This window comes from Chenopodium quinoa, unplaced genomic scaffold (genome assembly GCF_001683475.1).
Source record: "Chenopodium quinoa cultivar QQ74 unplaced genomic scaffold, ASM168347v1, whole genome shotgun sequence".
NCBI classification, from domain to species: Eukaryota; Viridiplantae; Streptophyta; class Magnoliopsida; order Caryophyllales; family Amaranthaceae; genus Chenopodium; species Chenopodium quinoa.
Window position 1 is genome coordinate 22,157,271 of NW_018742204.1, and position 64,429 is coordinate 22,221,699.

A 64,429-nucleotide genomic window follows, 5' to 3' on the forward strand; every position below is an offset into this window, starting at 1 on the left:
CCGGAAATAAAATTTTCCAAACTATTTACCATGGTCCCTATACTATTACCCTCCGAGATTCCAATTGGATAGATGGAACCATCCAATTTGCCTTTAAATGGTCAATTTACCGGTTTACAACTTGCACCGATTTCATTAACTCAAGCCTACCACAAACATTTATGACAACATATAATGATCATATATGGTTGCAAACGGCATTATATGACCCCGAGGTATATTCCCTAAAATCTAAAGGATTTCGACACTGGGCCTCGAAACCTCCAAAATTTCTCAATAAGTATGGATATTAGCCTTAAATTTTTGGCTTTTTGGCTTTTTTTTCGCCTGTAAATTAAAAATTGCCGAAATTTTTACCATGGTCCCTAATATCCTTCGGGAGTCCAATTGGGTGAGTGTATCCATCTAATTTGCCTTTAAACGACCAATTTACCGGTTTACAACTTGTACCGATTTCATGAAATCAAGCCTACCACGAACATTTAAGACAACATATAATGATCATAAATGGTTTCAAACAACATTATATGACACCGAGATATATCCCCTAAACTTTCAAGTTTTTCGACACCGGGACTCGAAACCTCCAAAATTTCTCAAAAAGCATGGATCTTAGCCTTCAATTTTGGAATTTCTTGACTTTTTTCGCTCAAAAATAAAAATTGTCGAAATGTTTACCGTGGTCCCTAATACCCTCCGGGAGTCCTATTGGGTGGGCGGAACCATCCAATTTTCCTTTAAACAGCCAATTTACTGATTTACAACTTGCACAGATTTCATTAACTCAAGCCTACCACTAAAATCTATGACAACATACAATGATCATAAATGGCTCCAAACGGCATTATATGACCCCCAGATGTATTCCCTAAATTCTCAAGAATTTGCAACATCGTGTACCAAAACCTTCAAATTTTCTCAGCATTCAATTTTGGAAAAGTTTGACTGTCTTCGCCAAAAAATAAAAATTGCCGAAATGTTTACCATGGTCCCTAATACCCATCGGGAGTCCAATTGGATGGGTGGAACCATCCTATTTGCCTTTAAACTGCCTACTTACCGGTTGATAACTTTTACCGATTTCATTAACTTAAACCTACCATGAACATTTATGACAACAAATAATGATCATATATGGTTCCAAACGGCATTATATGACCCCAAGATGTATCCCCTAAAATTGGTAGGCTTTTCGACATCGGGACCCGAATCCTCTAAAATTTCTCAAAAAGCGTGGATATTAGCCTTCAATTTTTAGATTTTTGACTTTTATCACCTGGGAATAAAATTTACCGAAATGTTTACCATGGTCGCCCCGAACCCTCCAAAATTTCTCAAAAAGCGTGGATATTATTATCCTTCATCAATTTTGGAATTTTTTGAATTTTTTTTCTCCCGGAAATAAAAATTGCCGAAATGTTTACCACGCTCCCTAATACCCTCCAGGAGTCCAATTGGATGTGTGGAACCATTCAATTTGCTTTTAAACGGTCAATTTACCGGTTTACAACTTGCACCGATTTAACGGTTTACAACAACCGATTTAATTAACTTGCACCGAACCCGACTTGAACCGAAATTGACCCAAACCTATTTTAACCCGTCAAAAACCGAATTTAAGTATGGCCGTAAATCCGTGATCATCTCTAAAAAAATAATTAAAACAAAACACAAAGTTTCATATGTGGCTGGCCACACCATGCGGCCAGCCACAATATGAAGCCCAATCCGGCACGCGCTCCGTTTTAGGCCCAGTCCAACTTTCTAATTGTAACGAAGTTTGGAAAATAACGGAGTTCCCGTTTTAACTTTAAATTTTTTTTTTCTTTTTTTTGTGTAAACCGCCATTTTGGGATTGTCACTTCACTTCCCTGAATATTGTCTTTTCATTTCCTTCTTTCTCAATTTCTCTTTCTTCTTTGATTTCTCTTTCCTCCATTAATCTACTTCATTTTAATTTTCTTTCTCCATTAATCTTCTCATAATTCAATGGCGGAACTCAAAATTGTTTATGGTAAAAGTAGCAGCAAAGGTTCTTCTTCGAATAAAAATGGCGATGATTATGGTATTTTTTTGCAACTTTTTTTTCCCCGATTTTAGCGTATTTTTTTCCGATTTCTTTTTTCATTTTACAATTTGTTGTCGATTATTTTTCGTAATTTTGTTAAATTATGTGCTTGTTTCTAATTTCAGGCTCTGTTATGATCAAAGATGGTGACGATTCAGGTTTGTGGTTGCGGTTTTTGTAATTTGTTTGTTGTTGAATTTTGTTGTTTAAACCCTAGGTTTTCATTTTAAATTTTCGATGTGTTTTCGATTTTATTTCGTTTGACATTTTAAATTTTGAAACCCTAGGTTGAAATTATTCGTTTGTTTATCGTTTTTCCCCTGTTTGTTGATCATTTACTGTGTTTTCTTATGTTGCATGTTTTATGATTTAATTTGCTTATTATGTTGTGTTTTATTTCACTTCTTTTTTATGTGATGTTTTTGTTCTTTTTTTTCAGCAAAATTAGATGTTAATATTGTTGTCTTATTTCATTTTGTGCCTTGTGTTTTATAATTTTTATAAGTGATGTATAAGTTTTGATGTTGTTCTTATACACATAATTATTTGATCTAGTTCTTTAAGATCATAGTTATTGTTTATATGTTGTTGTACTAGAAAAATGCAAAAAAAAATAAAGTTATGGAGTTTTACAGTGTTTTGCATAGTTTAGTGATTTTTAAAATTATTACTGTAGGTGTTACTTTAAGGTTAGTTTAGGGGGTTACTAGAGGGGTTACTTTTACTTATAGGGGTTACCATAGGGGTTTACTTTATATGCAGGGGTTACTTGAGGGGTTACCAGAGGGGTTACTTTATATGCATGGGGTTACTTGAGGGGTTATTAGAGGGGTTACTTTATATGCATGGGTTACTTTGGTTATTATGTTGTGTATTTGAGTTCATTCTTTTATACATTTTTATGCAATGATATTTTTCTGTTTTTGTGTCCAACATTTCATGTTCAATGTTTTTGACTTGTTTGATATTGTGTTTTGATCAAGTTCTTCAAGATCATAGTTCTTATTTTTATGTTGTTTATGTATTAGAAAAATGAAAATATGTACAGTTATGGTGTTACAATAGTGTTTTGCACACTTCTTAGTGGAGAGATTTTAAAATATATTTCTATAGGAGTTACTTTTACATATAGGGGTTATCAGAAAGTTTGCACAGGTGTTTCCAGAGGTTTTCTGTAGGGGTGACTTTAGGGTTTGTTTAGGGGTTTCTAGAGGGGTTACTTTTACATATAGGGGTTATCAGAGGGGTTATTATACCAGGGGTTACCAGAGGGGTTACCCTGATATCTAGGGGTTAGCAGGGGGTTACCTGGTGAGAAAAATCGGAGTTTTAGAAAAATCGAAATGTGAGAAAATGAAAAATGCGGTGGCTCATTTATTAGGTTTTTGGGAAGTGTGTGAAATGGGTTCCGGTTGTTTGGAAATTTTTGTGGATCCCGTTATTTTTGTTCGCCTCCGTTATTTGTGCTGTGTTGCGTACGGCCGTACGGTGCGGCTGGCACAGAAACGCGCTGAAAACAAAAAAGTAGAGTACAGTAAAAGAGAAAAAGATCAACTTATACGTTGTATTTCCTGATATAATTTTTTGTACTTGTACTACTTTTAGTGACGCCGCCTAATGCATTCGAAATTATTGAAGGATGGCAGTGATTCAGTGAAACAAATGCAGCCTGCAGTTTGTGGGACCCCAAAGACACGAGGATATTTGATCATGATTGTATTATTGGGATATATTGCTAACACCTAAGTTGATATTGTCTACATTTATAATTAGGTGATCCACTCAAATAGTGATCAGCAAGTGTACCTACCTTGATTTATTATTTGACGGTTAGAAGTTGTGTTGTTGATAATTATACTTATTAGACATGAGTGCATGACCTTCGTTTATTATGTGTGTAATGTGTCCCCTAATATAGAAATAATAAGGTGAGACCGAGGCCAATTAAATTTTACGGGTTAAAGACTAGAATAGACTCGGTCTACAAGAACTTATTGTAGACCCAACCTTCTAGTATACCATATGAATGTGATTATATTATACGAAATGTGATTATATTACTACAAAAGTGATTATATCATCCTGAAATTGTTATGTAAATGTATCACTCAAAAAGTGAATTTATCATTATAAAAAGTATCAAATAGTAAATTACATCATTCAAAAGATGATTTTTAAATTTTATCATCCTAAAGATAATTATATAATCTCATTAAATGGTTTAATATGAGATTATATAATTCAAAATGTGACTCACAAAAAGATAATTATATCATCTAAAAAAGTAATTATATCATCCAGAATGTGATTATATTATTTGAAAGTGTCAAATTTTGGGTCTACAATAATTTATTGTAGACCGGGTCCATACAAGACCAATTGTAAATTCTAAATTTGAGAGTTAAATTTGAACAACACATTTTTAGGGGACACACAACATATGACACTGATATTTTGATATTATTGACGATTTTTTTTTTTTTGGAAAATACTTCGTATATTTATAAAATTAGTGACACGGATGACTTAACAAGCAAACTAATAATAATGATTAATTCAAAAGATGACACTTACTATAAAACGTGAGACACATTCTTCAAATAAAAGACTACAAATAATTTTAAAAATAACACTGATATATATATTTTTTTTAAGGGGAAGCCGGGCTAATGCATTAATTAATCAATGGACAATTTGTCCGAGAGTACATAAGGGGAGATCATTACAGGACAATGATTCACCCAAACCTGTTCAACACCAAATGGCATTAGCTTAGCAAGGTGATGGGCAACAATGTTACCATCCCTTTTAACATGAGACCAAAGAAAAGACATAAAAGCACTACTGGTCGACAGAATATCCTCCAAAACTACATCGAAATCTGATAAATAGACAGAAACTTTAGTGAGGCGAGTTATGAGAACTTGGTTGTCCGATTCAAGTATGACATTGTCATACCCAAACCTCTTAGCCAGCTTTACAGCAAGAAGCATGGCTTTCCCTTCAGCAATCTCCGGAGGCCACCAAGCTTTAACTCGTCTTGTGGCAGCAAAGAGCACATTACCTTCACTATCGCGAGCTATAACACCCATACCAACCCAACCTTCCTCACTCAATGACGCATCCGAATTGAGCTTCACAACCCCTACAGGTGGCGGGTTCCATTTGTTGCTGCTAGCTTGTTGCTTTGCTGCTGAAATTGCATATACTTTCTTGCTATATAACCCATGTTCTTCTACGGCTTTATATACTCTCGCAAGCAAGACATCATTGGGGGTGGTTTTGTCGCTAAAAATTTTATCATTTCTTTCCATCCAAATCACCCAAGCAAGGATTGCAGCCCGTTGCTTAACCTTCCTCCCTACCTCACCCCAACGCACAAGAATATCACACATAGACTCACCTTCTTGAAGCACAGCAGCAGCACACTCACTCTCCTCCCATAGCTCCTTCACACGCACACAGTGAAAGATCACATGAGCAGCAGTTTCGTCCTCTTCACCACACCACTGACAGTGAGCAACGTCCACCATATGACGGTATTTCAATAAGCTCTTTGTAGGCAACGTATTTGTACACAATCGCCACAAAATATGTCTTACTTTTGGCGATGCATCCATCCCCCATATAGCAGACCATGCTTAGTGAAATTGGTCTAGGTTGCAACCAGTACCAAGCATATAAGATGTCTTAGTTAAGTACATACCGTCATTCGAAAAAGCCCAAGTGATAGTATCCTTCGAAGCTTGCGCACCCAAGGGGATTGAAAGAATGCACTTTGTGTCTCTTTCATTAAAATTAGAGGAGACGAGCTCCTCATTCCATTCCATTCTCGAGAAATCAACAAGTTCATTCACAGTACTCAACCCCTCTACTTCCGGACTTGTCACAAATCTTCCCTCATCATCTGCAACCCACGGGTCTCTCCAAATATTAACCATGGTGCCATTCCCAATACGCCAAATTAACCCCTCTTTTACCAAAGCCTTGGCACTCCATATGCTCTTCCAAGAATAACTCCCACAAGTGCCCAAATACGAATCAATAAAAGAACAATTGGGGTAATATTTCGCTTTCATCACTCTACTAAGGAGAGAATCCTCCTTATGAATAAGCCTCCATGCTTGCTTACCAAGTAAAGCCACATTAAAAACCTCCAAGTCTTTGAAGCCCATTCCCCCGAAACATTTTGGCGTACACATTACATCCCATGATTTCCAGAATAACACTAATATATATATATATATATATATATATATATATATATATATATATACATCATATCATATAACTAATATATAAAGCTAAACTTTTAGCCAGTCGACGAGACAGCGACACTTGGCGTTCCAACTTTTCGCCAAGTGTCGTGCCACGTAAGATGGAGTCATATAGAATTCAATTTGTACGATAAAAAAGTTAGTTTAGAATTTTATTTCGATCAAATTTGGATAGAATTTTAGGATAAAATTGTTAATTTAAAGTTTTATTTTTGATAAAGTACCAATATCTTTATCATGAATTCTATTTTTTTTTTTTGATAATATACAAATTGAATTATAATTTTATTCATAAAATAATTAGATTATAACTCATATAAATTATTATATAAATTTATTTTTGTATCATAATATTTTTTCTGGAACGAAGAAATTAGTTTAAAATGTACCACATCCATTGTTTATAATATATTCTAATCAATTAAAATAATATACTTCACAGTCTAATATAATTTTATTACTGTGTGTACACCTGTAAATCAGGTCGGATTACCAGTCATTTTAGGCAGGGTCATTATTTCAGGTTACGAATCAAGAAATATTTTTCACCAATATTATTATTATTAGTCATTACATGTCTACAAGTTTAAATCGTCACAAAAACACATCAATTCCTAACTAATTTTGTATCAAAAATATGTTTTAAAATTTGACATATAGATTAAAAATATATCTTAAAATTCAATAAACAACCTGGGCATCGCACGGGCACAAAACTAGTATATATATATATATATATATATATATATACACATTACCTAAGAAGGTGCTTCAATAGAGGAAATTGCTTCAGCAGAGGAAAAAGAAGCTCATAGGCTGCTTCAATGGAGGAGAAAGCTCAAACCTCGCAGCAATCACGACAATCAAAAGCTTAACTCCATGAATTTCGCATGATATGCAACAAATTTCGAATCCTAACAACAATTTATAAAAATTCGAACAAATTAACTAGTGGTAAACCCTAGACTTTGAAATTGATATATTCGATAATTTAAGAAATACTACCTGATGATAAACTGATTTGATGGAGGAGCTACTAATTCAATTGGAGGAGAAAGCTCAGAAGCTGTTTCAATGGAGAAGAAAGCTTAAAATCGCATTAACGGCGAAGAAAGCTCAAAATTCCCTTCAATGGAGAATACGAAGTATGAATGCTCATATTGTGAGGAGAGAGAAAGATTTTACAATTTTATATTTTTGGGTTTGTCTTACTCCGTAGTTTTTCACTCGTCTTTGTTATTTGTGCAAGAAAGGAGCCAAGAAAGACAAATTTTTACAATTTGCCCTTGTTGTTTCGAATTTAGTTTTATCGCCCTTATTGATCAAATATAAGACAACGACTCATTTTTCGTGAAAATAGTATAGTGCACCCGGGTGCATCATGCACCATGCGCATGGTGCACCCGAAAAAAACATTAGATATATTTTAAAGAACATGCTAGTGTTAGAAAAAGAACATACCTGTGTTTGATAAAAGAACATGTTTATGTTTGACAAGAACATGACATTACAAAGAACATAAAGTCTTTACAAAAAGAACATGTTATTTTTCATGGTTATTTAGGTGTTGAACGTATTTGAAAAAGAACATAATATTTGACAAAAAAGAACATGTTCGTGTTTGACAAAGATGTAGGTGATCATTGGGCGGGCCGGGCCAAGGTTAAAAAATCAACTCACTTCTCGGGTCGGGCCAAATTTTGGGCCAAATTTTTTGTGCCCAAAATTGTCCGGCCGTGCGGGCTTTTCGGGTCGAGTAAAAAAAACAACTAAAATGCATAAAACGCATTCCCAAACCCGGCCAAAAAATTAAATTTAAGGGCCGGGTCCGACCCGATTTTGGGGGCGAAAAAATGCTGCCCAGAACCCGTCCAAAATCGGGTCGGGCCGTTCTAACTTTGATCACCTCTAGCCAAAGAACATAAAGTCTTTACAAAAAGAACATGATAATACATTAAAGAACATGTTCTTTTTTTTGGTTACGCGAGTGATTGATTTTTTTTTTTTAATGTACATACATTAAAGAATATATTGTATAATATAAAGAACATATTGTATAATATAAAGAACATATAGTTCAAACTCAAAGAACATAATCATCAAACTTAAAGAACATATTATGCTCATGTTCTTTATAAATATCTATAATGTTCTTTTTTTGCACATGTTCTTTTAAATATACCTTATGTTCTTTCCGGGTGCACCAACCATACATTACATTTTTCGCCCTCTTTGATAACAATAAAATAGGCCGAGTTGCGTATGCGCTGCTTGATAGTTTATAAGAAGGCAAAATTCAAATTGCCCTCTTTGCCAAAATAAAGTCGCCCTCCTTATACTATCCATTCAGGAGAACAAGATCATATTAAAGGTTGTTCATAGTTGCTATTTTTCGGTTTCTGTAGTGTGTAAAATCTGTACATTGTACTAAATGCATACAATGGAGAAAGATTTAAAGAGTAATTAATTCAAAGTTTTTAATTATCTTAGCATGTACACGTTTTTTCCTGTTTAGTATTTAAAAGCAAGAGAGTTATAAGGTCAAAAAATTTACATACATCTGTTGGATGTGTAGCTTTTCAAAATTGATATGCCCAAGCAATTTTCATATACTCGTTTTCATTTTTCGAATGAGCTTTTCTAAAAGGTTTGATACTTAAAAGTTGGTAAGCTAATGTATGATCAAAGGACTGATAAAATAGCTAGAGTTAAAATGATTCAACACATTGATTAATGTTAATCAGTGCTCTAGTTTGCTTGTCTTGGTTTGATTTTATATCTTTATCTAGTGAACTTGGGTGTATTTAATTTGTGGAGTTATTAGTATAATGCTTGAGCTGATGATCAATTAAGCAATGAATGTAAAAGTTTATGATCTTGCTTTTGTTGTCTTCCTATTTTTTGATTTTGGATTTAAAATAAAATAAAATTGTTGGTTTAATTGGAGTGAGCTTAATTATTTAATTCCTTAAAAAAATTAAAAAAAGAAAAAGAAAAAAATAAGCTTATTTTTACCGAAGTAGAAAAAAATAGATAAAACTCATGATTCTACTGTAGTCTTATGACTTTTGACTGCCACAATTTGTTTTTAATGGACAACTAAGATTATTTTATTTTATTTATTTTTAATTGATAATTTCAATTAAAAATATTTTTTCAATTATTTTAAATATATTTTATCTTCCAAGAACTATTTTATAATATTGTTTATATTTTGAAAATAAAAAAATATATATAATAATTAAAAAAATATTTTTAATTAAAATTACTAATTTAAAATAAATCGAAAAAAAATAATCTAAGCCCTCCATTATTAAAAAAAATTTAAAAAAATAAAATTTGTACTTAGAAACTATAAAAAATAGTGAAACACTTAATATTATTACTTAAAATATGAAATTTGGGTCAAATTGAGTCGAATTCGGGTTGTTCAGTACAAATTAGTTTTGGATTTCTCTCATTAACTTCGAGATTGTCAGCCCTACCCATCCATTAAACATTCTTCAGTGGGCCATCTACCCATCTTGTATTCTTTTACTATCAACCATAAAAAAGTTTTTTAGTGTCTATTGAGCTCGCCTTAGTTTTTCTATACTATCATCCACTGTTCTTAAACGAGGTTAGTAATAAAATCAAAAAGATAACAAACCTTAAGGAAAAAAAATAGATAAGTAACTTGACTCTTTGAGGTATCTTAAAGGCATTTTCAATGGAGTCAAAGATCAAAATACACGTAATCCAATGATAATCGGAACACATCAATTATATGTACTGCGTTCCTTACTCTCCTTTAAGTTTCATTGAACTATAGTAGGAACGCATGCATACCGTGTTCAATTATAGAGGACGTTGATCACGGCAATACAAGACTCGTTTTTTCTTTGTTTGCTGGCCCCAATTAATGAGTTGATGACTTTCTATCTAGGGGTGGCAATTCGGGTCAGCAGGTCGGGTTCGGGTCAGATTTCGGGTCGATTTTGGGTTATGCTTAGAAACTATTAAAAATAGTGTAAAACTTAATATTATAACGAAATATGAAATTTGGGTCAAATCGGGTCGAATTCGGGTTGTTCGGGTTCGGTTCAGGTCGGGTTCGGGTCTCTCTCAGTAACTTTGGGTTCGGGTCGGGTCGGGTTTTTGTGTCGGGTCAGGGTTTGCCAGCCCTAATTCTATCAATAATAATGGTGATGCATAGTTTTGCTCCTTGTGTATTCCATGTAAAGTGGATTTTTCTCACCCACTAACTTTCTTCCAATTAAACTACTTGTATTTCTTCCCTTTTATATACAAAGATACTACATCATGTTAATACAATCCTTAACATATGTAGTTATATACAAAGATACAATCCTTAACAACAATAATAATGGATTTTTTTTTTCAAGACAAAGTAAACCATTCATATAATTGACACATCTATATAATTTAATAATAGTAAAGATGTAGTATGTATTCTAGGTTTCCAAAACCCAAATCCTAACATCTCTATGATTGTACAAAATGAAAACTAAAATTATAGTTATATTAATACAAATCGCACATAATCAACATTTATTAAATGATGGGAAATTTTAGAAATGCAATATTACTAAATTTCTATTTTATTCACCTTAATTTTACTATAAAAAAATATTTTTTTACTTAATCTAAATAGTTTTATTACTTAAAATTACTTTTACTGAATATAAAAAATTATAGTTTTTGGTGTTTAGAGAGCCACAAGGACGGTTGATGAGACCGACTGGGAAGCTCTAACCACTTGAGTTATCCCTCACTCTCATATTAATTGTTTAGTAGGTGCAGTGGAGTACAACTTAAGAGATTGTAATATTTTAATTGTTTGACGAGGGTATATAAGTCGCTCCAAATTAAAGAAATTCAATCCTAAAACCAGTTGATTAAGGAAAGGATAGCTCCTGAACCTATAAATTGATTCAACACTATCATCATCGTTATTATTGTTATGGACGAGCTCAAAAAAACAAGGTTTGAAATTAGCAGCATGAACCCATAGAAAATCATCATTTTGATCTGGAAATAAATTCTCATAAACTCTTAATTATTAACCATCTAAGGCTCTTTAGCAATTGGCGTGTGCTTTACTGCTTGCAAGGCCTCAATCTTGATTTGGCTAGTTCTTCGGAAATGTAAATATCAATCCAATCTAATAATTACTGTGTTCCTACTAGGCTGCTACAAGCAAGTTCCTATATAATGTAGTATATATGTGTGCATATCAACGCATAAACATACTACGTACACACAAATAAACTTTATTCTGAAATCATAAAAGAGTGCCATATTTACTTTGGTATTCGTTTTTGTTACTCAGTTCTTAAGCCTTTTCCACTCCGTCTTGCCCAATAGTGTAGAGCGTGTTGCCCTCTTAGAAATTAAGTCGAAAATAAAACTTGACCCTTACGGAGTTTTAAACTCTTGGAATGAATCCCTTCCTATTTGTGAGTGGCAAGGAGTCTTTTGTGGCACCAAGCATCCACATCAACATCGAGTCATTAGCTTAAGTCTTCACAACTACAATTTGGTGGGAACCCTATCACCTTATGTAGGCAACTTAAGCTTCCTTCATTTTCTAAAGTTATACAACAATAGTTTTGGAGGCCACATACAAACCTCAAATTGGCAATCTAGTAAAGTTAAGGGTTCTAGACTTAGAATTCAACAGATTTGAAGGCCAAATACCAGCCAATATATCTCATTGCTTGAATCTTATACAACTTGGCCTAACACTCAACATTCTTTCTGGAATTGTTCCATCTCAAATTGGCCTCTTGTCTAAGTTACAAGTCTTAGCACTTGATGCTAACCAACTTGAGGGTGACCTCCTAAACAAGGTCGTCGTCAATTTGACTAGCCTACAGGAACTGTATGCAATGCGTAATGCTTTTCACGGAAGCATTCCAGACAACATTGGAATAACAAACAAATATCTATCTTATATCGTCATTGCGGAAAATAGTATTTCAGGTATTATTCCTCCTTCTTTCTACAATCTTTCTCAGCTTGAATCGATTTCTTTAAACTACAATCAACTCCAAGGAACTCTTCCCTTAGATATCGGGTTTCTTCTTCCTAAAATCAAAACATTCCACATAGATCATAATTTCTTCCATGGAAACCTGCCAGCCTCTCTTTCAAACCTTACCAACCTTATAATACTTGGTGCTATTAATAACAATTTCACCGGCAAATTCATGTTTAGTTCTAAAAATATGCCCAATTTAAAAGTCATACAAGTTTCCGGAAACTATCTAGGGAGAGGGGAAGCAGATGATTTAAATTTTCTACAAACTCTAGTTAACTGCAGCAAGTTAAAAACATTGGAATTTAGTGGTGATAGATTTGGTGGGATGCTTCCGAAGTTCTTAGGTAACTTATCCACAACACTCACTAATTTAAATTTTCAACAAAATAAAATTTATGGGAGCATTCCATCAGGTTTATTTAACCTCATCAACTTAAGGTTTTTGGATTTGCGAGGTAATCAAATGAGTGGACATCTTTCACCTCAGATAGAAAGGCTAACTAAATTAGAAATTATTGTCATGTATGACAATTATTTCACTGGTAATCTTCCTAATTCATGGGGAAATATGTCACATTTGAGCGATTTCTATTTAGACTACAATAGATTTGAAGGTTCAATACCCGCAAGCCTTGGAAACTGTACAAATTTGTTGTATTTGGTGCTGGCACAAAATAACCTTAGTGGAGCCATCCCTCTTCATTTATTCCATGCTTCTTCAATGCTAGTTGACCTACTCTTGTACAACAATCAATTACATGGGAGGTTCCTAGGAAAGGTGTTTTTTCAAATCAAACTGAATCCATAATTCTTGGGAATAGCAAACTTTGTGGTGGGATTCCTGTCCTCCATTTGCCCGCATGTCCATCAAATCCTACTACAAAAAGAAAGAGGGGAAAATTGTCTGTTCCTGTGATTGTGATCATTGTAGTAGCCTCTTTGGTCGGGAGTGTGTCCATAGTGGCATTAGTGTATTTCCTACTTTGTTCAAGGAGGAAACGAAACAAACCATCTCAAGGATCCCAGTTGAATTTGATAGAGCCGTTCTCGAAAATATCTTATGACATGCTTCTCAAAGCTACAGATAGGTTTTCGGAAGCAAATTTACTTGGCGTAGGTCGTTTTGGGTCTGTTTATAAAGGGGTCCTTGATCATCAAGAGAGAAATACAGTTGTGGCTGTTAAAGTTATCAGCCTTGAACAGAGAGGAGCTACCAAAAGTTTCATGGCAGAGTGTGAAGCATTAAGAAGTATCCGTCATAGGAACCTTCTTAAGATTGTCACGGTTTGCTCGAGTACTGACTTTCAAGGCAATGATTTCAAGGCTTTAGTGTACGAGTTTATGACAAATGGAAGTCTTCATCAACGGATTCACACAGATCCACGTTTTAGAAGACTAAGCCTTCTTCAAAGGGTAGAGATTGCAATTGATGTGGCGAGTGCACTGGACTATCTGCACAATGGTTGCGACACTCCTATCATTCATTGCGACCTAAAACCAAGCAACATTCTCCTTGACAATGATATGGTTGCTCATGTTGGGGACTTTGGGTTAGCAAGATTTCATTTGCGTGCAACTGCGAATAACAGTAGCTCAATAGCAGTCAAAGGCACGGTTGGATATGCAGCTCCAGGTAATTAATATGAAATAATAACACTGAAATCGAAACTTATAATGTATTTAAGTAAATAAATCAGAATTTATAATTTAAGCACGCATCTTTTCTCTGCTTTGAAAAACCCTGTTTTGAACAGAATATGGCTTGGGAAGTATGGTGTCTAAGGAAGGTGATGTTTACAGTTTCGGCATTGTGTTGTTAGAGATGATGATTTCAAAGAGTCCCGCTGATGAGATGTTCGAACGAGGTTTAGACCTTCACAATTATGCTAATTCAGCAGCATTGTCTGATCAATTGGAAAACATCATTGACCCAAGGCTCCTAGAGGATGGAGGTACAAGTGAAGGAAACGAAGGCAAAATTTTGACAGAAATTGACAGGAAACATAAGTGCATAAAATCTATCATCGAAATTGGAGTAAAATGTTCCGTGGAGTCACCACAAGATCGAATGAGGATCAAAGATGCTATTGGGGAGTTGCAAGTAACAAAGGATGCTCTCCTTAAACAACTACATGTCATTCGTGCAAAGCGCGTCTAGGTACATACTTTTAAATTTCATATTTTCTAGTATATGCCAAATTCATCACTTACAGTACTGAAATTGCTAGGCTCTTGCAAGAATCGTGCATGCTAGCAGCAGAAGTATAAGACTACTGTGAGACATTATTAGCATAAACTAAGTGTAAGTTTGCTTTCGATAGTATTTCTCTGTTTAAATGATGTAACAAAAATGCTCAAGAATAAAAAAAAAAAAAAAAAAAAAAAAAAAAAAGAATGTCGATTGCTTTTTGATATTTCAATTCATCATGTTGCACTTTAATATTTCCTCCTATATTGTGCTACTCATACTTGTATATCCTTATAAATTTTAAATTGAGTTGGAAGTTTGAACAATGGTAATCCAATGTCTCTTGAAAAGGAATTTTAGACCTAAAAAGAGAAAAATAAAAAAATAAAATAATAATAATAATAATAATAATAATAATAATAATAATAATAATAATAATAATAATAAGATATTCATATACTAGGGATTTAAAGACTACTTCACTTCTTCTTCTTTTTTTTCAGCCCAGTGTTGGGTTCAGCCAAGTGTTGGGTCCAGCCCAGCCCAAATTCTTGCCTAAAATGCGGCCGTGATCATCTCTAAAAAGAAGAGTACAGTAAAAGAGAAAAAGATCAACATATACGTTGTATTCCAGTAAAAGAAATTTGTGTACTTGTACTTTTAGTGACGCCGCCTAATACATTCGAAATTATTGAAGGATGGCAATGATTCAGTGAAACTGTGAAACAAATGCAGCCTGCAGTTTGTGGGACCCTCAAGACACGAGGATATTTGATCATGATTGTATTATTGGGATATATTGCTAACACCTAAGTTGATATTGTCTACATTTATAATTAGGTAATCCACTCAAATAGTGATCAGCAAGTGTACCTACCTTAATTTATTATTTGATGGTTAGAAGTTGTGTTGTTGATAATTATACTTATTAGACATGAGTGCATGACCTTCGTTTATTATGTGTGTAATGTGTCCCCTAATATAGAAATAACGGAAATTTCACCATATACCACTGAGTTTAAGCTTAATTGACCGTAAACCACCAAAAACTTTCTAATATACCAAATACCATTCAATTATTGTACATTAACATGAAATACTTTTTTGGCTAACTGCCGTTTGGGATAATTTACCATTTCACCATGTACCATATATCTCCTGATTGACGAAGTTTTTTTTGAAAAATTCTTCGTATATTTATAAAATTAGTGACACGGATGACTTAACAAGCAATAATTCACTAATAATAATGATTAATTCAAAAGATGACACTTACTATAAAAGGTGAGACACAATCTTCAAATAAAAGACTACAAATAATTTTAAAAATAACACTGATCAGATTTTGTTGACTACAAAACTTTAAAAAAATATCATGTAGATACATCCTGGATTCAAAGCTAAAATCAAGTGGTGGATAAAAAAAACAAAAAAAAAAAGGTTTATTCATCACATATAAAATTCAATTGTTAAGGGTTCGTTTGGCATCGTTGTGGTTTATTGTTTTTTGGTTTTTTGTTTTTTAAAAGTATATTATCTATGTCACATAATAAATAAAAAATTATTTAGAGTTATTAAAATAATAATAATTTTGAAAACTGACAACAGAAAAGTGGAAACACTTTTTTCTTGTTTCCTGTTTTTGGTTTAAAAAAAAAAAACTGAAAACAAAAAATGATGTCAAACAAGCCCTAAACAATCATAAATCATAAGGAGTCCCAAAAACAAATGGTGCAACGTACCCTACTTAAAACGATATTAAATGCAAGATCACGAATCAAAATCACGACCTTAACAAAAAATTATAGCACCAATCTATGAGTTGGCCAATTTGAAGATTTTGAACACTCAATAGTCAATAGTAACACGCATTGACAAATGACAATATAAGATGGAAGTTTCTCTTTCATAAGTAATCAAAAAGTTGTTTGCCGGTAAAATTTGTCTCTTTAATAATCCCCTTTATCTTTGTATGACCAGTCCCCTTCTTTATTCTTCCTCCTTTACATTTTAACCCCACCCCACTTTAACTTGAACTTAAATTAAATCCTATAACCGTTGTTATCATTTCGTACCATTCAAACCTTATTCTTTATAAAATTCATATCTTACCTTATATTAAAAACTTCCCACCTTCCTTTTTTCCTACCCATTTCCGAAATTTTCAACTCTAACAAAATATAAAACATGGGACTCTTAGGCGACATTATAGGCAAGGTCAAGGACAAGGCTTCAATAGGCAAGGCAGCCCTCCTCTCCCGCAACCACACCACGGCCGCGCTCCGTCTCACCGTGTTACGTGCCACTAGCCACGAGGCCGATACACCACCTCAAGAATCCCACCTTGCGGCAATACTCGCCGCAGGAGAAGGTCCACGTACGGCAGCAGCCGTCGTGATTGACGTTCTCATGCGGCGACTTCACAAGACGTCTTCTTCAGCAGTAGCAATAAAATCACTCTTAGCTCTCCACGTCATTGTCCGACGTGGAAACTTCATATTACACGACCAGCTTTCTGTTTACCCCGCTACTGGCGGGCGTAACTACCTTAAACTCTCCGATTTCCGGGACAACTCGTCTCCGATAACATGGGAGTTGTCCACGTGGATCAGGTGGTACGCCAAGTACCTGGAGCAGATCTTGTCTAGTTCCAGGATTGTCGGGTATTTTCTATTTTCGACTTCGTGTAGCCTCGAGAGGGAAAAGGGTAAGGAAATCATCGCCTCGCTTTTATGCAAGGACTTGTTAAGGGATATCGATGGATTGATAAATGTACTGGAGGAAATTTGTAAGAGTCCTGATTGTGTTCATTTAGAGGGTAATAAGTTGTTACTAGAAGTAATGGGATTAGTAGGTGAAGACTATTTTACTACGGTAGATGAGATTGTTATTCGAGTTGAGGAATTTAAGGAACGATTGAGTTGTTTGAGTTTTGTTGATTCTGTTGAGCTGGTTTGTGCTCTTAAGAGATTGGAGGACTGTAAGGAGAGACTCGGATCTATGTTCGAGGTAAATGGGTCGGGTTTGGTTGAGGACTTGTGGTGTTTAGTTAGTGAGATGAAGGATAAAGTTGGAGAAGTGAAGGGGTTTAAGGAGGAGAAGATGGTGCTAAGTTGGGGAAGGTTCGAGTCGGCTCGGTTCGGAGAGCGGGTTAAGCCGCAAGACTCGGTTCAGTTTGCGTCTAACCGGTTTGCGTTTCAGTTTGCTTATGGTGAGCTTGTAAGGTGAGGTGATCTTGGTTCATTTAGGAAATTAAGGCTTCTTAATTAATTACTTTTATTTTAGTTTTGTTTTTTTTGTGCTTTTTTTTGGGTGTAATTGGTGGGGGTATGAGGGAGGGGGTTTACTTTTTGTATGTAAATCTCTGTATTTTAGCAAAATTTGTGACTAATTTTGTCTTTTTTTTAGATTGATTTAAAGGGATGATATGTTAGTATACTTTATTATTGAATTGTCAACTTAAGTCCTAGTCTAAATTTGGGAAAAAATTTCTTCCCCTATAACTTGTATGTACTATGACTACTTTCCCAAATGTAACACTTTTCGTATTATTTTTAATGTGCATACAAATATTTTTTTAAAAAAAAAAAATCTTGAATAAAAATAAGTGTTATGGAGTATACAAAAATTCAGATTACTTATATGATAAAATTGGATCTTAATGTCTTAATGAATGGGTGAATATGACAGTCAAACATCATTATCAAACATGGTAAGAGTACTAAAGCGAAAAGTAATCAGAAATTGCATTGATCTGATATGACAAAATTGGATGTTAATGATGACAATAAGAATTCAAAGCCGAATGATTGCTACAAGCCTACAAGCATGACGCGCATACTCTCTACTACTAATCTTCTAATCTAGGAGGGTGCCAAAATGATGAGTTTCATGACATATTAACCACGTAATTAGCATTAATAATTTAATGCTAAACTTCTATTATGAGTCATTTAATTATTATGGAGTGCATTGTTAGGTTGTATTAGGTAGAATAAATTAGTACTAAATGTCTGTAATTATCATTAATTTATTAGTCATGTCATCTGTTTTATTAAGTAAGATGGAGATAAATGAAGCAAAATTGAATCATTAGTCATATAACGTAGCCTAATAGAGTAGTAGATAAACCTTCTAGGACGGAAATAAAAAATGTGCAATCAGAAATGTTCTCGATGGCTGTTATGTGACAAATAGATATTCCCTCCGTGGTTTTTTAAGTGTTACGGTTTGACTAACACATAGTTTTAGACATTTTAATTGACTTAAATAAAATAAGAGGTAAAGTGGGGTAGTTGGAGTATTAAAAAATTGTAAAAGAAAGTGTGGTTAATAGTTTATTGAAAAGTAATGAATGTAAGAGGAAAGATATAATAAAAAAGTAGTTGTGGGTTTAGGTGGAAACCATTAGAGGAGAGAGATATAATATTTTAATGTAGCTTTTTGCCAAAAATGGAAGTGTAACACTTAAAAAAACACGGTCGAAAATGAAAAGTGTAACACTTAAAAAAAACACGGAGAAAGTACAATATTTTTTGAGAACAACTATCGATTGTAGTCTGAAAATCAAAAATTGTAGTGCTACTCAAATTTTATGTGTTTTGTGGTAGTTATCTTTTTTTTAAAAAAAAAATAAAAAATAATCGGTAATTGTTCTCTAAAGTAATCAATTTAATGGTAGTGTTGACAAAATCTCCTATTTTAAAATATTAGTTTTTTGTAATTTTAATTAATTCTTCCCTACTTTATAAAAAGTAGAATCTTGCTCTTATAAATAGTGTTGTGACAATTATAACCCCAAAAATGTGTATTTACGCATTTGCCCCCATTTAATATTACAATATTTTTTTAATACTGTATATATTCTCTCTGTTATTACGTACTTTTTCATCTTCCCATTCAATCGGTTGAATTATTGGTTTTAAGTTTCAACCACAAAGTCACTGATAATCTTCAAAGGTATTTTTCAATTTTAATTTCAATTGTTTTATAAGGTTTTGATTGATTTTAGATTTTAAGGTATTATCCTTTTTAAATTTTAAGGTCTGGGTATTCATCTATTTTTCCTAAATTTGATTGGATTTTGAAAGAAAAAAATATAGTAGATAATTAAAGTGAATGGAGAACCAGAAACACTATAAGCGAGGGAAATATAACAACTTCCGAGCACTACCCCATGGAAGCCTCGCATGTCTCTTTCTATTCTTTCAATTTGATCATTTCATGAATATTTGTCAGTGACTTTGTGGTTTGTCCAGTTAAGCGCTACCTATACGATTTTTTAGGATTTTTTAGGATTTTTTATTTTATTTTTTAAAATCATCTTTAGACTGTACTTTGGTTTTGATTTTGGGGATTATAAAATTTTACAAAGGTGGCTTTCAACATTGCTATTAGATTCGTTGTTATGAGATGCAAAGGACATCCAAATTTCGATTATAATTTTGGGATTAAGAGCGTAAAATGAGAGTCCACAACTTTAAAAGATACAATTTTTCAAGGTACATGTTTTTTAAAGGGAGTAGAATGCATTTGTGCTTAGGCTCTGGATGTATATTCTATATTTGAAGGAAAGGAGGTGTGAGTAGTTCTCTTATCAATCCTAATCTACCTTAAAGGTTTATTGTTACTTGTTAGAAGAGAAGATACCACTTTTCTAGTGAGATTGATATGATGCATCCTAATAATGCTATATGCTCTACATCTAATGAGTATCAACTTAATGATTTACTGTATTTCTTTGTATTGTTGAGTTGAATTAAGTTGAGCTCAAGCTTGGCTGCATTGGATAACTCAGTTCTTCTTACATTGGGTTTAATTACAGAGTATTAAAAATAAAAAAATAAAGCGTCTGGATCAATATACAAAGTGAGGAAAAAAAAAACTACTCCGTATTTTATTATTTTGGATTTTTACATTGGGTTCAAGCTACCAAACTTTATATATTAGATGATCATATTAGACTTAACAACAATACATACTAAGTATAAATGTACGTTGCATTGGACTTGAGCAAAATCCAAACTCAAAACTAAATTTAACACCTAAGAGTCCTAACTACTTATAGGGTACCCATGAACAAATTGATGCAAAATTTCATTATTCTTCTGTTTGTTTCTCTTTGTTTTTCAGCTTGTAATATGTATCAAAATTTTATTCTAGAGAATCATCTAGACTCTATAAGAAAAGCATGTAAATGCTATTTTTTACTCTTTAAAATACATAAGAAAAGATTAAGGATATATGATTTTGAACTTAATAGTCGATTATTGCTCTTTCTAAAGGTTCATTGTATTAATTCTTACCAGTTTCAAGGTATTTAAAGATTGTATAAGACATTTTACGTGCAAAATGCTTACTAATCATAACTATTTACAAGCTAAAATCTTAAGTACAAAGACAAGCCTTGATAACTTCTCCGCATTGGCTATCCATGTCGCGCGCATCGCGCGTGTTGGCCACCCTAGTATTTATATAAGCATGGGCAGAGGTACGGGAGGGGCCAGTGGAGGCCCGGCCTCCCCGGTCTATATTGGCAGCCTAGTTTTTTTAACTGTTGGCACCCATAAGTTTTATGATATATGTAAATGTTAGCTCAAAATAAAAGAAAAGTTGGGCTGCTTAGTTGGTTTGATGAGGGTATGATAATGTTTTGTTGGCATGAGATCAAGGGATCAATCCTTCATCTATAGTTTTATTTTTGACTTTTTTTACTTTCTATCATTTTAAAAATGTATATATTTTGATTTTAAGGTTTTTTTTTAAAAAAAAAATAATTATACACATGTGAAAATAATGTGATCTCTTCTACTTCTTCTCAAAGCCATTTCATTCCTATTTTTCTAACTAACTTTTTATTATAATATCATTTTTTTATTACTATTTTTTTTCTTACAAAATCTATATACATATAAGATGATCAAGATTTGACATTGGTATTAAAATTTCAAATAATTGCATTTTTTTTCCTAATAGCTTTTAAATATTTTTTTCTTAAAAATTTATATATATAAGAATCGGCCCCCCGGTTCTTAAATTCCTGACTTCGCCCCTGTATATAAGTCATAAGTTACAATTGAATGAAAACTTGTTATCATCGTTATACAGTTATACTATACAGATGAACGTACTTTGAGCAACAACCTGATATGAAGTTCACGTTTATATCACTCAAAAAATCCCCATAACTCCTTAAAGGTCTTAGCTCTAATAACAATATGATATATTTTTTTTTCATATACTTAAAAATAGAAAATATATTTAGGTAACCTAAATACCAAAAATGGTCATGGTTGTAGCCTGTAGGTCTAATTTGTTCATGGAACATGTATTAGTTATGCAAATTGCAAAGTGTAAATGTAGTCATTGGCGAGGTAGAACATAAAGAAGAATGATATCCGTATTTTAATTGGTTACTAGTCTTTTTAATTACTTAGTACATGTGATGACCAAGGTGGGCCAGTGGGCCGGGTTATAAATGTTGTACATCAAGTTGACGGGCCTTCTATTTTTGGCTTTATTAATGAATAAGAGTATAGTTTCATTTACACGCTTTGATCAAAATCTCTAGTTCTCAACTTCCTCATTAACTCACAATATCATTCCATGCATAAATACGTCGGTAGCATAGCATGTCACATCATTTATCTTCTTTGGTGTAATAAGTGTGTTAAATACGGGTTTGAGTCACACCACAAATTAAAAGAGATAGTCCATTCAACCATATAAAAGGAGATTTTATCCTATAACCATATGGCAAATAGGCCCATTAGCCACTTAGCTTTATAAAATGTTTAACTCTCTCAACTTTTATCAATGTGAGACGTTTATATGTGTTATTTGGTATGATATACGTAAACAAATTATTTCTATAACTCATTCTTAATTTGATCATGTTTACAATTTACTTCGTATTCAAGTAGTATAATGACTATAATCGTGATTGTGTCTATAGCTTTAAGTGTGATTATAAAAATACTTTGTTCTTAACTAGGTTAGGCCCACGCATCGCACGGATTTTACAAAAAAAATCTGCTCATCTATATTTGCAATGTACTTATAAATGATAAATATTCTAAATTAAATTTTTTATACATATTATTTATAGATAGTAGCATTCGCAGCAAGTCTTGTAGTGCCATTGAAAATTTTGTGAAAATAGAAGGGGAGTAGGTCTTTAGGATCAAGGAATCTGATACATGTAGAGAATGGAGTGAATATATTGAGGGAAGTTCTTATTGTTAATTTGCATTGATTATGAGCAGCATATTTATAGTAAATACAAGAGTATATACTACGTATATGATAATAATAATAGCTATAGTAATTCTAGGAGGAAGTTACGAAATAATATATACAAGTTAAGCTAAAGTCTAAGAGCCAACTTTGAAATATAAACAAAATAATTAATTGTTATAAATAAGTATTGACCAGAAAATCAGTCAATTATAATCCTTATCAGGAGGTTGTGATTATAGACTTAAGGTATGTTTTCTTCAGATTATTTTCTTTTCATTTCAGTTGTTAAATTGGGAAATTGGATTTGGTTTAGCTTGTTTCACCCTTTGTATTGCTTAAGCTCAAGCAAGCTAATTTAAATAACACTCGTAAATCAACTTTCAAAGTACTTGATGCGATGTACTCAGTTTCTTAAGATATGGTCCTATTCACCTAAGAATTTGCCATATCCTGATTTGAATTCTCACAATACTAGTACAAATCTTCTACTTGCACCTTAATCAAATTATCACAACACTAATACTAATTATACTACGAGAGTTAGGGATGGTCTGGCTCAAGTGGTTAGAGCTCCCTTCCCGATTTCAAGTGATCCTGGCTTGATTAACAAAAAGTGCATATATATTATATAGCCTCCCACTTATCGACGTGTCTGCTTGCTTTGTTAGCCTGCGATGTGAGCATACATAACACAATATTAGTTGTTGTTATATATCGAATAATATATACAAGTTGTAACAACAATAAGCAAATTCAATCCATTTATTTTTTGAATGAAACATACGTATATACGAGGAATAGGGTCATTTTGAATCTAATCGAATTCCTTACCTCTTTCTCCCAGTTGCATCTCATTGTAATAATGCCTAATATCATTGTTTGAACTGCAGTTCCTACAATCATTCCGCCCCATATACCCTATGTATTCGATCATTAATTTGTCAAATTTTCAAATATTATTGTATCATCGGACTGAAATGAAACAAATTAGAATACTTAAATGTGAAAGGTAAATTAAATATTTACGTACCGTAACACCTCCATGTAATGTCCATCCCAGCAAAAGGCCTAGAGGGATGCCTATGAGATAGTAACTACCAATATTTACGTATGCCACAATACTTTGCCACCCTGATCCGACCGCAACACCTACAAGGAAAAAAAAAATTAAAAAAAAAAAAACTAAAGATTAAGGGTATGTTCTCCTTGACTGAACTCAGCTGAATTGAACTGAACTGAACTTATTAGAGCTGAATTGAACTAAACTGGACTTAACTGAACTGAATATTTTATAAGAGGGGGAAATTAGGAGTTGAACTGAATTGAAATGAATATTTTATAAGAGAATAAAATTATGAGCTGAATTGAACTGAGCTGAACTGAACTTATTAGAGCTAAACTGAACTGAATTGAACTGAAAATAATCGTATGAGAACAGACCCTAAGTAGCACAAATAATTTTTTTTTTATCTTGTTATCTTGCATTTTTATAATATTTTCTATATGCTTCTTGAATTATTTATATTTTTCGATTTAGACTCTAATTAAGTATGTTAAGGTATTATACGTAACTTATAAAATGGACCATGTGGTGTCAAGTATTTAAGAATTGATTTATAATATACTCCCTCCGTCCCAAAAAGAACGATCCATTTGGGTTGATTACGCGGGTATTAAAGAAGTTAAGTAAAAAGAAGTAAAAATATATTGGAAAGATAAATTTACATGGGGTTTGTAAAAAAATAGAGAGAGAAAGTAATAAAATAACATGGAAAATGAAACTTTTATATGGGGAAGCTAATTTTGGTGGTGTTTTAATGCAAATGGGTCATTCATTTTGGGACAAAGTTTCGGCTAAATGGATCGTTCTTTTTGGAACGGAGGGAATAGATAATTAGAGATATCGATGGTTAAGCATGTAGCATGTTTCATACAATATACAATTGTGGCACACTAGACCTACTACATGTAGGTACGTGTTTTAGAAATTTAAGAACTTACCGGAGAGAACGGGTTGGAGACTGTTGAGGAGGATAGTGAAAGCAAGAAGGACAGAGAGTTTATCAACCTCGTCAAGAACAGGTTGGCTGTTTGAGAAAATTAAAGCCAATTTGTCGTGGAAAATCATAGCCAAAAGCCAGAAGACAACCCCTATTGCTATGGAGGTCGTCGATGCTACTATGGTTGCAAATCTAGCTCCTTTTCCATTCCCAGCTCCTAGTTCATTTGCTACTCTTACGCTGTATGTTTATTCATCATCAAATTAAAATTAATTATACCATTTTCAATTTATGAAACTTGCAAGTTGTAAGCATTTCATTATACTTGTTTAAATTAAATCTACCAGAACAATTAAAAGCATAACATTATATATTGAGGATGCCCCAATTTCTCATGGTGTTTCTCACCTGACATTTTCGTGAATAAACCAACATTTTTATTCAACTGTGGAGCCCACAATGATGAAAAAGTTGTTGATTTATTTACGAAAACGCCCCGTGAAAACAAATTTCACTTCTCGCCATGAGAAATAGGGAATTTCCCTTATATATTAGGGTAATTAAGCAATTAAAAATTTGGGAAATTCTACATAATACCCCTAGGGTATTGACTATTCCACGTTGTGCCCCTCCCTTTGAAAAGTTCCACACTATAACCTCAAGGTCCCAAATTAAAAGTGATTAAGTTGTACCCCTGCCGTTATCCCTCTGTTACATGTTGGCGTTAGTGGGGCCCACTTTACTATTTTTTTTTTCTCGATTTACGTGCTAAAAAAGTCCCATTAAAGATTCTAGGGGTAATTTTAGGCTTAAAGGATCCAAATTGAGCTCGGATTTTGCAATAAAGTAACGTAAAAGCCCCGGTTTATGAATTCTAAATTTAACTATGAGAATTCAAATTCACAAAACGAGGCTTTTACGTTATTTTTTTTTTTGCAAAATCCAAACTCAATTTGGAATCTTTAGGAATAAAATGACCCCTAAAACCTTAAATGGAACATTTTTTTAGCACGAAAATCGAGAAAAAAATTAAATAGGTGTAAAGTGGGCCCCAATAACGGCAACATGTAACAGAAGGATAACGGTAGGGGTACAACTTAATCACTTTTGGAACCTTGAGGTTACAGCGTGGAACTTTTCAAGGGAGGGGCACAACGTGGAATAGTCAATATCTCAGGGGTATTACGTAGAATTTCCCTAGAAATTTCTTACATACCCAACACCAGCAAAGAACGCAAAAGGTATCATTATTTCCCACTGGTTGATGCTGGTGCTACAAAACAGAAACAATGAACCAAAATGCTCAAGTTAGAAAAAGAGCTTATCAGAAAAGACAAGAAAAATAAGGCTGAAAACAAAACTTGTACACTAGTAGAGTTAGTACCACATGAACGAAGAATCACATCACAAATGTCAACTAAGTTTTCGACAAAAATTGCATGTACTAGTACTTAGCTATCTGTGGGACTAATATTAGCCTTGATTGTTGGCTATTTGTTGCACCTTTTTTGTCAATGCAATATCGTGATTAAAATATACTTCAAGCTAGCTATGTATTTCAAAAAATTATACGGAGTAGTGTTTATTGTAAAACAAATTAAACCGTAAGGTTTTAAAATTATACCTTGAATTTAAATCTAACAAAATATCACATTTTAATCTACATGCCTACAAATCCACCAAAGTACGAGTACAAATCACTAAATATAAGTTAAAATAGAGTATATATAAATTGTTCAAAATGTCTAAATAACTAACAGTACAATAATTTACTAATAAACTACTAAGTTTCCATATTCCAAAGGAAAATCAAAGTGAATATCCCACATTGGTGAGGAGAACAAGAGGTAGAAATAAAACAATTTATCCGTTGGCTATTGGTTTTTATACAAGTATGAAAAATTAAAAAATTGTTTAAACTCTCTTGTTCTCCTCACCGATATGGGATTTTTTTTTTCTTTTTTCTTTGAGGAAACCGATATGGGATAATTAGATACATAAAGTATGCCTTATTTCGGTGCATCTAAAATATTAATAAACAAGAAATTAAATATAAATACTGAGTAAAAAAAATAGCCTTTAAATAGGAGACAACTTATAATAAAAATAAAATTCACATTGAACAAGTTGATTCAAAACATAATACCATATTGACAAAGCATCCAAGGCGATATCTGCATTCTTCAAATTTCCTGTCATCAACATCAATGCTGTAGAGTACCAGTACTCCAAACTGCCCATTCAATACATGTACACCAATTAATATTGACAACATTCGTGATGATACTATCATTGACTGTAGAACAAATTATCCATTGCAACATTCAAGATGACAATTTATCCACTTCACATTATAACAATTTGTGCTTCCAAGAATAATAAATTCTTATAGGTTAACAACACCTACATTTCCTTTATTCATATAATTAGGTCTTGTTCATTTCACCAAATATTTTTCTTAAACTTCAATTATTTTTACTAAACTGTATTATTTTTATTGAAATAAAACTATTTTTACTAATTCTACATTATTTCGTTTTTCTTAATTTTATTTCATGATTACTCGTATTATCCAAGATTGTTGATTTTACAAGTAATTATACTTAGAAAAAAAAAAGTTTAAAATACTTAAAATTGCATGTTAGCCTTAATTTATTTTTTAAATAGAAATTGCATCTTACTTGAATTAAGAAAAAAAAATTGTTTTTTAATATAAACAATACAAAAGACCAACTATAAGCATTTAAATTATTTTTTAAATTATTATAAAATACTTGAATTGCATTTGAGTTAAAATGAATAAACAAAATTGAATGTACTTTTAAATAATGAGTTTTTTTTTTTAGTATTCGTGAATGAGATTAGATCGAAAAAGTGCAAAACTCAAAGTGTCAGTAACACAATTACCAGATCATGACACCGGAAGCAGCAGAGAGCTTGATAAATTCCCATAGACCAGAAAAGGCTTCCATAGAGAAACCAGCCCAACAAAAGGGGCAACCACCCCAAAAAACAATGTATCCAAACAACACCAAAGCTTGTATCCACCAAGCCAAGCACAAAGCAATGGCTACTCCCATTACACCCCACCCAAGTACCGTGACCAATATCCATGAACCAATAATTTGAAAAACGACACCAACTATCGAAACCCATGCCATGATCCCGGGCTGCAGTTGGCTTTGAAGGAACGTCTGCAGCGGGAAGAGGAACGGGAAACATAGGTGCAATGGTATTAGACACAAGGTCACTGTCCCGGCTAGATCCGCAACATGGTCCGGTTGACCCAATAGCTTTAATAATTGGGTTGAAAAAATGAACAAAGGTAGTAGAAGTATAGAACATGTGAACAAAACTATCCATGACCTTTGCATGTACACACCCAACATGTAATACTTTTTTGCACCATATGCCTGTCCACATAACGTCTCTAGTGCACTTGCCATTCCTACCTATTAAAACAATCACGATTATAATATATGATTAAATTTCGCACATTGACAAACACGTAAGTCAAAATGAAATAGCTAAGAGAATATATTTTCCGTATGTTGTTTTTGTTGGTCTTTTATAATTTTCACTTATCAATTTCATGGTTATCATATACTAATAAAAGGTTCTATCAGTTTAATTAAGCTAAGATAATCAAGGTGGATTATGTTCAAATAAATAAAAGAAAATTAGGTGAATAAAACTTAGTATCTACCACAACTCTTCAAAACCTAAATTGTCACCGCCTTTACAGTGTTTACACTCCCTCATTAAACAAACAAAATATGGAGTAGTTTCTACGCTCTCCGATTCTTTTCGATGTTATTGTTTGAATGCATCTTTTAAATCATTCCCAATATATACAAATCAAACATTAAAGCCATGTAGTGGTGTGTTAGATATGTCTCAAAATGTATACTTTGGGACTATTAAAATTTAAAATTAAAGTTTTCTATTATATATGGAATTAAAGGTAGGGAGTATTAAATATATGTGTCTAGACAACATCAATAGTCAAAAGATGAACATAAAAAAATGAAGGGAGTTCTTTCATTCTCTTACACTCTCAGCCTTTATTTTAATTACCTTCCCAATTACATTTTGTGCAATATTTAATGTAGAACTTTGAACATTAATATCTTTAATTTTGTATTATACAGTAGAAAATACTCCGTATAAAACATTAATGCTATGAAAAAAAAACCTAATATAATCCACCTAATATATTTTTTTCTTATTACTCGTAAATAGAAATCACAAAAGACAACTAAAGTTTGACAACATAAATAATACAGAGTAAATAGGAAAATAAAAATAATAAATAAATAAAATAAAAATAACTACTCCATAACTTTCTTTTCAACATCCAACACATTAGGTATGGAGTACATATAATAACAAAAGATTGAAAAAAAAAAAAATCAAAGTCAAGTTGATTAATAGATTAAATTATACAGGAGTTGGTTTTGCGTCTTAATTAGCATAAAATTTAGAGGTTAATTGATGATTAGATTTGAGTCACAATCACATATAAATACTCTCCGTTTATTTATATTTAAAACATATATTCTTTTGACACGCATTTAAAAAGAATATATTTAAATAAAATTAATGAGAATGAAGGATTAAATTACTAATCACAAATCATTAGTCACCTAAAATCTGAAAGGGAGCTCTAAGCTTCTAACCACCCGAGCTATCCCTCACTCTGTCCTCCTAACTTCTAATCTTTACCATTTTCATGTTACAACTTATTACTCCCTTCGTTCCTTAATATAATGTCTCTTTTGAACATTTATTCCTTACATAATAAAGAAAAATAGACATTGTATTAAGGGACGGAGGGAGTATTTTTTAAAAAAAAAAAAACAAACAAACAAATAACAAATAAACGAAACTTCAATTTTGACCACTTATAACTTGTACCCCGTGAGCCGTATATCTCTTATAAGGTTCACTACTTCACTTTAATAAATGGAATCGAAACGTGTATCACGGACTAATGTGGCGGAAAGATAATTTTGACTGGATAGGATTAATCATCTTATATTATTATTATCTGGTAAATAATTCACAGAAAAAAAAAATTAAAAAAAAAAATCTCTTCCTATGATTAAAAATTAATAGAAGTAAGGTAAAAAAATGTTAATACTCCATACCTTTTTTGTTAATTACACTAAAACCATTATTCTCTTAAAAAATATTTCAAATGTTAAAAAAAAAAACAAAAAAAAAAAAAAAAAAAACAAAAAAAGGAGATTGTAAACACCGAATCAAGAAAAAGCTTTTACTCCTACTCCACATAAAACATGAGTAAAAGAGTGTAGAACGTAATACCAATAGACCACAAGTAAGGCCGACGATGACGTTGGAGCCAAGGGAGATGGCAGCGAGTTCAACATCACCGATGTGGCCGGCGAAAGACTGAGCGATGACAAACAACGTGTAGGCCGCGATACGAGTAACGATAGTCGGACCAACAATGTGCCATAGCTTCTTAGATTCAATCCATACCCGCTTAGAAAGAGCTAGGTCGTCGTAAAAATAATCATAATTTTGTGTTATTCCTTCATTTGATGTTGAATCTTCGTTATTTTCTGATATCAAAGGAACTGCTTTGTCTAATACCATGGTAGCCTGGTTTATAGGAATTGTAGAGAGAAGACGGAGAAAAAAATGTAGAGAGAGGTTTTTTTTATTACATCAGAATTCAGTAGAAATGAATTCGCATTAATGTCATTTAATGTCATTATTACAATTGTACAGTATATATACTCGAGTTAGTTACACCTAAATAACTTTATAAAATAATAATTGTAATAAATCTAATACACCCCCTGTTAGAAGTGGAGGAGTGGAAGTAGGCACGTGGTGGGTTGCTTAGTTGAGTATTATTGCATGAGTTGACTGAAGTGAGTACATGCAAGCTCCTATTTATACTAATTAATGTAGGTTACTTCCACGGACTTTGCTCCTTCAATTTGTTTCTCCTTTTTTCTTCTTCTTTCTAGATTAATCTAGGTAGTATGCTTTTGTTTAGTTTTCTAGTTTTTTCTTATTAGATATTTATCCTAGGTTTGTACAAGATATTTCTAGATTACATTTAATATATTACTCCAAGATTTTTCTAGATTAGTCTTTTCAACACTCCCCCTTAATCTGAAAAATCTTGAACACCGAGTTGTCTTCGAAAATGGAGGAATTTATCTGTTGGTAGTGCCTTGGTGAATATATCTGTGAGCTGATCTCCCGTCTTGCAGAATTGTAGTTCGATCTCCTGTTTCTCGATCAGTTCTCGGATGAAGTGATGTCGTATCTCGATATGCTTCGTGCGACTATGAAAGACTGGATTCCTTGTCATGGCCATAGCTGACATATTGTCACTATGGATGGTTGTTGGATCTTCCGTGTCTTGCCGTAGATCTTGAAGAATTCTCCTTAGCCAGACTTCTTCACATGCTGCGCTTGTGGTCGATATGTATTCTGCTTCTGATGATGATAGTGCCACCATTGCATGTTTCTTTGATGACCAGGAGACGGACATCGATCCTATCTGGAACACGTAACCACTCGTACTTCTTCAATCATCAATGCTTCCAGCCCAGTCGCTATCTGTGTAGCCTGTGAGCTTGTAGCTGATCTCGGACTCGTACATTATTCCATGGCTCTTTGTCCCTTTGATATACCTGAGAATCCTCTTTACTGCTGCAAGATGTGTCTTGCTAGGTTCACTCATGAACCTAGAGACAATGTTGACTGCATGTACTATGTCGGGCCTTGTGTTTGTGAGATAGATGAGAGATCCAACCATGCTACAATAGAGCGATGCATCTACTTTCTCCTTTCCATCATATTTGGAGAGTTTCTCATTCGTAACCATTGGTGTCGCCATTGGCTTGCAATCGCTCATGTTGAAATTTTTGAGCATATCTTCAACATATTTCTCTTGTGAGAGAAAAATTCTTCCTGGACTTTGCTTGACTTGCATGCCAAGGAAGTATTTCATAGCTCCAAGGTCGGTCATCTTATATTCCGACATCATTTCTTTCTTGAAATCTTCGATCATTTTTTATTTAGTGCCCATGTAGATAAGATCATCTACATAAAGGCACAAGATGAGAAAATCATGTGGCCCTTGGGCCTTGATGTAGAGTGATGGCTCACTTGGGCTTTTTATTAACCCATTTTGAATAAGATAGCCATCAATATTGTTATTCCATGCATGAGGAGCCTGCTTGAGCCCATATAGGGCGAAGACGATACACCTTCTCTTCCTTGCCTTTGATTACATATCCTTGCGGTTGCTCAACATATACTTCCTCTTTTAGCTCGCCATTAAGAAAAGCACACTTGACATCTAATTAAAAAACTTGTAATTTAAGTTGAGCTGCGAGTGCAAGGACTGACCTGATTGTCTCCATTCGAACAACTGGAGCATATGTCTCGTTGAAATCAACTCCGGGTTGTTGTGAATGGCCTTTTGCTACTAGGCGAGCTTTGTATTTTTGAATGGAGCCATCTTCATTGTACTTGATTTTGTAGACCCATTTGAGGCCTATTATTTCTTTGTCTTGTGGCTTGTCAACAAGCTCCCATGTGCGATTCTTCTCGATCATCTTGATTTCTTCATTCATGGCGTCAATCCATTTTTCTTCTTGCGCCGCCTCTTGGAAGCTTTGTGGTTCGCTGGCAATGAGGGCCATGATAGCATGATTACATTGATATTTATCCAAGTAGGCCGGAGGACGCCTTGGTCGTTGTGATCGTAGAACTTCTTGTGCCGGACTTGATTCTGGTGTTGAGCTTAAGCTTGATGGTGACCTTGGGCTTCTCTGTGGTGATCTTGGGCTGTTTGGTGTTGATCTTGAACTTCTTGGTGTTGATCTTGAACTGCTTGGTGTTGATCTTGGGCTGCTTGGGCCTTCACCTTCATCTAGGCTTGAAGATGGAATGACTACTGCAGGAACTTCTAGATCTTAAACTTCTGGATTGCTCTCGTTTCATTGCCATTGTGCTTCTTCTTTGAATATGACATCCCTGGAGATGATCAACTCCTTGGATTCGGGCAGATAAAGACGATATCCTTTTGACTCGTCACTGTATCCAATGAAGATACATTTTTCTCCTTTTTTGTCTAGCTTATCCCAATTCTCCTTCGGGACGTGGGCATATGCAATGCACTCGAAAACTTTGAGGTGCTCAACTCTTGGCTTTCGTTTGTGCCAAGCTTTGTATGGCGTCATGCTTCTTATTGCTTCCGTGGGAGACCTGTTCAGGATGTAAATAGCTGTGCGGACAGCTTCTGCCCAAAAATGTTTAGGCATATTTTTTCCTTGCATCATACTCCGAGCCTTTTCAGCAATTGTCCTGTTTCTCCTTTCTGCAACACCATTTTGTTGTGGTGTACGTCTCACTGTGAGCTCCTTTTTGATGTCATGCTCTTTACAGAATTTGTTGAATTCATTGCTTGTGAATTCTCCCCCACGATCGGTTCTTAGAACCTTTATTGAATGCCCACTTTGTTTTTCTGCGAGGGCTTTAAATTGCATGAAGTGGGATAATGCTTCTGATTTTTTCTCCAAGAAATATACCCAAATCAGGCGTGAAAAATCATCAACAATCAACAGAAAGTATCTGTTTACGCCAAGAGACGGATTCTTGGTAGGACCCCATATATCAGCATGGACAATCTCTAATGGAGCTCTAGCCCTCCAAGATGAAATTGGAAATGGTGATCTATGCATTTTGCCATAGATACAACCCTCACAAATTTTCTTTTCATTAGTGATTGGTGGTAGCCCAATCACCATTTCTCTATTTTTTAACAGTTTTAAACTGTCAAAATTTAAATGCCCGAATCTCAAATGCCACAAGGTGGACTCATCCATTGTTGTGCTTAGGGCAATGTTTGACTCCAATTGCATTTTAAGTGGAAATATTTTATTTGGAGCCATTTTAGTGGTAGGGATTAATTGCCCTTTTTTCTTGTCATATATGTGGCATTGATTATTATCAAATTTCACCATATAGCCCTTTTAGACTAATTGGCCCACACTTGGTAAATTTTGTGCCAGCCCATGAGCATAAAAGACGTCGGGGATGAATTTAGAGGAGCCATTTTTTGTTTTAACAACAATTGTTCCCTTTCCGGAAACTTCTTGATTACTCCCATCACCAAGAGTAATTTGTGATTTTATATTTTCATCAAGAGTTACGGTAGGGAATAGATTTCAAGCCTTAAATCCCACTAGCTTGAACCCCACTGTGATCATACACTAAAGTACGGTGGCGTCCAAAAGGGAAGAAGATAGAGCAAAAGAGTCGCTAACAAGTTTTAGGAACTTGTAAACCGTTCACGAGGTGAAGGTTACACCCCTTAACAATCCAAGAGATCGTCAACTCCATAAGGTCTAGAACCAAATAAGGGTTCGGGGGTGAAGGTACAAATCCAACCTAAAAGAGATTGAACCTGCCTAATAATAGGCCTCTACTTTATTCTGATCGTATTCATGTGCGCTTTTTAATTAACATGCAATCAATAGGATTAACCCTAAACCTGTTTATCTATGTTGGTTGAATATTAATGCACAAACAAATCTATTATTGGCTATCACTTGAATTATAATCACATTAACACTAAACAAGATTATTAATTATCTTATTAATCGTGATTACAAGTACCAATTCCCTTTAAACATGCATAAAAGGTGTGATCAAGCAATAAAAATAAATATAATATGTATCAAGCAACATAATAAAAATAATCAATATCATGAACAATAAAATTATAATCATAATAATAATCATCATAAATAAAATAATCATCATAAATTATAACAATAATAATATTCATAATTATAACAATTATAATCATAATCATGTTCATGTTAATACAAAAGCATAATAATAGTAGCAAGATCCTAGGCATGATACTAACAAGATTAATAACAAACCCTAGCATGTCACTAAGCAATAAAAATCAAATATTTAACCCTAACATGATACTAACAATCATAAGTATTAGGAAGAACATAGGAAGCATCATAACAATCATATTTAATATTAAAGTTACCCTAGACATGATACTAGAAATATCATAATAACAATGTAAACATGATTTCTACATCATAATATCAATTAAAACCATTAAAGTACTTACTTTGATGCCTCGTACCTCTTTCTAATAACCAAATACACACGTTAGTAACTTCAAGGAAAATAATAAACAAAACAATTAAATTAAATAATTGAAATAGAGATTTAGGACCAAACCCTTAGAAATTAAAACCTTTCACGTCTAGGGCGAAGGCAACTTCGAATATGGCTAGGTGTTTCTAGATCTTGTGAATGCGGAATTTTGTATATGAAAACAAAGTTTAAAAGAAAAAGAGAGAATGCTAATTAAAACTGATTGTAGAACTTGTAAAAAATGAGAATTGGTGAAGATGATTGAAAACGGAGTTTTTAATACGATATTTATAGAGAAAATCAGCCAAAAAGATAAATAGACAAAATAGAGTCTAACGCACAGAAAGCAGGGCTGGCGCCAACCCTGGCTAGCTGGCGTCAGGCACCAACACTAGCACCAGGCGCCAATGGCTAGCGCCAGGCCTGGTTCCAGGCGTCAAGGCCTGGGGTTAGGCGCCAAGCCTGATGTTAACGTGTTTTCGAAAATCCGATAAGTTTGCCGTACTGGAGGATAAAATCATATAATTTCCTTGAAAATGCTATTTGATTTTGATTAAAACTCTTAAAAGTCAACAAAAGTCAATTTATCAATGCTAATTGAATTAGGAATGAAAAAAACCTTCTAGAAGATTCTAGAAGACTAAAACCATTCCTAATTGCATTAGAAATGATAAATCATATTAGGCCCTCCCCTAGATCATTGGGCCGTACTTAAAGCTCAAACCGGACCCAGTTTAGTAAATTGGCCATAACTTCCTCAATATTCATCGGAATTGGGCTTATAATATATCGTTGGAAAGGTCTTTGCAAGCCCCATCCAACTACACTACTATTGGACCCATATCATGGACCAACCAAACTGGATTGGCTGTTTTCTTAAAATAAGTTTTCAAAAACAGAGAGAAGAGAAAAGAAATTAAAACTATCCGCAACACTAGAATTTCCACACTTTCACTTCATTCGATTATGATTCGACATGAAAGATACTCATCACTGGGTTAGGTTTTGGGGAGACACAAATGGGTGTCTACAGAAGCCCCCACTTTGAGTGAGTTTGGAGAAACGCGAGTTTCGACAAACGAAAGTCAAAGTAGCGATAGGGACGGAGAATGATTCAGAACGTTCTGCAATCCTAAATCAATCTTGTAACGCCGATACCTGCAAACTAGCATTAGTTAAACAGATAAAAGAGTCAAGAAACGCGTATCTTGCACTGTCGAGCACACGTCTCTATAAGTAACCGACTTGCTGTTTCGATGACCTCCTGCAAGCTAGAGAATGCCATCCCGCTTGAAAACCGCTACGCCCGTAACTGCTTCCTGTAGGCGTCGTTTAAAGTGCGCCTACGTTAAAGCATGTTGTGAATATGCTTGGCACTCATAGGAAGTGGGAATTGACATAATACGATTAGGGACAAGGAAAGTAGGGAGCCGCCAACAAGTTTTTAAGGAACTTGTAAACCGTTCACGGATCATAAAAAGGAAACCACGATAAGGGACAACGAAGGCAACAATGATTGACCCGTGAAGGTTACACCCCATTCATAATCCATGAGATTACTAACTCCATATGGTTCGGAACCACGAAAGGAGGATCGGGGATGATGGTACGAAGTGAGTCATGGAGTCACATTCGCCCGTATTGGCCTCTACTCGATTCTTATATTGAAAAACATTCCTGTGATCTCAAAGGCATACAAACAAAATATTCAATTCGCTTCAACTATTATTTAACTAAATTGGTTCAAAATTAATGCACACATTATTCTAAATATTTGGTGATCACTTCAATTAACAATAAGATTAAAAGGGATCCTAAACCGGTTGTCCAAATTATCTTATTAGTCGTGATTTTCAATTACATATTCCCTTTAAACATGTAATATGGTGATCAATAAAATAAAATCAACATTAATATTCAAAACCAATTTAATCATAATTCCAACAACATAAAAATCGTTAGAAAAATAATAATAATAATAAAAAGAGTATGATCCTTACTTTGAATCTGTTTGTTTGCAACTACAAAATAATAAACGAGTTAGTAACTTCAAGGAAATAATAAAACAATGATTAAATTAAATTAAATAAAACTAAAGTTGATTTTGGGGCCAAACCCTCAAACGATTTTCCTTTCACGCCTTGGCTTAAGGACAGAACCTCGAGTAAAATATGGACTCCTTTGACTGCTTGAAAAAGGAATTTTGAAGTGAAAAGGGTAGGCTAGTGTTTAGGTTAATAGCATAGAAGAGGAAAATAAGAATCATATAATTCTGGTTGCCCCGTACATCAGAAATGAGGGGGTATTTATAGGGAAATGTGCTGAGGGAGCACACGGAACCCTAAAATGATAAAAACCCTAAAAAAGTATCCCATGACACGGTCAGACTGTACCGTGACACGGTCAGACTGTACCGTCAGACACGGGAAATTTTGGAGTGACACGGTCAGACTGTACCGTGACACGGTCAGTTCCAGTCCATTTTTCCGTCTAAATTCATTTTTAACCCTAATTTCTTTCGGCTTTTTAAGTGCCGATTGATAATTTCGGGCTTTTTTCTGAATTTTATTATTCGGGCTAAAATAAGAAAATAATGAAATAAAAATAAATAAAATATTTGGGCCAAAAATAAATAATAAAATAATAAAATAAAAAGGTTTGGGCTTAAAATTAAAACTATGCTTTTACCAAATACCAAGACTAATCCATGGACCTTTCAAAAATAAGAAATAAAATACGATTTTTTAAGCACTCTCGGGATTAAATACTAAACCCGACCAACAGTGGCGGTGAAAGGTTATTTATCATCGGATTTGGTTTTGGGGAGACATTTTTAGGTGTCTACAGAAGCCCCCACTTTGACAGAGTTTGTAGAAACGTCAGTTTTGAAAACGATAGTCAAAGTAGTCGATAGGGACGGAGAATAATTTAAGACGTTATGCGATCCTAAATCACTCTGTATACGCCGATACCTGCAGAAAAATGTTAGTTCTACAGATAAAAGAGTAAAGGGATAGAATACGTATCTGGCACCAATGTGTCGGTGACAAACGAATTTGGCAGCTTCCTAAGCTTGAAGGAATCCACCGAGTGACATTTGTTGAAACGCTTCCCATGCTTGAGGAAAGCCGATTGAAGAGTTTGGTACCTTTCTAAGCCTGAAGAAAGCTACCGGATAATACTTTCCATGCCTGAGGAAAGTCGACGAACGAATTTGGCGTCATTCTATGCTTGAAGAAATCCACCGCTAATGCCTTCCATACTTGAGGAAAGTCGACAAAGGAATTTTGTGGTTTTCTATACTTGAAGAAAAATCCACTGATGATGCTTTCCATGCCTGAGGAAAGCCGACTTGGCGGTTTTCTATATTTGAAGAAAAATCCACCGATAACGCTTTCCAAGCCTGAGAAAGCCGACTTGGCGGTTTTCTATACTTGAAGAAAAATCCATCGATAACGCTTTCCAAACCTGAGGAAAGCCGACTTGGCGGTTTTCTATACTTGAAGAAAAATCCACCGATAACGCTTTCCAAACCTAAGGAAAGCCGACTTGGCGGTTTTATATACTTGAAGAAAAATCCACCGATAACGCTTTCCAAACCTGAGGAAAGCCGACTTGGCGGTTTTATATACTTGAAGAAAAATCCACCGATAACGCTTTCCAAGCCTGAGGAAAGCCGACTTGGCGGTTTTCTATACTTGAAGAAAAATCCACCGATAACGCTTTCCAAGCCTGAGGAAAGCCAACGATTGCTGAAAATTGATAAGTGTATGGTGGTTCGATTATCCCCGAACGTGGGCCGCAGATGATTCACAACTTTAAGCCGATTATCCGACCATATTAAATGCTTAAAATGACGAAAAATAGGCTTTGACGCTTGCCAGGGGTAAAATGGTAATTTTAGTCCCCCTTAAATATCAGTTGGGATTTTCCGCGTAACTGTAGCGAAAAATAATTGCCCAATAAACTCGGAAAATCAGCCAAACTAGTCAAAAAGCCAAGAATATTCCCTGACCAAGCTCAGTTTTGCCGCGACACGTCATCAGGTTCCCGTGATACGGTCAGGAATTCCCGTCAGACGAGACTAGTATCCCGTGTCACGGGACTCCTATTTTTTTTTCTTTTTTTTTCTTTTCGTTGTTTGAATCAGTCAAAGCAACGATCACTTTTTCTCTTTTTTGTCCTTTTCTGTCTTTAAATTCGCATGCTTGCTTTCACCATTTCACATTTCTTCTTCACACTTGCTTTCACACTTCACCATTTTTGCTTCTTTTTTACCAAAAATTTCCGCGCCACGCTTGAGGTTAACCGCCGGCCGTCGAAGCTCGCCGTGACACGGTAACGGCGACCGTGACACGGTTAGTGTGATTTTTCCTTCTCTTTTTTTTTTCCGTTTTGCTGCGGTTTTTTTGCTACTGTTCTGCGCTGCTGCTGTCTGCCGTTGCTGCTTCTGTTTCTGTCCCGGAGCAGCCGCCCAATTCGTCAGAGCTCCGTCAGCCTTGAAGGTCGCCGTGACACGGGACTGCTTCTCCGTGTCACGGTTAGTCTTGACCGTGTCGCGGCAGCTGCGCTGGTGGCCGGAAATTTTTTTCCGAGTTTTGGAGTTCGAATTTCACCAATTTTGTTGTAATTTCTCGATCTTCTCCTCATTTTTGACCCTCTACAAACATTCATGTAACTCCCTTTGATTTTTTCTTTGACTTTGCTTCACATAAACAATTTCGTGACAAACCCTAAAAATTCAATTTGGGGGTTTTTGATTTTGACGCTTTATGTTGAAATTCTTGCCATGATCTTATTTGTATATGTATACATGTGTGTTTGTGAGAAATTTGAGACAAAAATTGCATGAGTTGATGGAGAATTGAGCAAATCACCATTTTTGGGTGCTACTTTGTGAAATAATGTTCATGTTTTGTTCTTGAAATGGTGAAAAGATGGTGGTGAATCTTGTGAAATGATGTGTTGATTCATATTTTGCATATATACTATATTGTCATGGAGAACATAGTATCATGCAGCAGGAGAACTGTAGTATTAGTTTGTCATGGAGAAACTAAGTACCATAATTTTGCCGATTTTTAGCCTTGAGGTAAAAATTTAGCATATAATTCAATAAACAACTAAATAACTTAGGAAATTATGCCAAGTATTTAGATTTTTATTATGATAAATACGCAATATAAAATGTTTAGGAAATGATGCTAAACACTTAGATTTTAATAAAATTTGGCATATAATTCAATAAACAACTAAATAGCTTAGGAAATGATGCTAAGTATTTAGATATTTATTTTTTTATTATAAATATGCAACTTAAAAATGTTTAGGAAATGATGCTAAACATTTAGATTTTTATAATAGCATGCCTAGACGACGAGATTGCGACCTTTCTACCAGCGGCCGGCGTCGGGCTTTTCGGGAGGACACTCCCACTGTCCCTGAGGGCGTGGACGACGACGTCTTGGAGTCCGAGCCTCGGACTTCTACGAGTAGGGGTAGGTGGGTTCCACCTCCGTGGACCCCAGACCAGTTGCTTTTCTGCCGTGAAAACCACGTCTCTCACCGCGCACTCTCCGGCATAGTCGATGGCACACTTTGCCAGCATGGTTCCGGGGCCGGTGATTTGATCCCTCGACTTTACCAGGTCATTACGGGGGATCCTGCTACGAGTGCCCTATAGGAGTCGTCTAGCTTGGTCGATTTCTACGCGGCGGTTGTAGGGTTTCGCAGTCCCCGGGGTTGCGGCGCGACGGTCGTTCGCGCATTGTTGGAGTATTTCTGGGATACTACCAACACGTTTCACTTTGCTTGGGGGGAGATGACGGGGACCCCCCTGGACTTCAGCATGATCAGCGGGCTGCGCTTTACTGACCGGGCAGTAGGCCAGATGTCTGATCTATCTTGGACATCGGCTGAGGTAGCTGATTTGTTGGGTCCGGTCTTTCAGCACATCAGGACCCGACCGGTGTCTCGAGGTGGTCTTAGGAGTAGACGATCGGAGTCGGCTTCAGTTCTTGCTCACGACTTCGAGATGGAGGATACAACGACCGAGCAGCGGGTGCGGATCTTCATCTTGATCCTGATCTCTATGAGCCTCTCTCCCGACAGGAGTTCACGCGTGCTCCTCTGCTACCTCCCCTCTTTGGCCAGGATCCCCGAGATAGGATCCTACAGCTGGGCCAGTCTTGGGTACGCGGATCTTCTTCTGTCTCTACGTCATGGCTGCCGTCAGCTGAATGACGAGTCCCCTGTCACCGTTTACGGCCTGTGGAGAGTCGTAGAGGTGATGATCTTTTCCCTTCTTGTTTCATTTTAGCTTGTTTGACTCGTGTGCTGAATATTATTTTTGTTGCAGCTATGGTTCTACGAGTACTTCCCAGGCTTGGCTCCTCGCCGGCGTCGGGGAGCGGTCCACGACTTTCCTGTCGAGGCCAGCTGGCGTGACCGAGGAGAGTCGCGGGTAGAGTCGTTTCCGGCGCTTCGTGGGCTACTACGCCGAGGCACCTCTTTCGTTGGCGTAAGGATTTGTTTTGTTGCGTTTTTCCTTCTGATGTTGCTTCCGTTGTTTCACGCCTAACTTTTTATGGTTTTCAGGTTCCCATCGATGTCCAGTACCGTCCTTGGGCTGGGATGACTGATCTACCCGAGGCCCTAAGTCTTTCAGTGTATCGTACCATTTTGGTTGGTACTGGGCGCTTCGTTTGGTATTTGGGGGAGCGAGTCGTCCGTCAGCATAGCGGCAATCGCTTTGTGGTGCCTTCATACCCGCCCGAGTCTATGCTGGACTCCCGCTTGATCAGAGGGTTGATCAACAGGGGGGAGCGCTACACTCTTCCGTGGTAGGAGCTCGTTCACATGGAGAGCGACTATGCGCGGGATTTGCTTCCCTCTCTGGCTCCTCCACCCCGTCTTCCCGAGGTATGATTTCTTTCGAGAATCTTCTTTGCTAGTCTTTGTTTTAAATAGTCGAATAACTTGATTATTCGATCATATTTTCAGACGACCATCCACCCTGTGGGGAGGATTCAGATTCCTCCTCAGTCTGTCCGCTACCCTGGGCCGATCGGTATCACGGAGGACCATATTGCTGACTCGTCGGAGGGTTATAGAAAGGCACAGGAGTCAGTGCCCGAGGTTTTTGAGCCGGTGAGTTTTCTTCGACGATTATCCACTCTTTTAATGCTGCTTATTACTGATTTTTCTTTGTTTTATCCTCAGCCTAACCGCCCGGAGGTGATGGGAATTATGAAGCTGGTGGACGCGCTAAAGTATTGCATCATCAAGCTTCGGCGTGGTGCGAGTTGTCGGAGCTCTAGCGACGTTCTTGAGGTATCACTTATTTTTTTCATTTCTACCATTTGTTTTATTTTGCATCATTGATACCTTTTGATTTTGTGTTTTTCAGGAGTGACGGAGGTCCCGCTCGCGCTCGAGGCCCAGAGGCTCGAACGAGGAGGAGCTTGGTCGTAGTAGACGGTCTCCTGAGGCTCACCAGCGTTCTCAGCGAGAGCCTCAGACTACTTAGCCATTCCAGGAGGCTCAGTGGCAGCAGGGTCAGTCTTCTCAGCGTCCGTCATTTTCACAGCCTCCAGTTCCCGAGTTTGGGTCTCCTTTGGATCCTGGTTCATTCTCGGCTCCATTATCCGGGATTCCTCCACCGCTGTCGGGCTTGTTCTCGGTTCCGATGTATGGGACGATGCCTTCGCTGACGATTCCAGTATCTTTGGGCCAGTCTACTCCATTTTCCGGTTGGACGGATCCTGCCTTGAGCTTAGCTACTGCCGGGCCTACGGGGACTAGTAGGGACGCTACTCCCCGTACTCGGATGGTCGAGGGACTCTTCGGTTCGCCGTTCCCATACACACAGGGTGGACCAAATGCACAGGGTCAAGATGAGACTGATTCTGATTCTAGAGATTTTTGACCGAGGGTTTTTGTACATACTGTGATGACACTTGACACATTTATGTATTATGACTCTTTGTACGTTATTTACAGTTTATATATCTATTATTCTGTATGTTAGTGTGTGTTTGAGACTCTTTGTGTGTGATTGTGTATTTATTAACGACACGACGAAAAACATAAGTGGAGTAATGGAGGGTACCGACCTTCCCCTAAAGAAAAGAAAGAAAAAAAAAGACACTCAAAATGAAATTACTTTCCCCGAAAGAAAAGAAAAGAAATAAAAAAAATGATGAATATAAAAAAAAAATCTTCCCCAAAATAAAAATAAAATCTTAAAATAAAATAAAGATAAAAATAAAAAAAGGTAAGAATTTTATTAGAAATAAGACTCTCAAAGAAAACTGAAAAATAAACGCTAAAGATAAGAAAATATAAAAAATCCGGACAGATACGGAAAAGATGAAAAAATAAAGTGCGTAAAGTGCCGTGACACGGCACTGTTCACCGTGTCACGGCAAAGGTTCCCGTGACACGGTGGAATTTCCCGTGTCACGGGACGCGTATTATTCAGCGGTTTGTTTTACGCGTGGGAAAATATAAACTCTGGGCAGTATCGAGCGCGTTTTCTATAAAATAAGACCAGATTATTCACGATATGCATAATTACGAAACACAAAATAATTTAGAATTTCATATTTCAATAATCATGTCTCAGAATTTTGATAATACATTGCGCGACAGGTCTTATTCTTTGACCAATGCTGAAAAAAGAGAGTTAGAATTATTTCATGTCAGGGGTGTGCTAGCCCTGCGACATGTAGCTATTGAACATGATTTTCTTAGAGCAGCATTAGATTATTGGAGTCCGGAAACACACTGTTTCAAATTTGATTATGATGAAATCTGTCCTCTGCCGGAGGAATTTGGTGCAATCTTTGGATTTCCTGCTAGAAATCTTATAGCCATGCCTACCTTACGTGAATATTATTACCAAGACTTTGAACGCCATCTGAATCTAACAGATCCAGATTTAAATAGAATTGTTTGTGGTAATGAAGTAGACTTAGAAAAACTTGCTAACTTATATTTTAATCGCCCTATCTCTGAGTCTTATCATGTATATCGTAGAAGGGCATATATATTTTGCATGTTTAGCAAGTTACTATTTGCAAACGGTAGGGTAGGACATGCTTGTCTAGCGTCTGTTTTTGAGCATGTAGAATCCGGAAGATCTCCTATGCCAACGTGCCTTGGAGAAACATTTCGTGGTCTTGACGAGGCAAAAGCTGACCGGAAAGCCATCAGGAAGGGCTCTCTGGTACTACTACAGGTAAAAATACGCTCCGAATAGCCCCCGTGACACAAAACAGGCACTGTGGCAGGTCTGCCGTGACACGGTTAAAACTGCCGTGTCACGGGAATCTGCAGTTTTTTTTTTTCTTTTTTTAGCAGATTTGGTTGATGGAGCGTTTGGAATTATTTGAAGCCCCCGACGATATTGAAAAATATGGCCCCAACGACTTAGTCCGTAGGAAGAAGAATTACTCTGCGAATATGTTATATGAAGATTGGAAAATTTCTTTGCAAAGAGGGAATTTTCCATTCATTGGGTGGTGCCTTGGTGGAGGCTTACTAGGATGGTTGGCACGAATGAAACTCCATATTGTCGCGTTCCTAGTATCTCCAAATTGACCTTTTACTGTCCCTCTCGACTGATGCGACAGTATGGACTTGAACAAGTAATTCCACGCTATAACGATAGTCCTCGTGAAGTATCGTTGCATGAAAGTAACGTTCACAAGTGCGAGGCTTATTGGATTGGAAGACCTTTGTGGACCGTTTCTGCAAGTGACCAAGCTCCTCCTCCTTTATCTAGTGCATACAAGGCATGGTTGAACCCTAGAAGTAGGAGGGAACGATTCGGATCACGGAAGTCTGATGTGAAGAGTCGTCTTGGAGATAAGAAAGCTCCTCTTAAAGATCGTTTAGGTCCGAGAACACAAGGAATTGAGTTTAAGACTCCTAAGATGCCAAGAAAAAAGACTTATGTGAAAGGAAAGAGTAAAGAAAAGATGGTGTATAGGGAGAAACAACCGAAAAAGTTCAAGAAAGGTGAAAGGGGTGAAAGTTTGACTAGGGGTGTGACGGTTCGGGCTACAAAAGACACACTAATGGTGAAGGCCGACCTAATTGAGCAAGAAAAGGATGTTCCTAAAGAGAAGAGGGATTAGATCAATAGTGCTTTGCATTTTATAATTTATAATTTTTATTTAAAATAAGGCATTTGATGCCAATATTTGTAGTCGCATTTATTTTAATAATAGCATTTTTATTTCAGCCTTAAAAATAAAAATTACAATGACATTTATCTATTATTTAATTATCCGAGTCAAAGAGTCGGACACAATGGGAGAACGAAAATAAAACTCGAACAATGAATCTGCAACGAATGCGCCAATAAATAAAACGGGAAACTGAAAATCTGTCGTGTCACGGTGAAAGGGTCCCGTGACACGGTTCAAATTCCCGCGTCACGGCAATTTTTTTTTTTTTTGACAGACAGGGATGACGTGGCATGGAACAATTCTCCCGTCAGACGGGACCAAATCCCGTGTCACGGGAGGCACCCTGTCCTTTTTGTCGTTCAAAGGTTAGCGTGACACGGGAATTTCTCCCGTCAGACGGGAAGAAATCCCGTGTCGCGGCATTTTCCCCCTTTTTTTTTTTCCGTGACGCAATGCTGAACCGACGCGCATATTAGATCATTAGAGGGAGGATTTTTTATTTTAAAGTGGTCGGGCCCCCTTGAGGGGTTGCCTACGTATCCTAAAAAGGAATCAGGCCAGACGTAGCTCTACTGGGTCATGAACCCATGCGACTAGGCGTAGAATTTCTTGAGTTGATCCAAGTTGGTTAAATTATGGAAGCCGTTACCGTCCATGTCTACCAATTGTGCCGCTCTGCCAGACAGGATGGTTTTAACAATGTACGGGCCTGACCAGTTCGGTCTGAATTTTCCTCTTGGATCTAACACATTTTTACGAAGTGCCTTAAGCACTAGGTCACCCTCTTTGATGTTCCTGGTCTTGACTTTTTTATTAAAATGTCGTGCCATACGCTGTTGGTAGGTTTGGACATGATGCAAAGCTGCCAAACGTTTTTCATCAAGCAAGACCAGTTCGTCGTATCTTGCTCTAATCCAGTCGACTTCATCTAGTTGGCTTTCCAATGCGATTCGGAGAGAAGGTATCTCGAGCTCGATTGGTTGTACAGCTTCGACGCCATAGACTAAAGAGAAAGGGGTAGCCCCTGTCGATGTACGAACAGAGGTTTGATAACCCCAAAGGGCGAAATGTAGCTTACTTGGCCAATCCTTATAATTTTCCGTCATTTTTTCGATGATGGTCTTCACATTTTTGTTGGCCGATTCGACTGCTCCGTTCGTTTGTGGTCTGTAAGGTGATGATCGATGATGTTTGATATGATATTTCTGCAACAATTCCGCGCATTCGGCTTGGAAATGTGTTCCATTGTCACTGATCATCTCATGTGGTACCCCATAGCGGCATATAATATTTTTCTCAATGAATTGAGCTACATGTTTTGCCGTCAGCTTGGCATATGAGGCTACCTCGACCCATTTGGTGAAGTAGTCGATTGCTACGAGAATGAATTCATGCCCCCCTTGTCCTGGTGGTGTGATTTTTCCAATGATGTCAATGCCCCAAGTGGAGAAAGGCCATGGAGAAGTATACGTGTAGAGAAGCGAAGGTGGAACATGCTGTAAGTTTGCATAGATTTGACACTTCATACATTTCTTGACGTACTCGTGACAATCTCTCTCCATAGTAGTCCAATAGTAACCTTGTCGTTGGATCTTTTGGACTAGCATCTTTGCATTCATGTGAGTTCCACATATACCAGCATGAAGGTTTTCCATGGTTTTATGTGCTTCTTTCTTGGCTATACATAAGAGATTCCTTCCCATTGCGGTTCTCTTGTGGAGTTCTCCCCTGATGAGCACATACTGTGAGGCCAGGAGCCTCAAAGCACGGCGTGCCCTTTTATCAGTATTAGGAGGGTATTCAGCTTTTGTCACATAATTAAGGATGTCTGTATACCATGGTTCTTCATCTTCTTCCTGTGGTTCTTATTCATCGTTAAGTGCATGAACATAAGCTGGCTCATATCTCCTCTCTATGGTTAGTGGCATTCTGATCGTGTCAGCTGGAATTCGCACCATTGATGCTAACTTAGCTAGTGCGTCGGCGAACTGGTTTTCTTCTCTTGGCAAATACGTATATTCCACTTCATCTAGTTGCTCCATGAGAGTTTCCAAATGATCTTGATACGTAGCGAGACTTTCACTTCTCACTTTCTATCTCTTGGAGATTTGGTTAATGATTAGTGAAGAATCACCGTAGATTATGAGTTTCTTGATTCCCAAGGAGACAACTGTTTCTAATCCCAAAATGCATGCTTCATATTCTGCGGCATTATTGGTGACATCAAAGTCGAGCTTCATGGAAATTGGGATGTGTTCTTCATTGGGCGATACGAGCAAGACTCCCACACCACATCCTTTTTGGTTTGAAGCTCCATCGAAATAGAGCGTCCAACTATCGTCTTCAGTCATGAGTAAATCTTCGTCAGGGAAATCGTACTCATCTTCTTCTTTTTCATCTTCTTCTAGCGGAAGTCTGCTAAGAAGTCAGAAACTGCAGAACCTTTGATGGCCTTTTGTGGCACAAATCTCAAGTCAAATTGAGCTAGATTGACTATCCACCTTGATAATCTGCCGTTGAGTGTTGCTTTCTCGAACATGTATTTGAGAGGATCCATCTTAGACACGACATGCACTGTATGAGTAAGTGTAGACACCCATTTGTGTCTCCCCAAAACCAAACCCGGTGATGAGTACCTTTCACGTCGAGTCATAATCGAATGAAACGAAAGTGTGGAAAGGTCTGGTGTTGCGGAAAGTTTTATTTCTTTTCTCTTCTCTTTGTTTTTGAAAACTTTATTTTAAGAAAACAGAAAATCCAATTTGGTTGGTCCATGATATGGGTGCGATAGTGGTGTAGTTGGATGGGGCTTGCAAAGACCTTTCCAACGATATATTATAAGCCCAATTCCAATGAATATTGAGGAATTTATGGCCAATTTACTAAACTGGGCCCGGTTTGAGTTTTAAGTACGGCCCAATGATCTAGGGGAGGGCCTAATATGATTTATCATTCCTAATTTGATTAGGAATGGTTTTAGTCTTCTAGAACATTCTAGAAGGTGTTATCATTCTTAATTCAATTAGGACTCTTCAGAGTTTTAATCAAGATCAAATAGCATTATGACTGAAATTATATTATTTTATCTTCCAGTACGGTAAAATTATCAGATTTTCGAAAACGCGTTAAAAGCCGGTTTGGCGTCCAACCCCAGGCCTTGGCGCCTGGAATCAGGATTGGCGCCAGACGCCAGCATTGGCGCCTGACGCTAGCCACTGGTCCTGGCGCCAATGAGCCAGGGCTGGCGCCAAGGTGGTTTTGCGGTCTTCAGACTCTGTTTTGATAAATTATCTTTTTTTGGATGATTTTCTCTATAAATATCGTATCGAAAACTCCGTTTTCATTCACCAAGAGTCACCAATTCTCTTTATTCTTAAGTTTTCATCAACTATCTTCATCATCGATCACCAATTCTCTTTATTCTGAAGTTTTCATCATCTTCATCTCTTTCATCAATAATTCTTAACATTCATTCACTCTATCTTTTCTAAATTTTGGTTTTAATACAAAATTCCGCATTCACAAGGTCTAGAAACACCTAGCCATATTCGAAGTTGCCTTCGCCCTAGACGTGAAAGGTTTTAACTTCTGAGGGTTTGGTCCCAAATCTCTCTTTCAATTATTTAATTTAATTGTTTTGATTATTTATTTTCCTTGAAGTTACTAATGTGTGTATTTTGTTATTAGAAAGAGGTACGAAGCATCCAAGTAAGTGCTTTAATTGATTTGATTAATTTTATGATGTAGAAATCATGTTTACATTGTTTTATGATATTCCTAGTATCATGTCTAGGTAACTTTAATATTAAATATGATTCCTGCGATGCTTCCTATGTTCTTCCTAATATTTATGATTGTTAGTATCATGTTAGGGTTAAAGATTTGATTTTTATTGTTTAGTGACATGCTAGGGTTTGTTATTAATCTTGTTAGTATCATGCCTAGGATCTTGCTATGCTTTAACATGATTATTATTAATTATGATTGATATTATTATTCATGTTTATTCCAATGATTGATTATTTATTATGATGATTAACATGATTATTATTATTCTTCATGATTATTTTTATGTTGCTTGCTTATTATTTATTGCTTGATCACCTTTATTGCATGTTTAAAGGGAATTGGTATTTGCAATCACGCTTAATAAGATAATTAATAATCTTGTTAGGTTAATTGTGATTATAAATTCAAGTGATCGCCAATGATAGTTTATTTGTGCATTAATGTTCAACCAACATAGATTAAACAGGTTTAGGGTTAATTCCTATTGATTGTATGTTAGTCAGAAAGCGCACGTGAATACGAGCAGAATAAAGTAGAGGCCTATTATTAGGGCAGGTTCGATCTCTTTTAGGTTGGATTTGTACCATCATCCCCGGACCCTTATTTTGTTCATGACCTTATGGAGTTGACGATCTCTTGGATCGTTAAGGGGTGTAACCTTCACCTCGTGAACGGTTTACAAGTTCCTTAAAAACTTGTTGGCGACTCTTTTGCTCTATCTTCTTCCCTTTTGGACGCCACCGTACTTTAGTGTATGATCACACTGGGGTTCAAGCTAGTGGGATTTTAAAGGCTTGAAATTATCCCCTACAGTTTTTGGCGACTCCACTGGGGAGGATTTCTATTTTAATTCCTGAATTTGTTTCGGCAATGATTTAGAATGAGTGGATGAGACTCGAAAAGTTCTAAGTATTTCATGTGCGTAATTTTTATTAACATTATTGTCATATGCATAAAAAGGTTCTCATTGGAAAGACCATCCGTAATGAGTCAAAAACATAAGGATTTTTACATGTAGGAAATTTGAGAAATGTCTTTCACAACTAGGACTGAAATAACACCGCGCGAAACTGGATGATTTTATTGGTGCCAGGCGCTACAGTTAAAAGTTGGCGCCAGTCTCTGTTTGCTGGCGCCAATTTCCCCCAATACCGAGCCAGAAATATGCGTTCTAATTTCGACCGGTTTTTCGTATTGTTTGCTCGATCCTACTTCCTGATTGAACTTTTTCTCATTTTTCTGAAACCCATATGTGTTCTACATATGGACATAACCCTCTGGGAATTCATGCTCTATCTACCCGATTGAACGCTCCTGGCAACAAAGGGTACATCTGAGAGGTTGAATTCACCAAACCATGGAAGTGAGTTTTTTCTAAAAACCCGCGGTGTCCTATCCACACGCGTTAACCCTTCACGGTTAGGCTTCTACGCGGTGCATCTGGACAATTAACCATGGACCCTATTTGACTAAACCATATCCCGAACTTTAGAGAACTAGAGCCATGGTTAGGTTGCGAACTCATTGCATCATATTGTGCCTACTCGACTACTTGTGCAATATTTGTTGTGCATATATATTCTATGTTCTCTTAACCGTTTGTTGATTTGTGTTGAGATTAAAATTAATGACTTAAAGAACTTTGCCTAATTAATTAATTAATTCGAGTCAATAAAGTTTTTTCTTCTTTTAATGGGAATTGATCTAGTATGACTTTAGGCATACCTCAGTTGACTAATATTGCCGAAAACAGTCCCAGACCGAGGCTCCAATATTGCTGCCAAAATCTGAGTTGTAGCGCCACTGTATGGTGTGTAGCGCCAGACATTTACTAAGAAGTCTGGCGCCAATCACCATATTGTGACGCCAGTTCTTTCGCTTGGCCGACAGTTCGGATTATTTGTCGAGTCATCACCTAGGCTCTAATTAACCAGTTTGCTAATTAATTCGGTTAATTTCCGCTGTCAATAACACCGTGTCGAGTCATTAATCGAGTCTTGGCCACATGGTCATGACACGAGTCTTAACATGTCACCTACACTCACTAGTCTTAGCACGCACTTTGAATACACATCACCATGGCCATGTCTTAGGTTCATGCATGAGTCCGTATAACCACATAGCATTTAGGCACGATGACGTAAAAAAAAAGTTCACAACCTAAAGTCAAGATCTATGTTCAACTATTGGTCAAGCTTTTGGGTGTCAAAAGGGTACCATGGTTAAGAGTTTGGACGCGTTAGCAAGGCAGCCTCCCTTGAGAGTGTATGCCAACGGGCGACTCTGCGAGTTCGTGATGAAATCGAACTCGACTCCATGGTTTGGGTGGATTTAATGATTCGGATGAAACCTTACTGTCATGAGCGTTTTTGGGTTGATAGAGCTTAAATCCCCCAGGGCTAAGACGCATGTAGAACACATACATTTTTTCAGAAAAATCGAAGGAAGTCGACTGTGAGAAAAGAAAATAAGCCACCGGCCAGATTTTAGGACTGCCGTGACACGGCAGTCAGAAAATCTGACTGGTGCCCTGTTTGCTTTTGCGCGCAACCAAGTTATCCAATTTTTCCTACGGGACAGACCTGAATACGACGTTAAAACGTCTATGCAGATGCAAAAATGCTAAATTAATCAGAAGAATATTTTTTCAAGAATCTTTCAAGTCTCATACACTCATCTTAATTAAACACCGATCACTCAAATCGATAAATAATTAAGAATCCTCCCCAGTGGAGTCGCCAAATTGTAGGCGTCGTTTGAAGTGCGCCTACGTTAAAGCATGTTGTGAATATGCTTGGCACTCATAGGAAGTGGGAATTGACATAATACGATTAGGGACAAGGAAAGTAGGGAGCCGCCAACAAATTTTTAAGGAACTTGTAAACCGTTCGCGGATCATAAAAAGGCAACCATGATAAGGGACAACGAAGGCAACAATGATTGACCCGTGAAGGTTACACCCCATTCATAATCCATGAGATTACTAACTCCATATGTTTCGGAACCACGAAAGGAGGATCGGGGATGATGGTACGAAGTGAGTCATGGAGTCACATTCGCCCGTATTGGCCTCTACTCGATTCTTATATTGAAAAGCATTCCTGTGATCTCAAAGGCATACAAACAAAATATTCAATTCGCTCCAAACTATTATTTAACTAAATTGGTTCAAAATTAATGCACACATTATTCTAAATATTTGGTGATCACTTCAATTAACAATAAGATTAAAAGGGATCCTAAACCGGTTGTCCAAATTATCTTATTAGTCGTGATTTTCAATTACATATTCCCTTTAAACATGCAATATGGTGATCAATAAAATAAAATCAACATTAATATTTAAAATCAATTTAATCATAATTCCAACAACATAAAAATCGTTAGAAAAATAATAATAATAAAAAGAGTATGATCCTTACTTTGAATCTGTTTGTTTGCAACTACAAAATAATAAACGAGTTAGTAACTTCAACGAAATAATAAAACAATGATTAAATTAAATTAAATAAAACTAAAGTTGATTTTGGGGCCAAACCCTCAAATGATTCTACCTTTCACGCCTTGGCTTAAGGACAGAACCTCGAGTAAAATATGGACTCCTTTGAGTGCTTGAAGAAGGAATTTTGAAGTGAAAAGGGTAGGCTAGTGTTTAGGTTAATAGTATAGAAGAGAGAAAATAAGAATCATAGAATTTTGGTTGCCCCGTACATCAGAAATGAGGGGGTATTTATAGGGAAATATGCTGAGGGAGCACACGAAACCCTAAAATGATAAAAACCTTAAAAAAGTATCCTGTGACACGGTCAGACTGTACCGTGACGCGGTCAGACTGTACCGTCAGACGATACATTTTCCCGTGACACGGTCAGTTTTGGAGTGACGCGGGAAATTTTCAGAAAACGAAATGAAAAACGCGTTAAGGGTTTACGCGGAAAGGACACAGAACATCCCGTGTCACGGGAAGTCCCACCATCAGGCGGGAAGGGTTCCCGTGACACGGTCAGACTATACCGTGACACGGTCAATTCCAGTCCATTTTTCCATCTAAATTCATTTTTAACCCTAATTTCTTTCGGCTTTTTAAGTGCCGATTGATAATTTCGGGCTTTTTTCTGACTTTATTATTCGGGCTAAAATAAGAAAATAATGAAATAAAAATAAATAAAATATTTGGGCCAAAAATAAATAATAAAATAATAAAATAAAAAGGTTTGGGCTTAAAATTAAAACTATGCTTTTACCAAATACCAAGACTAATCCATCGACCTTTCAAAAATAAGAAATAAAATACGATTTTTTAAGCACTCTCGGGATTAAATACTAAACCCGACCAACAGTGGCGGTGAAAGGTTATTTATCATCGGATTTGGTTTTGGGGAGACATTTTTAGGTGTCTACACTTCCAAATATAGAAGATTGCTTCGCCTAAAACTATCCTCCTCCGCTATGATAATATTCCACGTCCAAGGGAATACCATCGAAGATTGCTTCTCTTGAAACAATCCTCAGCTGTTTGTGACAACTCTCCACAATCTAGGGAACGCCACCTTGTTGTTTCGATGTTCACTCGTCTCTGAACAAAGAGCTTCCTTTTGATATCTTCAATTTCCGCTGTGATAGTCTTCGAAAAGATCACTGCTTCTTAATCCTTAATGTTGCCATGCCAGTACGTCGGCGGGCTGCTTGTGAACCAGTATGTCGGTGCTTTTGCTGTGATGACAATCCTCTTTTCTTTGGGAATAGTTGCCAACACAACTCTTGTATGATGTATGACAATCCGATTTAGGAAAAGTTGTCAATGCCACGTAACAATCCATCCTTGGAAATATTGCCACGATGGAACGACAATCCGTATCTCGAAAAATTCGCCAAAATCCAATTTTTGGAAAAGTTGTCAATGCTTCGTAACAATCTTTCATAAGAACTTTGCTACGATCGACAATCCACATCTTGGAATATAACTCTTGAAAGCAATCCACCTTGGAAATTTTCCAACGCTATGCGACAATCCTTTTAGGAAATTATTGCCACAATTGACAATCCGCGTCTTGGAATATTTGCAAAAAGAGTAGACCGACAATCCACTTCGAGAAAATTTTCCACTTACTGAAATGAATGACAATCCACGTTGAGGAACTTTGCCGAAATTTATGATGAATAGAGACCTACAACAATCCTTTGGGAAATTTTGCCATAGGGAACTGGGTGTATGACAATCCAATCTCAGAAAACTTGCCAGCGATCTATGAATGTATGACAATCCGAATTTGGAAAAACTTGCCAAACAGAGAAGGAGCACGACAATCCATGCTTGGAAACCTTGCCAGGGATGACAATCCAATTTTTGGAAAACTTTGTCGTTTAATAAGAATGCGCGATAATCCATATTTGGAAATATTGTCGTTTAAGTGCTTACTTTTGAACCGATTGTAATGAGCCAATGTTTTAGGCGCTTAAGCTATGTGAGACGATTTTTTGTCAGGTCAATCACTTACTACGATTGTAATCGAGCCGACTACTAATCATGTCAAATTGCTTATAGGGGCTAACTGGCGTACCAAGGAACCCGAAATTGCTGCATAAGGTCGTATTCACCTTTCTGAGAGGCTTCGAGCTCTGTCGTTGCTGAGATATCTCTGGAGCCAAGAATTGGCGTAGGGTCTTCCCTATTCTGCTGCACCTGTATTTATTTTAGACTATAGAACTTTGCCAATATTTTTAATCATCTTAGGGTTGACCTAAGGTTTAGCATTGCTTGACTCATCGACTTGACACGACTCAAGGTATAAACTTGACTCTCTGTGATTGACTGAATCGAGGTTGACTCGACTCAAAGTGAAATGACACGTGTGACTCGTGACCCGTGTGTGCATATTATGACTCAATGTGACTCAAAAATGCAAAAAGAAAAAATTTTCCGTCATTTTTTTGCGGAGGGTACCGACTTTTTCCCGAAAAAAAAAACTCGAAAAAAGAATCGAAAGTGTGAAGATGCATGTTGAATGAGCTTAGTCAAATGTTGTTTGATACTGTCTCTCAAGGTGCAAGGATTAATTCATCCTAGGCTATCTCAACTGTTGACTCAATGATGAAAGTATTTAGGTAACTTAGGCACGGAGGCTAAGCACTTCATACTTCAATGTACAATGACAATTATGATTAATGAGCGATTTTGATATGACAAGGCATGCTTCAACGTTATGTTAAGATTTCATGACAAAGGGTTCCTAAGGGAAGTATATTTGGTCATGTATCTGTGCGGTGTGTGAAAGTGACACTAAAGTTAGGCCGCAAGGGCTAAGTGTGTGGAGAAATATTATTTTTAGAAGAGTCAAATAATGGTGACTCTTTAGGCTAGGTAAGCTAATGATATGAGGATAAAGCCCCCAAGTCTAGCTCTAAATGAATAGGGATGAGCATAGGGAATCCCTTGATATGATTATGGTGTAAGTGTGTGAATGTGAATATGAATGCATGTTTATTATGGCCGCACCTCGATGTGAGGTTGCCTACGTATCCGTTAGGAATCAGGCCGAACGTAGCTCTAGCCGAACCTCGCACAAATGTGTATGCCTCAAAAAGGTCTTTTTAAAGGTTGTAACGTGGTTAGGCTAAAGGCTGAAGAAGGGGATAAAGGCTCAAGACCCTAGATAAGCCCCCAAGGTGTGCAACCTTGCTTTTGAATGCTTCAGTTTCTACTCTTTTTTAGCTCTCTTTTATCTTTTGCTTTAGCATCTATTTTATTTTTATAAGTGTGAGCAATCTCGATCATGCGGTCTATCACTCACTTGGCATTCATGTTTCTCAGGCACGGTACCGAGCACTTGATAAGAGACGCAACCTGAGACGTGTTCTTATCAAAGATATTTTCATATCAAAGACATTGGAACACTTACCCTTTTGTACACTTTTATTTATTTTTTTGCTTTTGCTTATTTCTGCTATTTATTTTAATCTTTTGAAATCACTCAAGCTTTTGAAATTGCATAAGTTACACACCATCCCATCTCAAGGTTAGGAATATATGGGTTGAAGAATAAAGGTCTATCGTTAGACGAGGCTCAAAGTGGTTTATGAAGAAAGGATGTATAATTGAAGGGTGAAAGGAGATATGATGTGGCTACAAGGAGTGCCTCAAATCATTGGTATATCTTGTGTTTAATTCGACATGGATTTTCTTTTTTTTTATGCAATATAATGAAATGATCATATATAAGGAAATAAATGCTCATTTTATTAAAAAGGGGAAAAGGAAAAAACTATAAAATTAATCTAAAGGAAAAGAAAAGGTGCCTATGCTAGACTTATAGGGGAAAGAAAAAAAATGAAAAAGAAATAGAAAAAGAGGTCATGAAATCTTGTCGTTGAAGCTCGCCTTTGTCTTGTGTTGTTTGCTCCGACATCAACCAGTCTTTTCGCTAGCTAGAGGCAATGGGATCTTGTTTGCTTCTATGAGATCTTGAATGAGATTTTGAAACCTGTAGCATTCATCAGTAGTATGACCGCGCCCTCGATGGTACTTGCAATAAGAGTTTGGATTCCATCTCGAAGATCGATTTTCTGGTGTTGGATCCTCGGTAGAGCCAATAGGTTTGATTAATCCTCGATCGTAAAGACGGTCGAAAGCAGCATCGTAGGTCATTCCAATGGATGTGAACTCTCGCCTCGGTTTCCTTTTAGATCCTTGATTGTCCATGGCTAAGACACCACTATGGTCAAAGGCACTAACATTATTACTAGAGTGGGCGTTTTCGGAAGAAGAAGGATTGTTGTTCCTTTTTCCTTTCCAGCCACCGTGGTTACTATTGTTAGTAGCTTTTTTCTTTGCGAGGTCATCTTCGATTTCAATTCCAATGTCACAAACGGCCTTGAAAGTATTCAAATTGTGTTGATATTTCAAATACTTCAAATACTTCTCTTGAAGATTCTTGATAAACATCCTCACAGACTCCTTTTCGGTGGGGACCTCAATCATCTTGGCGGAAGTTTCCCTCCATTTATTAAAGAAAGAAGTAAATCCTTCATTCTCTTTTTGTCTTAGAATCTCAAGTTGTCTATGATCAGTTTCAACTTGAATATTGCACTTGTACCTATCAATGAAAGCGTTTACTATCGATTCCCAAGTAGAGGTTTTCTCCTTGTCAAGGGAGAAGAACCATTGTTGGCAAACGGTTTCAAGAGATGGAGAGAGCAGAGAGGGAAAAACCTTCTTATCGATACCCTTAATACTCATTATGGTTTCAAAATCTCTTAGATGAAAGTAAGGATTATCTGTTGCCTTGAATTTTGGGATGTCGTTGGCATTGAACTTCTGCGGAAGAAGATCTTTGTCCACCGAGACCCCTTGTGATGTAAGCTCTTGAAACTTGTAGTCGCTAGACAACTTGCTTAGACTCTCTTGCATGAGGTCCATCTGTTGTTGCTTCACGGGATTATCAATCTTGAGTGCAAGAAGCTTCAGTGTCTCAGTCACAGTAGCCAGTTGGTTCTTAAGATCATTGACTTCTTCTTGAGTTGCCATTATCTTCTCAGCCTTCCTCTTTTGACGAATCGGTTTATCAAAAATTGAGACTTGAATAAATAGGTTGTCCTTGATTAATCGCCCTTCTCTCCTTGACCAAGTACTGTGGAAAAGGAATTTGGGGATACTTATTGTTAATTATTTGACTCAAACTTTATTCAACATGCAATGGATGGAGGAAGTGAAAAAAGATTGGAATAGAATGTGAAGAAGATTTAGATGGAGGGATATGAAGAATTAGGAGTTGAATGTACCCCCAACTCAAATGACGGAAAGACCGACTCATGCATGAACCTAAGACATGGTCAAGGTGACATATACTCAAAGTGTATGCTAAGACTAGTGAGTGTAGGTGACATGTTGAGACTCGTGTCATGACCATGTGGCTAGAATATGTGACTAAGACTCGATTAATGACTCGACAAGGTGTTATTGACAGCGAAAATTAACCGAATTAATTAGGAAACTGGTTAATTAGACACTAGGTGATGACTCGACCAATAATCCAAACTGTCGGCCAAACGACAGGACTGGCGTCACACCATGGAGCTTGGCGCCAGACGACAGAGCTGTCTTCAGACGCTACACTTCATAGTGTGGCGCTACAGCTCAGACCTTGGCGCCAATATTGGAGCTTCGGTCTGGGACTGTTTTCGGTATTATTAGTCAATCGGGGTATGCTAAAAGTCTTACTAGGTCAATTCCGATTGAAATATCAGACTTTAATTTAATGACTCAAATTAATTAATTAGGCAAAGTTCTTTAAGCCATTAATTTATTTAATCTCAACACAAGTCAAACAAACGGTTAAGAGAAACATAGAATATATATGCTCAACAAAATAATGCACAATTAGTCAAGTAGGCACAATATGATGCAATGAGTTTGCAACCTAACCATGGCTCTAGTTCTCTAAAGTTCGGGATATGGTTTAGTCAAAAAGGGTCCATGGTTAATTGTCCGGATGCACCGCGCGGAAGCCTAACCGTGAAGGGTTGGCGCGAGTGGATGGGACACCGCGAGTTTTTTTTAGAAAAAACTCGCTTCCATGGTTTGGTGAATTCAACATCTCGGATGTACCCTTTGTTGCACGAAGCGTTCAATCGGGTAGATGGAGCATGAATTCCCAGAGGGTTATGTCCATATGTAGAACACATATGGGTTTTAGAAAAGTGAGAAAAAAATTCAATCAGGAAGTAGGATCGAGCAAACAATACGAAACACCGGTCGAAATTAGAACGCATATTTCTGGCTCGGTATTGGGGGAAATTGGCGCCAGCAAACAGAGACTGGCGCCAACTTTTAACTGTAGCGCCTAGCGCCAATACTAGCGTCTGGCGCTATGGCTAAAAGTGTGGCGCCAAGCTCTGGCCCCTGACGCTACTTCCCACATGCCTCAGCAGCTTTTTGTGCTCAATAAAATCATCCAGTTTCGCGCGGTGTTATTTCAGTCCTAGTTGTGAAAGACATTTCTCAAATTTCCTACGTGTAAAAATCCTTATGTTTTTGACTCATTACGGATGGTCTTTCCAATGAGAACATTTTTATGCATATGACAATAATGTTAATCAAAATTACGCACATGAAATACTTAGAACTTTTTGAGTCTCATCCACTCATTCAAAATCATTGCTGAAACAAATTCAGGAATTAAAATAGAAATCCTCCCCAGTGGAGTCGCCAAAAACTGTAGGGAATAGATTTCAAGCCTTAAGTCCCACTAGCTTGAACCCCGCTGTGATCATACACTAAAGTACGGTGGCGTCCAAAAGGGAAGAAGATAGAGCAAAAGAGTCGCCAACAAGTTTTAGGAACTTGTAAACCGTTCACGAGGTGAAGGTTACACCCCTTAACGATCCAAGAGATCGTCAACTCCATAAGGTCTAGAACCAAATAAGGGTTCGGGGATGAAGGTACAAATCCAACCTAAAAGAGATGAACCTGCCCTAATAATAGGCCTGTACTTTATTATGATTGTATTCATGTGCGCTTTTTAATTAACATGCAATCAATAGGATTAACCCTAAACCTGTTTATCTATGTTGGTTGAATATTAATGCACAAACAAATCTATTATTGGCGATCACTTGAATTATAATCACATTAACACTAAACAAGATTATTAATTATCTTATTAATCGTGATTACAAGTACCAATTCCCTTTAAACATGCATAAAAGGTGTGATCAAGCAATAAAAATAAATATAGTGTGTATCAAGCAACATAATAAAAATAATCAATATCATGAACAATAAAATTATAATCATAATAATAATCATCATAAATAAAATAATCATCATAAATTATAACAATAATAATATTCATAATTATAACAATTATAATCATAATCATGTTCATGTTAATACAAAAGCATAATAATAATAGCAAGATCCTAGGCATGATACTAACAAGATTCATAACAAACCCTAGCATGTCACTAAGCAATAAAAATCAAATCTTTAACCCTAACATGATACTAACAATCATAAGTATTAGGAATAACATAGGAAGCATCATAACAATCATATTTAATATTAAAGTTACCCTAGACATGATACTAAGAATATCATAATAACAATGTAAACATGATTTCTACATCATAATATCAATTAAAACCATTAAAGTACTTACTTTGATGCCTCGTACCTCTTTCTAATAACAAAATACACACGTTAGTAACTTCAAGGAAAATAATAAACAAAACAATTAAATTAAATAATTAAAATAGAGATTTAGGACCAAACCCTCAGAAATTAAAACCTTTCACGTCTAGGGCGAAGGCAACTTCGAATATGGCTAGGTGTTTCTAGATCTTGTGAATGCGGAATTTTGTATATGAAAACAAAGTTTAAAAGAAAAAGAGAGAATGCTAATTAAAACTGATTGTAGAACTTGTGAATGATGAGAATTGGTGAAGATGATTGAAAACGGAGTTTTTAATACGATATTTATAGAGAAAATCAGCCAAAAAGATAAATAGACAAAATAGAGTCTAACGCACAGAAAGCAGGGCTGGCGCCAACCCTGGCTAGCTGGCGTCAGGCACCAACACTAGCACCAGGCGCCAATGGCTAGCGCCAGGCCTGGTTCCAGGCGCCAAGGCCTGGGGTTAGGCGCCAAGCCTGATGTTAACGTGTTTTCGAAAATCCGATAAGTTTGCCGTACTGGAGGATAAAATCATATAATTTCCTTGAAAATGCTATTTGATTTTGATTAAAACTCTTAAAAGTCAACAAAAGTCAATTTATCAATGCTAATTGAATTAGGAATGAAAAGAACCTTCTAGAAGATTCTAGAAGACTAAAACCATTCCTAATTGCATTAGAAATGATAAATCATATTAGGCCCTCCCCTAGATCATTGGGCCGTACTTAAAGCTCAAACCGGACCCAGTTTAGTAAATTGGCCATAACTTCCTCAATATTCATCGGAATTGGGCTTATAATATATCGTTGGAAAGGTCTTTGCAAGCCCCATCCAACTACACTACTATTGGACCCATATCATGGACCAATCAAACTGGATTGACTGTTTTCTTAAAATAAGTTTTCAAAAACAGAGAGAAGAGAAAAGAAATTAAAACTATCCGCAACACTAGAATTTCCACACTTTCACTTCATTCGATTATGATTCGACGTGAAAGGTACTCATCACTGGGTTTGGTTTTGGGGAGACACAAATGGGTGTCTACAGTTACAAAGAAATTTTTATTTCCGGTCATGTGGTTGGAACAACCACTATTTATATACCATATGTCATTTTCCTCTTCTTGAGCATTTAGACAGGTATAAAATAGTTGGTCATTATTTTCAGTGAAGTTGGCCTCTTCTTTTTGCCGGAAATAACAATCTTTTTCAAAATGAGAGTGTCGTGTACATCTTTTGCATTTGTACCGACAATCTCTTGTATTATGGCCATTTTCTTGCATAATATGCAAAAAGAGCTATTATCTCGGCTCCCTTGATTTTTATAATTTCCTCTTCCCCGACCTCGATTATTAAAAAATTTCTTTTTTGGTTGAAAATTATTTTCATGGCTATTTTTATTTTCTCCATTAGAAAATTTTAATTTATCCTAAAAGGCTTGTACTACTGGCTGCTCATCAAATCTACGCATTCTTTCTTCATGAGCCAGTAGAGAGCCCATTAGCTCAGTCATGTTGAGCAATTTTAAATCTTTATTAGATTATTCTATGGAAGCCACTATGTGATCAGATTTTTTGGTGAGAGTGCGTAGTATTTTTCGGATTATTTTAACATCTTCAATTGTGTCTCCATTAGATCGAATTTGGTTAACAATATTTGAGACTCGATCAACATAAGATTGAATTGATTCATTATCGGTTATTTGTAGGCTATCAAATTGACCCCACTAATATTGAAGTTTAAAGAGTATTACCTTTTCTGAGCCTCTATATTTTGTCTCCAGGATACTCCACGCCTCCTTTGCCGTTGTAGCGGCCATGATCGTAGGTAGTATTGTTTCATCTACCCCACGATAAATTATGGAAAGGGCATAATGATCCCTTCTTATGTTTTGTTTGTATTGGCCTCACTTAGAGGCATCCCAAGAAGCCTCTTCATTGGCATCTTTGGGTTTCTCATAGCCAACTTCAATAATTTCCCAAATGTCTTGGGTGATGAAGATTGATTTTATTTGCATACTCCATTGATCAAATTTCTCCCCCTTAAATGTAGGTACCCAATTAACTTGGGGATTAAAATTGTTTGTGTTTGTGTTTAAGTTTGTGTTTGGATTTGGAATAGGGGAGGCCATTTGAATTTATGTGGAGTTGTTGTTATATTTGATTTTGGATGATGAATGGAAAATGGAGGCTTTGGATTTGGCTCTAGATACCAAATATTAGAAGTGGAGGAGTGGAAGTAGGCACGTAGTGGGTTGCTAAGTTGAGTATTATTGCATGAGTTGAGTGAAGTGAGTACATGCAAGCTCCTATTTATACTAACTAATGTCGGTTACTTCCACCGACTTTGCTCCTTCAATTTGTTTCTCCTTTTTTCTTCTTCTTTCTAGATTAATCTAGGTAGTATGCTTTTGTTTAGTTTTCTAGATTTTTCTTATTAGATATTTATCCTAGGTTTGTACAAGATATTTCTAGATTACATTTAATATATTACTCCTAGATTTTTCTAGATTAGTCTTTTCAACACCCCCTTCATGCTGGACATTGATCCAATATGCCAAGCTTGGAAACCAGAGACCAATGCTGTGTAGAAGCCAAAGGTTTAGTTAGCACATCTGCCAACTGTTGGTCAGAAGGAACATGAACAGTCTGAAGAAAACCATTCTCAACCAGTTCTCTGACATAATGCATATCCCTCTTCAAATGTTTAGTTTTCTCATGAAACATGGGATTTTTGGCAAGTTGTTCAGCTGAAATATTATCACAATAAAGAGTCACAGGTAACTGAACTTTGACTGCTAGATCTTCAAGTAAACCACACACCCATTCAATCTCGCTACCTATAACAGACATACTCCTATACTCTGATTCTGCTGAAGATTTGCTCACAGACCTTTGTTTCTTGGTCTTCCAAGACACCAAATTTGAACCAAGAAACACAGTATAAGCACTCAAGCTTCTACTGCTAAATTGACAGCTACTCCAGTCTGCATCACTGTAAGCCTGAAGTGATAAATCAGAATCTGCAGAATACCACATGCCTGCATTCATAGTACCTTTTAAGTACTTAATGACATGCAATGTTGCTCTCAAATGTGAAACCCTGGGAGTATGCATAAATTGACTTAAGTGCTGCACAGAATAAGACAGATCAGGCCTAGTAATCCCCAAATATAGAAATCTTCCCACCAACCTTCTGTATGTATCAGGAGTATCTAGCAATTCTCCAACATCAGTAGAAAGTTTAAGGCCTGTAGATAAAGGAGTTGAGACAGGAATACAATCTTCCATACCAGCATCAGAAATTATATCCCTTATATACTTCTTCTGAGACAAGAAAGTACCCTTAGAGTTCCTTGAAATCTCAATCCCAAGGAAATATTTCAGATCCCCTAAATCCTTGATTGTGAAAGCATCATCAAGAGCCTTTTTAATATCACCAATTTGAGAACTTAAAGTTCCAGTTAACAACATATCATCCACATAGACAAGAATGATCAGAAATTCATCATTTTTATGTCTAGTAAACATAGAATAGTCTTGAGTAGATTGTGTGAAACCCAAAGATTTCAATAATTTGCTCAACTCTTTATTCCACTGCCTAGATGCCTACTTTAGTCCATAAATGGACCTTTTAAGTTTACACACTTGACCAGACTTAGCCTTGTCATAACCAGCTGGTGGCACCATATACACCTCCTCATCCAGAAACCCATGTAAAAAGGCATTATTTACATCCAATTGACATAAAGGCCAGTTGTACACAGTAGCAAGAGCTATCACAACCCTTATAGTAGCTAACTTAGCAACAGGTGAGAAGGTTTCAGTAAAATCTTGGCCTTCAACTTGTTGATAACCAATAGCCACCACCCTAGCTTTATATCTCTCTATTGTGCCATCAGGATTCAACTTCACCTTGTAAACCCATTTAGATCCAATAGCTTTCTTACCTTTAGATCCAATAGCTTTCTTACCTTTAGGTAAGAAAGTCAAATCCCAAGTCTCATTGGCTTCCAAAGCCTTCAATTCTTTCTCCATTGCACTCACCCAATTAACATCCTTCTTTTCCTGATTATAAGTACTAGGCTTAGTCACTCTACTAGAGTTGACATTAAAGGATTCAGATTGTTCTGAAGCAACATCTTTATGAGGCATATATGTTGTTTCAAAATCTTTATATTTTTCTGACAGTTTAACATGTCTAGAAGATCGTCTAGGAAAATTTTGTGAAGGCAGAATAGACTGAGAAATCAGAGAAACTGATTTAGCAGATTCAGAACTA

At 36.2% G+C, this 64,429-nt stretch overlaps 5 protein-coding genes and 1 long non-coding RNA gene across 6 annotated transcripts; 3 read left to right on the top strand and 3 right to left on the bottom strand.

The window, feature by feature from the left end:
- The first annotated feature begins 1,589 nt into the window (after positions 1–1,589).
- On the top strand, positions 1,590–4,258 carry LOC110698167. Its single transcript, XR_002506685.1, has 3 exons — positions 1,590–2,065; positions 2,194–2,226; positions 3,707–4,258. It is a non-coding gene; the product is annotated as an uncharacterized LOC110698167 (long non-coding RNA).
- A 488-nt stretch (positions 4,259–4,746) lies between these two features.
- On the bottom strand, positions 4,747–5,601 carry LOC110688193. The gene has a single exon (XM_021864940.1). The coding sequence runs from the start codon at positions 5,599–5,601 to the stop codon at positions 4,747–4,749; it is 855 nt and encodes a 284-aa protein (XP_021720632.1).
- A 7,250-nt stretch (positions 5,602–12,851) lies between these two features.
- LOC110688283 (receptor kinase-like protein Xa21) lies at positions 12,852–14,546 on the top strand. Its single transcript, XM_021865048.1, has 3 exons — positions 12,852–13,153; positions 13,210–14,021; positions 14,143–14,546. Exons 1-3 carry the CDS (start codon positions 12,852–12,854, stop codon positions 14,544–14,546), a joined length of 1,518 nt encoding a protein of 505 aa, XP_021720740.1.
- A 1,898-nt stretch (positions 14,547–16,444) lies between these two features.
- Positions 16,445–18,127, top strand: LOC110723707 (putative clathrin assembly protein At4g40080). The gene has a single exon (XM_021903059.1). The coding sequence runs from the start codon at positions 16,764–16,766 to the stop codon at positions 17,802–17,804; it is 1,041 nt and encodes a 346-aa protein (XP_021758751.1). The 5' UTR covers positions 16,445–16,763; the 3' UTR covers positions 17,805–18,127.
- A 5,018-nt stretch (positions 18,128–23,145) lies between these two features.
- Positions 23,146–30,667, bottom strand: LOC110723713 (protein DETOXIFICATION 27-like). Its single transcript, XM_021903073.1, has 8 exons — positions 30,143–30,667; positions 27,722–28,266; positions 26,961–27,047; positions 26,031–26,087; positions 24,816–25,054; positions 23,845–23,963; positions 23,646–23,732; positions 23,146–23,483 (listed from the first exon to the last, which is right to left on the bottom strand). Exons 1-8 carry the CDS (start codon positions 30,434–30,436, stop codon positions 23,439–23,441), a joined length of 1,473 nt encoding a protein of 490 aa, XP_021758765.1. The 5' UTR covers positions 30,437–30,667; the 3' UTR covers positions 23,146–23,438.
- Positions 30,668–31,385: 718 nt separating this feature from the next.
- On the bottom strand, positions 31,386–31,871 carry LOC110688457 (uncharacterized mitochondrial protein AtMg00810-like). The gene has a single exon (XM_021865245.1). The coding sequence runs from the start codon at positions 31,869–31,871 to the stop codon at positions 31,386–31,388; it is 486 nt and encodes a 161-aa protein (XP_021720937.1).
- Positions 31,872–64,429: the final 32,558 nt, after the last annotated feature.

Excerpts from the sequence above, each read along its gene's own strand:
- LOC110688193 (XM_021864940.1), bottom strand. The coding sequence starts at position 5,601 with ATGGTGGACGTTGCTCACTGTCAGTGGTGTGGTGAAGAGGACGAAACT.
- LOC110688283 (XM_021865048.1), top strand. The coding sequence starts at position 12,852 with ATGAGTGGACATCTTTCACCTCAGATAGAAAGGCTAACTAAATTAGAA. Across the intron at positions 13,154-13,209 it reads AACAATCAATTACATGGGAG|CAAACTTTGTGGTGGGATTC; the intron begins GTTCCTAGGAAA and ends TCTTGGGAATAG. Across the intron at positions 14,022-14,142 it reads GGTTGGATATGCAGCTCCAG|AATATGGCTTGGGAAGTATG; the intron begins GTAATTAATATG and ends TGTTTTGAACAG.
- LOC110723707 (XM_021903059.1), top strand. The coding sequence starts at position 16,764 with ATGGGACTCTTAGGCGACATTATAGGCAAGGTCAAGGACAAGGCTTCA.
- LOC110723713 (XM_021903073.1), bottom strand. The coding sequence starts at position 30,436 with ATGGTATTAGACAAAGCAGTTCCTTTGATATCAGAAAATAACGAAGAT. Across the intron at positions 27,048-27,721 it reads GCTTCCGGTGTCATGATCTG|TTTGGAGTACTGGTACTCTA; the intron begins GTAATTGTGTTA and ends TTGAATGGGCAG. Across the intron at positions 23,964-24,815 it reads TCTCCAACCCGTTCTCTCCG|GTGTTGCGGTCGGATCAGGG; the intron begins GTAAGTTCTTAA and ends TTTTCCTTGTAG.
- LOC110688457 (XM_021865245.1), bottom strand. The coding sequence starts at position 31,871 with ATGATCGAAGATTTCAAGAAAGAAATGATGTCGGAATATAAGATGACC.